Source organism: Polypterus senegalus, chromosome 4, assembly GCF_016835505.1.
Source record: "Polypterus senegalus isolate Bchr_013 chromosome 4, ASM1683550v1, whole genome shotgun sequence".
In the NCBI taxonomy this organism is placed as follows: domain Eukaryota; kingdom Metazoa; phylum Chordata; class Cladistia; order Polypteriformes; family Polypteridae; genus Polypterus; species Polypterus senegalus.
Window position 1 is genome coordinate 217,494,967 of NC_053157.1, and position 72,089 is coordinate 217,567,055.

The 72,089-nt window shown below is 39.8% G+C and overlaps 1 pseudogene and 3 gene segments (V, D, J or C); 3 read left to right on the forward strand and 1 right to left on the reverse strand.

Moving 5' to 3' along the window:
- The first annotated feature begins 8,117 nt into the window (after positions 1-8,117).
- On the forward strand, positions 8,118-25,470 carry LOC120528806 (annotated as a pseudogene).
- Positions 25,471-25,491: 21 nt separating this feature from the next.
- On the reverse strand, positions 25,492-26,142 carry LOC120528807. The segment is given in 2 exon segments: positions 25,492-25,802; positions 26,067-26,142. Coding segments are annotated over 2 exon segments (360 nt in total).
- Positions 26,143-35,705: 9,563 nt separating this feature from the next.
- Positions 35,706-36,317, forward strand: LOC120527971. The segment is given in 2 exon segments: positions 35,706-35,796; positions 35,938-36,317. Coding segments are annotated over 2 exon segments (360 nt in total).
- A 33,486-nt stretch (positions 36,318-69,803) lies between these two features.
- LOC120527970 lies at positions 69,804-70,734 on the forward strand. The segment is given in 2 exon segments: positions 69,804-69,896; positions 70,039-70,734. Coding segments are annotated over 2 exon segments (360 nt in total).
- Positions 70,735-72,089: the final 1,355 nt, after the last annotated feature.

Consider the following 72,089-nt stretch of genomic DNA (forward strand, 5'->3'; position numbering starts at 1 on the left):
AATGAGACTGGCAACACTGCAAGCGAGCTGGCAACGCTGCGCTGTTGTCCTTGATAGAGCACGTGTATCAGTACCCTCCCATAGCTCAGTGCGAGTTTCAACTCCTTCCGTTAACTACGTGATTTTGTGACTGCTATTAGCGAAGTTGTGTTTTTGGTTGTGTGTCACGCAAAATGGAACAGCGGAATTTGGAGCAACTTTGTGCCATTAAACGGCAAGTGCGACGTTTGAAAAGTTAAAACAGGCCTATGGGGAACATTCTTTATCACGAGCTCAAGTTTTCGCTGGCACAAATCATTTTGGAAGGCAGAAACACGTTGAAGATGAACACCGTTCAGGAGGACTTCAACTTCAAAACCAAAGAAAACATCAGCGGTGAACACCTTGTGAGATCAGACCAAATGTCAAGCTAGACCTCGCTGTTGCTGGCGCCTGCTTTGTCTTCTTCCCCATGACGGACTTGATAAAGGTGAGGTTTCTGGCGATTTTTCCTATGTGTGTGTGCGCTGTCTTCCCGGTATTCTGTCCACAATAAAATTTTTAAATACAGGTCCTCTGCCAAACTGACGGCCAGAGAATCCTGCCGAGCTACGCCAATTGTGATAGAATAAGATGCTTGCTCGCCCTTGCACCCTCAGACACCACGTCAGACACTAGGTAAAAGTCCAATAATGATATTTATTATATCAATGATGTGCACAAAGCACCCTCCACTCCCAAATACTCCAATAATAATAACAATAATAATAATAATAATCCTCCACTCTCCCAGACGCTTAGCCACCCTGCCTCCCAACTCAGCTCATCGTCTGGGAGCTCCCACAGTCCTTTTATATTCCCTGACCCGGAGGTGTTCCTTCCCAACAGTCCACAAGTCCTTATTCCTTCCGGGTCAGGGTAAATAATGTTTTTTCTCACCCCGGAAGCCCGTCGCTCTTCCTATGACGAACTTCCGGGTCATAGGGCATGAAGAACTCTTCGGTCCTCCCTGCAGCTCCCTCTCGTGGCCCCCATGGCATCCAGCAGGGCGGTGCATAAAAACTACATGGTCCATAATTCCCTGCTGGTCTTCTGGGGACCTCCATGCTGCAAGGAGGGCTCCACCTGGCGGCTTGGGGGTATTGGCCGGGGTACATGGCCGGCCATATCTTACACTGACTAATCACAACTGTTACCTAGTAGGTAACCATCTGAATAATCAGATTGTGATTCAGACCTATGAATGTAATACTCTGATCTTCACCCTGTCAAGGAAGCAAACCTGCTGCCATGGAGCCACGTCAGAGACTTTGCCTCAGGCGCTGATATACAAGGTTCATCCCTTAAGGGGAAGCAAAGGTGTGTACACCTGATGAGCCCCAATTAGGGTGAAGCACATGTCGTGTACAATTTGTATTAGTTGGCAGGTAATGTAACATACGTATTTTGTGACCTGCAGGGGCACTCAACCTCCCCAAACCTGACAAAGACAGATGCAGACAACAAGTCCAGCAACACACATGGGCTTTTATTTAGTTGTAGGAAACTCTTCCCAATAGTTTCCCACTTGCACACAGTTCAGAAGCACCAATAAGCACAATATACGTAGTACACAGCCCTTTTGCACTTGTATTAGTATTAGCGAATCTCAAAACTGTGAATTTATTGCTTAGGTTATAAGCTCTGAAAGTGATTGTAAATCCTCATATAATAACACTGGTCAGTTTATTGTACTTCCATATTCTGCCTCATGTTTACTACTCCAGGCTGCACGTTGTTAGCTATTGCACAGTATTTTTATTTCACGCTGTGGTTTAGTATTTATTGTTTGGTATTGTTGCACTACTGTTCTTTTAATTGTACCATTAATTGCAAGTTGATTGTTGTATTTTATGAAGCAGGCAATTTAAAAAATGTTGGCCACGTATAATTTTTAATAAGAAAATATAAAGAAACAAGAGTATAACAAAAAAAGGGAGTCGTCCCAACCTCCATCTTAGGTGGACTGCCCAAGATGGCAGCTCCTCCAGATTTCAGGCATCCTGGGAGGTACAGGCGGCCCACCTCCTTCCACTCCTCCTGTGTGAGCCATGTCCAATGACTCACCTGTATGAGGCAAAGAGGCTACTTTAATGTCGGAGTTGGGAGTTTTTCCAGTGCTATGGTATTACATGCGGGAAGCACTTCTGGGCTACATGGAAGCTGCATGAATCAGGAAGATTCTCTTTCCACGGCACCCCCTGGTGGCACCCAAGGACCCTGGCAGAATCATCATTTCACACTACATTCCCAGGTAACCCTGTGGGTGTCTAAGTTAGGAGCAACCAGAGGAATACTGCTACCTCTCACACTGGGGGATGAATTGTTCCCAATATTCAACCTCCCCCAATCTATCCATTATTTGTTGACCCCGACTAGGATTGGAATTGAGGATCATCCCACCCAGGTTGCACCTCCATTCCTATGGATCTTATATTATGGCTTCCTGGCTAGGTAGATAATTATAATCATCTTAACCCCAACTAGAATGCAAGTCCATTCTTTCCAGCACTTACACACTATGTGTAATCAAATTCCTGAAATTCCAGTTCATTTCCAATTCTGATTCCTGTGGATTTTTTTAAAATTCTTATTGCAGTTACTTAGTTGTATTTAAGTTAATGAATTCATTTATAAATGTTTGTATTTCTAATAGGTTGTTTAACTTTTTATAAATTAGCCCTTTAAATCAACTCCATTTTTCATGCAGACCTTTATCTCAGTTTTACTACTTAATCCCGCTTTCTCACACCTCCAATATAAGCGGTTCAACTCTTGCGCTCAGTTTCTGTTTGCATTGAATTTCTTGTTCTCATGGTGTCTGTGTGGGTTCTTTGTTTTGTAGCCTGTTTGTCTTCCTTATTTCGCAGACAAGTGTGCCAGTTTAACTAGCAATTCCCCCCCACGTGCATGGGCCTTGAAGAAGACTGCAACATTTCTGTGCGTACGCACCGTTTATACATGAGGCCCCAGGTGATCACATTATGACCTGAAATGGACAATAAATAAATAAACAATCCAATGCAAATATATGAATTAAAAACTTGAACACAATTTATCCAAATGGTTTAAATGAAAGAAATGATTAATAAATAATAGAGAGATAAAAATAAGTTGGATAATTTAAAAAAAGATCATGCAATAAAATTATAATTATTTATTGAACTTTTGGTGTGTTTAATTATTGAAAGTAAAATGGAGTAGGTTAATTGCTGAAAATTTATAATGCACTTAAATACATGATGGAGAGCACTTAGTTTTTTAATGACAAAAATTGTGTATGGTTTTTGATAAAATAAAATAAAGGCAAAGAATATTATTTATGATAGTGAGTGAATTTAGTTTAAAAAAAGGCAGTTTGGTATGTTGAATAGAAATATAGACACATATTTTAGATTTTGTTACTAAATGAAATATTAAAATTTATTTATTTATTTATTTATAAGGCATGTATGTATCTATCTATGTATGTAATGAATATAGGTGTGGCAGAAAAGTAATGAGACTGGCAACACTGCAAGCGAGCTGGCAACGCTGCGCTGTTGTCCTTGATAGAGCACGTGTATCAGTACCCTCCCATAGCTCAGTGCGAGTTTCAACTCCTTCCGTTAACTACGTGATTTTTGTGACTGCTATTAGCGAAGTTGTGTTTTTGGTTGTGTGTCACGCAAAATGGAACAGCGGAATTTGGAGCAACTTTGTGCCATTAAACGGCAAGTGCGACGTTTGAAAAGTTAAAACAGGCCTATGGGGAACATTCTTTATCCCGAGCTCAAGTTTTTCGCTGGCACAAATCATTTTTGGAAGGCAGAAAACACGTTGAAGATGAACACCGTTCAGGGAGGACTTCAACTTCAAAAACCAAAGAAAACATCGAACGTGTGAACACTCTTGTGAGATCAGACCATCGTTTAACATTAAGAATGTTGAGTGAACAATTAAATTTGAACAGATTTACCGTTCATCAAATTTTGACTGAACATTTGCACATGCGAAAGGTCTGTGCCAAAATGGTGCCGAAAAAACTGCCCTCTCCATAACAGAATTTTTGACCTCAAAAGGCATTCCTGTGGTTCCCCAGCCCCCTTATTCACCTGACCTCAGTCTGTGTGACTTTTTCCTTTATCCTAAACTGAAAAATGTCCTCAAAGGACGTCATTTCGGAACTTTAGAAAACATCCAAAAGAGTGTAACGGACATGCTGAAGACCATACCGGTTGAAGACTTCCAACGCTGCTACCAACAGTGGGAACAACTTCTCCATCGGTGTGCAGCTGCCCAAGGGAACTACTTTGAAGTGGATAACATTGATGTTTGAAAAAAATAAAAACTTTGGTAAATTAATAATCAGTCTCATTACTTTTCTGCCACACCTCGTAATGCATGAAATTATTCATTTGTGTATTTATGTATTTTTCAATGATTAACTTCTCAAATAGCTATAACAAAAAAGTTTTAAGAAAAAAAAAATGTACATGAATACATTCCTTATACAATACTTAAATTTAATACTTACCAGTTTTTTTGGAAGCTCCACCCATCAGAGTATAAACACCGGGTCAAAACAGCATTCTCATCTCAAAACACAATAGATACTTGCAGATAAACCACATAATGAAAAGCTTTTCTTTTCTTTGTGTTTTTTTAAGGATTTACTACCTTTGTCATTAAGATTTAATGGCCAGTAATAATAATAATAATAATAATAATAATAATAATAATAATAACTCTTTACATTTATATAGCGCTTTTCTCATTACTCAAAGCACTTCCAGACAGGGAACATGTATACAGCTCACCTAATATTCAAGGATGAAAGAATGAGCAGTGAAGTTTTTCTAAAACCTAACCCTAACCCTTAAAAACTATTTACATGAGATATTGGGACAGTTTAGCTATGAGCTAAACAAATGAGCATGACTGGCTGAATGGTCTCCTCTCATTAGTCAAACCTGTTACGGTATATTGTTATGTAACTTGGATTTGTACTTTATTGTTCATCACCTTTACCACTGTCAGCCAGAAGAAACTCTTACTATGACTCGCTTTTTAATTTATTGCTTAAAAAATTATGCCATTTTCTGTGACAGCAATTTTGAGTTAAAAGTGATTGCTGATATGCAAACCAATCAAATGAAACCCATAAGACACCAAAGGTAACATCCCTTTGGGGATAGGAAAAGTGTCTTCAGTTGAATCATCTGGAAAAATTGTGCTTTAAAAACAATTAGCCAACAATATTTAAGTTTATATTGCTGACAGATTTAGTGTAGTTGTTTACAAAGCTAAAGGTTCAGTGATGTAAAGAAGAAACCTACTTACCAATGTGTTGCAAACAATTCACCCACTCATCAATCCATCCAGTTTCCAAATATTATCTTATTAGCACTTTGTGAGGGATGGCCGGGAACCTTACCCAGCTGGAATGCCTTCAGTGTGGAAGGACAAGGAGAAACAGCATGCACAGCTCATTGTCTCTTCCTGAACACTAGATGGCAGCACCCCAATCCCACACAGGGAATCATAGGAATTGGAGCTCTTGGGCTCAGACCTTTTGGGATCGGTGAGTGCTGCCAAGGGGTGCTGTGAGGTCTAGCTAGCCCTACTTTGTGAAGTGGTGAGCACCCAAACTGTTTCCTCTGGAGAAGGTAAGGAATCATGAAAGGTCTATGGTATTAAGTTGAGGAAGTCTGGGGCCATTTAGGAAACAGCCAGTCCCCAGAACTCCAAATACCATGAGCCTCTAAGACACCTGACTGAGCATGCTCAGAACAGGCCCATGCCACCAGACTCTTGGCCAGCACATGGGAATGATCAAGACCCAAGACCATTGCTAGCCAAAATGACTAACTATGGTTCAGACGTATTGGAGCTGGAAAGGATGCTCCAACCCATATATCATTTTTACAAGTGATCGAGCTGATGAAGAAGTTGATAATGAGAACAGAGACGATGGCCTGAGAACCACTGGAAATGGTGGAAAACTACATAAGGAGGCTTGGCATAGGACTCTCCACCTGATTAGATTAGGCAGTTCCATCGGTACCGTAGAAGAAAGAATGATGCAGTGTGAAAAGGGAACAAATAACCTCAATCCAAGCAATGCAGAAGGGGCGTGATCACTGATCTCCCAGTGGTAAGGCCTCCCATCAAGAATGACCCAAGGGAGAAGCTTATGATGGAGGAGAAACGCCAAGAGCTGGACAAGATGGATCGTCTTGTTGCCCTCTTCCAGTGTCGCGGGTGGCTGAATCAAGCTCAGCTGAGTGTGGGGGGAGGCAGAAATTCCTGTCTTGCTTTCAGTCCAATAGCGGGGGTGACAGTGTTATTGGTGTTGTCAGCCAGAACAAGGCTGGAGACACTGCCAGTATACAAGAGAAAGATACCATAAGGTGAGGTTGGTGCAGTGTTTCTCCGTTACCCTGTTGTTTATATGTTTCAGGACAGAGCCATGGACTGGCTGAAGCTGACAACCTTCCTTGAAGAAAGACAGCACTCGTGGGATGGACTGCCATCTCCTGCAATTACCCTGTAAGGGATGGCTGGGATGCCTCAATGTGGAAGGACAGAGATAGACAACATGCACAGAGCATTGTCTCACCCAGGAAACATTTCACACAAATAATATCCTCTTATTTATTAAGACTTGAGTCCAGAGCCTGTTTGTGTTGGGTGTTTGGGGAGCAGGAGTGCCCCCTGGTGGCCACAACTTACAGGGGTTATTGTCTATCCCCACAGTACTGGAGACAAGGATTGGACCAGCCATGAAAAGAATACCTTCATGCCACAAACAAATACAGAGACAATTTAGAGATGTTAATTTATTGAACCTGCACATCTTTGGGTTGTGGGATTAAAACTACAGAAAAAGCTACATACAGTACCAGTGAGAAGGCTGACATTGAATTAAGTTTTCCAGAACTGGTTAATAACGGGTTGCTTCCTGGTTATAAGCCCCTCAACCCAAGTCATTTTATATAATAAGCAAAAATGATTACTTAACACTATGAAAGTAGGCTAATTTCACTTCTGCAAAAGCAAGAATGGCCATAAGACTTGGAAGAGCATTAAGGGGAATACACATCATAATTTGAACTGAAAACACTGAACCTTCTTTGCTTTGCTTATTAACTTCCATATTTTTAACAGTCAAGTTGTTATATTAATAGCAGTGCTGCATGTCTTAGATAGACTGAAATCTAAGTAATCAATGTAGATCTTGGCATTAACATTTGCAACGTACCATGAAATCCATGTCTTTTTTGTTATACCATTTGGTGTGGGACTCCATTGTATTCCATCATCCTGTGGACTGGAGAAGATCAGTAAAATGATAAAAGTTTTGACATTTGCAAGTAGACTATAAGTACAAAGCAGATGGACTGCTATAGCTGGCTGACTTATACTGACATACTGACTTATGTATTCAAAGATTAAACTAGATGTGTGATTATTGATCCATGAGTCCCACTAATGGAAAAGTAAAACTTGGCTTGGATAATTAACATGCAGATGAATTTTTGCTTATGTACTGTATCAAAGTTGTCTGACAAAAATGTTTAGAGATACTGATAATATAAAGCGAGTAAGTCATCCCATCCTACATTTTTCATTGTTGTTAACACCAGGCATTTTGCACATATTCAATGGTGACCTTGTTTTCTGAATCTTTCTCAGAAAATATGCCTAGCATATGAAGCTTTGTGAAGCCAACATGACAGCATAGAGATGTAGTAGCCATGTTGGATGTTGATGTGTATTGTAAGAGTACTCCACTGCTTACTTTATGGCACTGCCCAATCTGTTTTAAGCAATCACAAAAAATTTACAGTCAATATACAGTAAATACATATATGATGGCACTACCTGATCAGTACCCCAGCCTGATTTTGAGTTTAAAAAAAATTGAGGAATACAAAGCTGACAATAAAGAGAATGTTATGGAAATATAATGTTCTGTATAGATTCACAGTAGATTATATCCTCACCTACTGCATTAACCATGTTATGTTCCTCACAATGTAGTACAGATAGGGTAGTAACATGGACTGCCCCCTGATTCCTCACATCACGTATCCTGTCAGAGTTAGTTAGTCATGATGATATTTATTGCCAATCCCATTGGTGTTACAAAATGATTGCTAGGGGATAAGCGCAGTGGTCATCTTGAGTGTTCATCAGAGGAAGTGAAGTGCTTCCTCCAGGACACATTGAGCGATCCTAGGAGGGATCAAATCTCAATGCCAAAAAAGCTCTCATCAACCCTGCCCTCCCAATTACAGCATTCAAGCTGGGTGAGCCAAGTCTGAAGAAGGTTGAGGAAGTCATCAAGGAAGCCCGATCAGCTTCCATTCCAGGCGCGAGCAGTGTACCGTACCTTGTCTATAAGCACTCCACTGCGCTTTGCCAGCACCTATGGAAGAACTTGAAGGTGATTTGGCGAAGAGGGAAAGTCACTGACCAGTGGAGGCATGCTGAGGGAGTTTGGGTCCCTAAAGAGGTGAATTCCAGGAACATCGACCAGTTCCAAATGATCTCCCTGCTGAGTGTAGAAGAAAAGGTGTTTTTCAGCATCATATACAAAAGACTGACAGTTCCTCCTCAAGAATAACTAAATTGACACCTCTGTCCAGAAGGGTTGGATTCCTGGAGTCCCTGGCTGCCTGGAGCACACTGGTGTGGTATCTCAGCTGATCAGAGAGGCTCATGAGAACAGAGGCGACCTTGCTGTGTTGTGGTTGGACCTGGCCAATGCTTATGGGCCTATCCCACACAAGCTGGTTGAGCTCGCACTACATCGCCACCATGTTCCCAGGAAAATCAAGGATCTGATCCTGGATTACTATAACAATATCAGGATAAGGGTCACTTCTGGGTCAGAAATAGCAGACTGGCATTAGCTTGGCAAGGGAATAATAACAGGGTGCACCATCTCCATTATTCTTTTTGCCCTTGCCATGAATATGGTGGTCAAAGCAGCCGAAGCAGAATGCAGAGGGCCCCTGACTAAGTCCGGTGTACGACAGCCCCCGATAAGAGCCTATATGGATGATCTAACCATCACAACAACATCGGTCCCAGGGAGCAGGTGGATCCTACAAGGACTTGAGAGACTCATCACATGGGTAAGGATGAGTTTTAAGCCTTCCAAGTCAAGGTCCATGGTACTAAAGAAGGAGAAGGTACCGATTTGCTATCGCGGGAACAGTCATCCCATCCATCACAGAGCAGCCAGTCAAGAGTTTGGGGAAAGTCTTTGACTCAAGTCTGGAAGACACAACTGCTATTCAGAAAGGAGCTTGGGACATGACAAGGTTGATAGGTCTGGCCTGCCTGGTAGGTTTAAAGCCTGGATCTATCAGCACTCAATCCTGCCCCGGGTCCTATGGTCTCTGCTGGTATATGCAGGCCCGTTTTCAACAGTTGAGTCCCTTGAAAAGAAGATTAGCAGCTTTCTTCGGAGGTGGCTGGGACTCCCACGCAGCCTCACCAGTGCAGCACTGAATGGATCAAGGAACATCCTACGGCTACCATTTAGCGGCCTCATGGAATAATTCATGGTAGCACGTACCAGATAAGCCATACAGTACAGGGACTCCAAGGATAGTTAGGTGTCAGCAGCTGGCATTGAGGTGAGGACAGGCAGGAAATGGAGGGCAGAGAAGGCTGTGGAGGTGGCAGAGTCACGCCTGAGACAGAAGGCTGTGGTGGGCACGGTGGCAACAGGTAGAGCAGGTCTGGGCTACTTCCCAAAGACCCAGGTCGGCAAGGCCCAAAGCAAGGAGAGAATCCATCTACTCCAGTAAGAGGTCCGAGCAGGGGTGGAGGAAGAGAGAGTGAGCAGGGCAGTAGGACTCCGGCAACAGGGTGCGTGGACAAGGTGGGAGAGTACTCTCCAGCGAAAGGTCACCTAGTTGGAAATAATCCTGCAGGGAGATTTCTTTTGTGTCCGGTTCCTGGTGCAGGCGGTCCACAATGCCCTGCCAAGCCCAGCAAACCTCCACGTCTGGGGAAAAGAGTGAGACACCATCCTTCCCACTTTGTTCAGGAAGAGGCTGTCTAGAACATCAACTCAGCAGCTGCCCTAAGGCACTGGCAGACGGCTGCTACCGGTGGCGCCATGACAAGGTGCTCAAGGCAGTTGCTGAAACCTTGGCTGCAGCCATCAAGAAAAGCAAACCCCCTGCACGGCCCAAAGAAGGCAGTTACTTTCGTTAAAGCGGGAGAGCAATCCCAGGCAAAGGCAGTAATAACAGGCCTCTTCCACACAGCCTCTGACTGGCAGCTGCAGGCTGACTTGGGAAACCAGCTAAAGTTCCCGCTGCAAATTGTAATAACAACACTCCAGCCAGACATCATTACTTTAGAGGCCTGAAAACAGCTGATATGCTGGAACTGACTGAGCCCTGGGAAGAGCGTTTTAAGGAAGCTACTGAGAGAAAATGCGCCAAGTACCAGAAACCGGTGGAGGAGTGCAGGGACAGAGGCTGGAGGGTACTTTATGAGCCCATAGAAACTGGCTGCAGAGGATTTGCAGGGCGCTCACTTTGCAAAGTCCTCACATGGTTGGGCATAACAGGAGCGGCCAAGAAGAGGGCCATTAAATCCGCGAGTGAAGCCGCAGAGAAAGCCTCAAGGTGGCTTTGGATGAAGAGGGCTGATCCGTGGATCGCTACTGGGATAAAAGCTGGGGATTGATCAACCCCGGCTGGGTCGCCTGAGTGAGGGTGTATGATGTTGTGAGACCTGAAACACCCGATGACCTCAGGATACATCACTGATGATGTGTCCTAGTGCATCCAGGTGATGTTTCTTATATAGATAGGAGCTCGGGAGACACAGAGAGAGATAAAGAACTCGAAGTATTGTGGACTTGCAGTATAATTGTACCTCACAAAGGCACAGTAGTGTGGTGGTTAGCATTACCTTCTTACAGCTCAGGTCACATTTTTGGCCACAATAATCAGTTCACCATAGTTGGCTTCCTCATTCCTCAGGGACACTTAAAAGACCATTGCTCCATTATAATTTCTTCAAAACCAATTCAGTTTCTCCTTCCCATTTGAAGTTTGTAAAAATTCCTGAAAATTTAAGTGTTTTTCACCAAACCCAAGTTAAAGCAAATTCAATAGAGATCTTTATTTTGACAACATCTTTGCATCCTATGAACAATTACATTCCAAATTTAACTTTTCAGATACACATTTCTTTCACTATCTTCAAATTATGAACTTTGTTAAACAAAACCTCATCTCCCACCTTCCTCTATCCTGGAAAAAACATTGCTCAGTTTCGAGGACTCAGATAGCATTTCTGCAATATATAAAACTATTATACAGTCCCTCTCTTTCAAAGATCCAAGAGGACAATGGGAAAAAGATCTCTTAATCAATATATCAGAAAAGGAGTGGAAAGTAGCAATGCAGAGACTTCACTCGAGCTCCATATGCGCAAAGCATACAATTATACAACTCAAAATTATATATCAAGCACATCTGTCTCGCTTAAAACTGACCAAAATGTTTCCAGGGCAAGATCCAACCTGCGAATGCTGCAATCAAGCTCCAGCCTCACTGGGTCACATGTTTTAGGCCTACACCAAATTAACATCGTTTTGGACCAACATTTTTAAGTGTCTTTCAGGCAGCCTCGGTGTCACAATCCCTCATAACCCATTAATAGCTGTGTTTGGTGTTCTTCCAGATGGGTTTAAAGTGGAGAAGGACAAACTGTGATTGCATTCAGTACACTTTTGTCACGCAGACTTATTTTGCTAAACTGGAAGAATCCTAACTCTCCTCTTTTAAGTCAGTGGGAAACCAATGATTTATACTATTTGAAAATGGAAAAAATCAAATATTCAGTTAGAGCAGGGGTGCCCAATGCGTTGATCGCGATCGACCAGTAAATTGCAAAGATAGTGCAGGTAGATTGCGTTGCATTCCAAAAAAATTTTTTTAAATGTTAGTCTATAAATCCTCCCTATGGCATTTGCCACTTGATTGATATACAGGGTGGCCAGTCTGAAATCTCATTTCTTCTAAGACACTGGTCATCCCGCATACACGATCAAACTCGCAAGCTACTGCAAATCTCCAGCTGTGATCTAGTTAGCCTTCCAATTTATATCGACTAAAGAAGGGATTTAAAAAAAAAATTGTTTGGCGAGAGTATGGGCTGGATGTGGAATTGGAAGAGGGTTTTTTTTCTCACGTCACAATCGAAGTGCGTTTGTCTGATCTGTCAATCTATCATTGCTATTCCTAAGAAGGAAAATGTGGAAAGGCACTTTCGAACTCTTCATAAAAACTACGAAACTAATTTCCTTCCGAAAAGCATTCTGAGAAAGAGAAAGGAGAGGGAACTAAAATCACAGTTATTTGGACAGCCGTCATTTTTCACTCGGCTGAATTCAAAAACTCCTTGACTGCATTATTCGGCTCTACTTATTTATGCGAGTCAGCCTTTTCCCACATGAAGATTATTAAATCCAAATACTGTACTGACCATAAATGTATTGAATTATTATTGTGCCATAATGGTTATTTAGTTATGCAAAGTACGACAACATATATTTCATGTATAAAGCATTCTCAGTATATATATATATATATATATATATATATATATATATATATACCGTAGATCCCGTTATATAAGCCGAGAATTTCATCCTAGATTTTTGGCTTGGAGTTTGGGGTTCGGTTTATACGGGTATCGTTTAAGATTCAAGATTTCCAGCGCAATGCCGGTTTTGCCGATGAATATGGAAGTAAATAATGACTAAACCACAGAGCCATCTTTCAGATGAAGAAGTAACTTTGCATGCCGGTACTTTAAATTAAATAAAGAATTTATTCAAAAAAGTGTTTTAGTTGTTGATTTTATTAATAAAATTTATAATAAATTATCGGGAAGTTTTAAAATGAAATTTTTTGTTTTGATTTACGATCAACATCTTGCGTTACGAAACGGATGCGGTCACGTGTATCCACTTGCGCGATTGTAAACAAACAACCGAGGGTGTTAGTAGTGTCAGTCGGAGCCCGGATACATGTGTTTGTGGATGTAATTTCCGTCATTGCAGTGATTTACCTATATATATAATTCATTAAGACCATGCAAGCAAGACACATAATTGCTAAGGAAGGAAGAGAAGGTAAAAGTAAGTGATCGCAATCAAAATGAAGATGGACATTGTGTGGAAATATCTCCTCCCTTACTGCAGCCCAAAGATGTCAAATTAAATGGTGAGTACAGTATGAAATTGTTTCTAGAATAGAATAGAATGCCTTTTATTGTCACTATACACATCTACAATGAGATTAAAAGCAGCTCCTTCAGTGCAGAAAAAAGTTCTGTATAGGGCTTGTATGGTTGTTTTTTAGCTTTAGCATAACGCTGGATCTGCGGCCCCGCTTCTGCTTTCTTTCCCTCCTCCGTCTGTGTAGTCTCCTAGACCCGACAACAATCCACGGAGAGCCCGCTGGTCTCGCTATGTTGTCTGGGATGTTGTGCGTGTGATGAAAAACACTCGAAACAGATGTCTGGCTCTGGACACCGATGTCTATAAGGTTCTGAATGGTGTAGCGGATGTTCACCGAACCGATCGTGCACAAACAAGGACAAAAAAAAAAGTGCACTGAGCAGGAGAGCCCTGAGCTCCTGCGACCATGCGCGCCGCCATGCTCCTAGCTTAATCGAAGTAGGCTAGGCACTTTTTGGTTAGTACATTAGAAAAATGATTAGGGTTTTGGTAAATTATGCACATTATATTATATATCAAAAATGCCGGCAGTCTCAAATTCTCGCCGATAAACATAAATATACCCGAAGAGACACTTTTAAGGAAATTTAGAAAATTTTGCTTGGAGAAGGGGGTCGGCTTAAATACCGGTCATCGGCAAATACATGTAATTTAATAGGTAGTGAAGGGGTTCGGCTAATATATCGGGTTGGCCTGTATTCTGGGATCTACGGTAGATATAATTTTTAATGTAGTTAGATCATTTCGACCTGGTCATTTTAAAAGTAGCTCACAAGTCGACAAAGTGTGGGAACCCCTGATTTAGAGGATTTATACAGAATATTTTTAAAACCTGGCAGGATATAATCAATAAAATTTTAGAATAAGCTCTTAAAGCACCAAGGAACCAATTACCTCCACATTTCTTTTTCTTCTCCATTCATCTCTACTGGCCTATTAAACTCATCAACTGAGGTATGTTTACAAGCATTAAGTTTTACCCCGTTGGCCATGCTCTCTCTCAGGGGTGGGGGTCGACTTGTTTTTCAATCCTATTTTTTGTAAAAATGGATCGATTTGTATGAATGATTACAATAAAATGTAAAAAGTTTTTATAAAAACTTTATTAAGTAAAATTTTATTTAAAAACTTAAACAGTAAAGAAAAAGCAAATTCAATGGGGTTTGCTTATCATTAGACCTCAAATGTGGTGACATCTGCAAACTGGACTATTAATGCCTCTGCAAGTAAACTGCAATTAGTGATGTGCTGAAAATGACATTGAGACGGGCTCAGCCATGTTTATTCTTCAAACTCAAACTCAAAATCCAATAGCCAGTTAAAGAAGCGCTGACTGATAGCCATGTCTATCAATTTGTCAAAAAGCATTTGTGAAGGATTTTCAGATCATCTCTAACAGAGTTTAGCTAATTGCAAAGTAAAAAAAGACAAGTAAAATATGTTTTGAAAGAGTACCAGAGCCCAAGGGAGGATATTGCTTTGCATAGATGCCTCCCTGTCTGTCACCATTTCTCATTTCAGAGCTCTGCCAGGGTTTATAACTTCATCACTGAGGCACACTAGCAGGATCCAAGGCAGCAATGACTTCTCCACTGCTCCCCATCTTTCTCTTTCTCACATTATACAAACAAGGTAAGAAGGTGTTTAATAATTGATGTTGTAAAACAAATGCAAACATTTTTTATGAATTAGATTGTTTTGCTATTTTTTAACCTAATTAAAATGTGATAAATACTACACAACTGTGGCTTTTTCATTTGCAGACTCCAGTTGTGAGACTACGGTAATTCAGACTCCAACATCCAAATCAGCCTCTGTAGGAGACAACGTTGCCTTTAAATGTACAACCAACACTGAAGCGGGTAGCAATGTAGCCTGGTACCACCAGAGACCTGGAGAAGCTCCTAAGCTCCTGCTCTATGCAGCAGATGAACTTGCAGATGACATTCCAGGTCGCTTCAGTGGCAGAAAATCAGGTACTCAATACACACTGACTATCACTGGAGTCCAGGCTGAGGATGGAGGACATTATTACTGTTTACAGTATGCTAAAGTTTCTTTCTCACCTTCACAAAGAGCCATAAAACTTCTCTTTCTCTGCACAGCCTGCAGATGCTTTACAAAAACACCAGAGCGAGACTCCATTAATACTTTGCTTCTATCCAATGTTACTGATATCCATAAGGTATTTATTCAACTGGTACACTTCAACTTTGCATTTCTATGGTGGGATTGTGCTTTTATAAACCTGATACCTAAAGCTTCATTTTAAAGTGTTAAATAGTTTGAACTAAATCACTTTGATAATTACATATGGGGTGGCATGGTGTTTAATGCTAATACCCTACTGCTTATGCACCTTGATTTCATACCACCTTTCCCTGAGAACATGTAACATTTTGTCCTAATACTCTGCCTTTTCTCCAGCATCCCACCGATATGTCAGGTAAGTTATTGAGATCTCCAGACTGGGCCTGTGTGGGTAGGTGCACAAATGTCCCCTGCTGCAGACTGGTGCCCTGTCCAGTGCTGGCTCCTGCCTTCAGAGCTGGAAAATGATAATGTGTAAATTATAACAATAAATACAATTATAATTTAATTTCATTAAAAGAATCTTAATTATTATAAGTAAATAGTAAGACTAAGATGTTTAAATAAAGTTCTGTACAATTATTAAAATAAAAAATCACTGAAATTATTTTTATTTTTTTTTTACTTTGGAATGTAAATCCATTAAAATCTATTGTTTGGGCTAGATAACTCTCTACTGATGTTTGCCAAGAATTATGTGAATCATAACAACATGGATTATTTATATAGATAGATGGATAGTGTTGGGCACATTAGCATGGGGTGCATTTTATGAGATTTGGTTGGAAATAAAATATGGCGAAGGACAGGAGTGTGACACCATCACTAGCTACTGTTCCATGTGGCACCGTGTGAACGAAGAGAAGGATTCTTCAGAAGACCACTCCCTTGGTTCACAAGCTCCCCCTCTTCCAGTGCATGGACAATATAAACATATCTAAGCTGGAAGTTGCCTTTTATTTAAGGTGAATGGAGCGCCACACCTTCTAGTGTAGTGTAGTGAGTAGTGTAGTGTAGTGAGTGTTCTCCCTGTGTGTGAGTGAGGTTTTCAAACAGGTACTTGACTTTTCCATTCACGTCCCAAAGGTGTATGTGTTAGTTAGACTGACAACTCAAAACTTATTCTCATATGATGCGTATTTGTGTATCCGTGCCCTTCATGATGGACTGCTCCTCTGTCTAGTGTTTCTTCTTGCTTTGCACTAGGCATTCATGGAACAGGCATTAACAACTGACACACTGAAGTGGACAATGGATTGATCGTTTCTGTTAATACATATCCTTGCAAGCTGGAGTTGTATTTCATGATTTCCAAACCCATACTGTGGTTTGGTTTGTGGTTTTGTTTTTGTTTTCAATGTAGCAGTCAATGAGGCATAAACATTTTTTTTTCATTTTCTAACCCACAGATTCCTGAACAGGGTTTCTGGAGCCTATTTCAGTTAGCGTAGAGTTCAAGGCAGGAATAAACCCTGGACAGGGATCCAGTACATCACAGGGAAAACACACACTCCCAACAGCACACTAGGGCCAGTTTAGTGTCACCAATCCAACCTAACCTGCATGTCTTTGAACTGAGGGAAGAAAACAGAGCACCAGGAGGAAACCCACACAGACATGGGGAGAACATGCAAACTCCATGCACAGAGGACCCAGGATGCAAACCCTGGTCACTTTACTGCAAGGCTGCAGCACTACCACTGTGCCACCTTTTTGTTATTGTTCATTCCTGAAATGTTTAGTTTGGAAGACAGTGTCTAGATTTTTTTTTTGATATTTTATATACAACATTAAGCCCAAGGATATTGATAGTAGCTTTGATCAGAAAACACTTGTGCTTCATGTATTGGTTTTCATTTTATAAATAGCAAAATAGATTTCAACTGCTTCAGTCTTTCATTTTACCTTAAATAAATGTAGAGCTCCTAATGCATTTCATAAAGCAAGTTTAAGAGAAAGAGTGCATCATATAATAATAATAATAATAATAATAATAATAATAATAATAATAATAATAATAATAATAATAATTGTTATTTTTACTTATATAGAACTTTTTTATGCTTAAAATGTTTATATACACTGCGGTGGGTTGGCACCCTGCCCAGGATTGGTTCCTGCCTTGTGCCCTGTGTTGGCTGGGATTGGCTCCAGCAGACCCCCGTGACCCTGTATTCGGATTCAGCGGGTTAGGAAATGGATGGATGGATGGATGTTTATATACAGCACATCTTACTTCAAGAGTGGTACAGAAGCATTCACACCTAGACATTTCTGTGTTTCTTCAAAAGGTTAATGTGCAACAATTACAATGTTATTCAAAAAAGTGCAACATTTAATGCTCTGTCCATACTCTGCCCAGTGTTAAATCAGCTTAAATCAGGATTTTACATTACTCTGTTAATACAAAGTATACCTTATACTCTGATGACAGATTAGGTTATGATGTGTTCAGTTTAGTTTGTTCTGAATTTTGTGTCAATTAAATGTTTTACTAGTTAACTGCAGAATGTCATCCTTTGCTGCTGCCGTACTTTGGCTCTTACTGTCATTTTTGTTCTTTTTTTCCCAATGTTGTGTCTAAGCACCTGGGACCTCATGCATAAAGCCGTGTGTAGAATTCACACTAAAACATGGCGTACGGACAAAAGTAGAAATGTGCTCACACTTTCACGTTCTTTTGCTCCATAAATCACACTCAGAGTGAAAAGTAACGCTCGTGCATGAGCCTTGCCATCTCACCCCGTCTCCTCCCAGAATTACTCCTCTTTGACTATGCAAATCAATATAAATAGCCCTTAAGTTCATCGTTCTGTGAAAAGACAATGGCAATATCACAGGGGAAAATAGAAGAATTTCAATGAATAATAAGTGGAGGCAAGGAAAAATGTACTATTTGTTGGTTTAAACAGTGGTATAAACAACAAAAGGAAGTTGATCGAGTGACATAGTGTTGGAGAAAGTCGAAAGCTCAAGTTCACAAAGTCACACAGTGCCTGAAATAAAAAAGAAGTTGTCAGATATCAAAGTCACCATGAAAAGGCGAGTCGTAGCCCACCGTCTGAATGTCACATGAAAGCTTATTAGGGTACAGAGAAAAGAAAAAAAAGGGGGAAAAAAGCACGAAATGTCAACCTTAATCTTGAAATTTACTCTTTAATCACAAAGTTTATTTTGTCATTAAAGTAGAACGTCATAAACTTTATCTTAAAATCGTTTAATTTACTAGCTTCTCAAATACCATCATACCTAAAGTAGCACAGTAAATGCTTTGTTTTGTATGTGTTCTTCTATGTGCTCTATGTGTGTGAATCACTACATGCTTCTTAAACGAACTTTCTCTCTCTTCGAAAGGAACAGAGAATACATTACATTCATGATATCACAGCTCTCTGAACAATTTAAATACTAAGATGTATACTTGATATCATTTTCATGATGATAGGAAAAAAAGCATGTATTAAACATGGGGACATGGTGGCGCAGTAATAGTGACGAGCTGGCGCCCCATCCAGGGATTGTTCCTGCCTCATGCAAGATGCTTGCTGCGCTGTGCGTGACCTTTGATGAAATTATTTATTGCAGCAGTACTGTCTCTTTCAAATGTACTAATCCCCAATTCCTGTCCTTACTTTTCTTTTTCCAAGTAACTAATCGTCACACAATCAGCACCGTAATAGATGTATAGCCATCTGTAAGCTGAGAACGCCGATTCTTCAAAACTTTTTCAAGGAACATTGAAATATCTTCATAGTACATGTTTGATTATTCTATCCATCTGTCCATCCAAGGTCACACCAGTCCCAGCAAGCATACAGCACAAGGCAAGAACAATCCCTGAATGGGGAGCCAGCTGATTGCTACCGCTGTCCACCGTGTCCTCACATGTTTAATTATTAACAATTTTGATTATTTAAATGATGTTAAACTTTTATCTGTATAATGTAATAAACATACTTTGCTGCATTTCATCTTAAAAATGATATCAAGAGCTCCAATAAGATAGCACTTGGAAATCTAAATCGAATTAGAAGCCAGTTGTCATCATATGTAAATAAGCGCTCAGGTTGTGTAATATTATAACTGTATCGTAAGTTTACAGTGAGGTAATTGTACTTATAAGTACAAACATTTCTACCAGGAGCACTTGTTTGGTTGATTGAGTGTGTTTATAGTTGTTGGGATGAAGCTGTTTCTGAACCGTGGGGTCCTTCCAGGAAAGGCTCTGAAGAGTTTGCTGTATAAGGGCAAGTTCAAATAGACTGTTCGCATGGCTAAGGCAGAGTGTGCTTGATGCTGTATCCTGATAATTCTCTTTCCAATCAGCTGCTGTAAAGTTGTGATTCCACATTCACATACAGTAGGATAAATACTCCGAGTGGTGCATGGTATTTGGAATAATTTGGCCATTCCGTGGACCATTATATTGTTACAGGTTAATGACAATCAGATGCCTTAAACTAATAAACAATATGCAGTTAATTTCAGTGTATTTAATAAAGCCACGTCAGGGATGTGAATCTAAAAAATAAAGGGGAATCACACAGGAACAGTAGCACTGCTTTGATGCTGGGTGCTGCCAGTTTGCAAAACCGAGCGGAGAAATTAATTATGCCAGGGATTGAGCTGGCATGAAAATGTGCATGGCTTTAGACCAAGTTTAGTTTTTATACATTGCAATGTGAGTGTGGAAACGGGCGTACACAACATTTTTGTGCATACACACCGTTTATACATGAGGCCCCTAGCCAGGGAGCCCCTACAGGTTTTTGTTCGATTCTTTCTCATTGTGGGAGAGGGAACTCATAGTACTGCTGGCAGTAGTAATCATCCATGTCTTCAGACTGGACTCCTTTAATGGTCAGCGAGAACACAGCCCAGTTCTGCCATCAGTGAAATGGCTCTGTGTCCCAGACTCTCAGCTACCCACTGAAGAAAACAGGAGTTTGGGTTTTTCTCCAGGCCTCTGCAGGTACCAAGCCAGGCTGCTAGTTAAATCAGAGGAACTTACAAGCAGTCAAGAGTGACTTGATCACCAAGGAGAACAAATTTCACCAATGGCTTCTGAGTCAAAAAAATCTGCCCTTTGGTGTCTGGAAAATATATCAGGAAAAGGAGTACACAGAGTAAAGAAACAATGTCATGTACTTCACACTTTATAAAAAAATGTTTACTTCTGTTGTTCTTTTGGAAAAGTGGTTAAAGAAATTAAATAGATGAAATGTTAGTAGTAATAGTTAACTTTACATGCCTTCGGTTACAGTTTTAAATAATGGTGATAGCAATAATAATACATTAGTTTTAATATTTCTTAATAAAATAATTTAAAATTCTATGTTTTTTATATTTCTTACACTGAACAAACAGAGCTACAGTCCACAACAGAAGCATCACTATTTTGAAAGAATGAGCAGTGAATAATACGTTGATGAAACCGGTTGTGTGCTTACAACGCTTGACAGATGCCAAATGTCACTTCAACACAACAAGTCCTGCAAATACTAACGTAATTGAAACAAACCATGAAACTCAAACCAATTATGACACTAGCAATCCAAGCTGTGAGAAAACAGTAAAAAGGAGGCGTGTCAGATGTCGTGGTACATTTTCTGATGCAGCTAGATAGAAACAACTTTGTGACTTTTGCCGCCAAATACTCGCAGAAAAATCCACAAATTAGTAGACACGATATCGCTAAATACTCGCAGGCAAATCCACAAGTTAATAGAGACGCTGCCGCTAAATATTTGCACACAAATCCACAAGTTAATAAATCTTCTGTTTCTAGGTACGATCCCAATAATAAAACGTGGCTCATACGAAAACAACAGGTTTGGCTCAAAAAAGCTGATTGTGGATTTGCGTACAGCCACTGAAACTTTGTAACGGCACGAGACTTCAGGTCACGTGTCTGCAAAAGAACCTAATTGAGGTAACTATTTTTACTGGCAGTGGCTCAGGGGAGAGAGTTTTTATTCCTCGCATCCCTGTTATACCCTCTGATCTCCCATTTCAATTCAAATGACTCCAATTTCCAGTAAGGCTCTTCTTCGCAATGACAATTAATAAGTCTCAGTCTACAAAAGGTTGGCTTTGATTTGAGGTAAGATTGCTTTTCACATGGCCAACTTTACGTTGCATGCTCAAGAGTAAGCTCAGTGCACAGCTTGGTCATATTACAACCGGAGAACCGAACTGACAACGTGGTATACAAAGAGATCCTTAACAAATAATTATTTATATATTTTCCCTCAGTTTAAAAATGTTTACTTTTCTTCTTATTGACAATTTTAAGGCAGTATTTTGCCGCTGCGAAGTGCGGGTATTTTGCTAGTATATATATATATATATATATATATATATATATATATATATATATATATATATATATATATATATATATATATATATATATATATATATATATATATATACTGCTCAAAAGAATTAAAGGAACACTTTTAATCAGAGTATAGCATAAAGTCAATGAAACTTATGGGATATTAATCTGGTCAGTAAAGTAGCAGAGGGGATTGTGAATCAGTTTCAGCGGCTGTGGTGTTAATGAAATTAACAACAGATGCACTAGAGGGGCAACAATGAGATGACCCCCAAAACAGGAATGGTTTAACAGGTGGAGGCCACTGACATTTTTCCCCCCTCATCTTTTCTGTCTGTTTCTTCACTAGTTTTGCATTTGGCTACAGTCAGTGTCACTACTGGTAGCACGAGGTGATACCTGGACCCTACAGAGGTTGCACAGGTAGTCCAACTTCTCCAGGATGGCACATCAATACGTATCATTGCCAGAAGGTTTGCTGTGTCTCCCTGCACAGTCTCATGGGCATGGAGGAGATTCTAGGAGACAAGCAGTTACTCTAGGAGGGCTGGAGAGGGCCATAGAAGGTCCATAACCCATCAGCAGGACCAGTATCTGCTCCTTTGGGCAAGGAGGAACAGGATGAGCACTGCCAGAGCCCTACAAAATGACCTCCAGCAGGCCACTGGTGTGAATGTCTCTGACCAAACAATCAGAAACAGACTTCATGAGGATTGCCTGAGGGCCCAAATGTCTACTGTGCCCTGTGCTCACTGCACAGCACCGGGGAGCTCAATTGGCATTTGCCATAGAATACCAGAATTGGCAGGTCCACCACTGGCGTCCTGTGCTTTTCACAGATGAGAGCAGGTTCACCCTGAGTATATGTGAAAGACGTGAAAGGGTCAGGAGAAGCCGTGGAGAATATTATGCTGCCTGTAACATCGTTTAGCATGACTGGTTTGGTGGTGGGTCAGTGATGATCTTGGAGGCATATCCATGGAGCGACTCACAGACCTCTACAGGCTAGACAACGGCATCTTGACTGCCATTAGGTATCAGGATGAAATCCTTGGACCCATTGTCAGACCCTACGCTGGTGCAGTAGGTCCTGGTTTCCTCCTAATGCACGACAATGCCCGGCCTCATGTGACAAGAGTATGCAGGCAGTACCTGGAGGATGAAGGAATTGAAACAATTGAATGGCCTTCACGATCCCCTGACTTAAACCCAATAGAACATCTGTGGGACATTATGTTTCGGTCCATTAGGCGCCGCCAGGTTGCTCCTCAGACTGTACAACAGCTCAGGGATGCCCTCATACAGATCTGGGAGGAAATGCCACAAGACACCATCCGTCATCTCATTAGGAGCATGCCCGACGTTGTCAAGCATGCATACAAGCTCGTGGGGCCACACAAGATACTGAAAAGCATTTTGAGTAGCAGAAATTAAGTTTTTGAAAAATGGACTAGCCTCCCACATCTTCATTTCACTCTGATTTTAGGGTGTCTACACAATTGAGCCCTCTGTAGGCAGAAAACTTTTATTTCCATTAAAAGACTTGGCATCCTTTTGTACCTAAGACATTGCCCTGTCGTTATTTGTATAGATATCCAACTTCATATTGAGATCTGATGTATCTAATGTGTTTCTTTAAAGTGTTCCTTTAATTTTTGTGAGCAGTGTATATATATATATATATATATATATATATATATATATATATATATATATATATATATATATATATATATATATGATGTCAATACCTGACCTTGACTCCAGCTGTATTGCATCCCCATATGTTAAAAAAATGATAAAATAAGAAAAATGAAAGCTTGCAATGTTTTATTTTGAAGAGTACATCGCTTACTATAATGAGAATAATATGAAATAGATATATATTCATAATATAGATTCATTGTACATTGATCTTTGCTTTGTAGAGCAGATCAGGTAGTGACAGTGACTGCCAAAACCCCCGAGTTAATAATGCTGATCCCTCACATCACAGATCCTGTGGGTGTTTTTTAGTCACAGTGATAGGAGCACGGGAGACACAAAGAGAGCTAAAGGTCAGCATTGCCACCTTTCAACTTAGGTCACATTTTTTATCACAATATTCAGTGCAACATAATTGGCAAATGCTTCCTCATCGCTAAGGGACACTGAAAAGAACATTGCACCATAAAAATTCATTCCAAACTAGTTCAGGTTTCCTTTTGACTTCAATGCATTACACTGATTTTACCGAAATTCCTGAAAATTTCTGTGTTTTTCACCAAACTCAAGGAAAAGCAAATTCAGATGGGTTTGCTCATTACTTGACCACAAAAGTGGTGGCAGCAAAAAATGAACTATTAAAAACTCTGTATATAAAATGCAGTTGTCGATGTGCAACAAAGTGATGTTGAGATGGATCAGCCATGTTTGTTCGTCAAACCTCATCTCCTGCTCAGAATTAAAATCCAATAATCGATAGCAGATGCTCTGACTGATAGCCATGTCTATCAGTTTGTCAAAAGACATTATTGGAAAAATTTCCAGTTACTTTCTAGCAGGGTTTAGCTAATTGGAAAGTAGAAGAAGACATGTAAAATATGTTTTTAAAGTGAACTGGAGCCCTGGGGAGGAAGTTGCTTTGCATAGATGCCTCCTTGTCTGTCACCATTTCTCATTTCAGAGCTCTGCCAAGGTTTAAAACTTCATTACTTCGCCACTCCTCCCCATCTTTCCCTTTCTCACATTATACAGTCAAGGTAAGAAGGTATTTAATAATTGATGTTGTAAAACAAATGCAATCCTTGTTTGTGAATTAAATGGTTTTGTTGTTTTTAACACAATTAAAATGTGATAAATAATACACAACTGTGACTTTTTCATTTTCAGACTCCAGTTGTGAGGTTACGGTAATTCAGACTCCGACGTCCAAATCAGTGTGGGAGACAACGTGGCCTTTACATGTACAACTAGCACTGATGTGAGTAGTAATGTAGCCTGGTACCACCAGAGACCTGGAGAAGCTACTAAGCTCTTGATCTATGAAGCAGAATTCCTTGCAAATGACATCCCAAGTTGCTTCAGTGGCAGTGGATCAGATAATGAATACACACTGACTATCACTGGAGCCCATGCTGAGGATGCAGGACATTACTACTGTCTACAGTACAAAGAGTTTCCTCTGACACAGCAACAGAGAGCCGTACAAAAACCTCTCTTAACATTTGAATAGCCTGCAGGTGCTTTACAAAGGCACCAGAGTGACACTTGAAAAAAATTTATTTTAAATCTATTGTTTTGGCTAGTTCACTCTCCACTGACATGTTTTCTGAGAATTATATGAATCATATACGGTACTTTCATTTCTATAGATAGATGGATAGTGTGAGGTACAAGAGCGTGGGGAGCATTTTTATGGGAGTTGGTTAAAAAGTAAATATGTGGAAGGATAGGAGTGAGACACCATCACTAACCACTGTTCCATGTGCCACCTTTGTGATGGGGGAAGAGAACTCTGTGGAAGACCAACATCTTGTTTCACAAGCTCCCTGTCTTCTGGTTCCAGCACTATATATATGTAATAGACTAGATTAGGATGTGTTCAGTTTAGTTTGTCCTGAACTGAGATATTTCAGGCTTGGCACTGGATGTTTCAATTGAATGTTTTACTGTTTTAGTTCACAATGTCATCCTTTGCTGCTCTTCTGTTCCCATTGCTGCATCTAAACGCCTGGCCAGGGACCCCCTGCAGCTGCACTGCCAAAGCCTGTAAAGGTTTTTGTACGACTCTTTCTCATTGTGTGAGAGGGAACTCATAGTACTGCTGACAGTAATAATCACCCATGTCTTCAGGCTGGACACCTTTAATGGTCAGCGAGAACACAGTCCCAGATCTGCTGTCAGTGAAACGGCTCGGTGTCCCAGACACTCGGCTACCCACTTTAGAAAACAGGAGTTTGGGTTTTTCTCTAGGCCTCTGCAGGTACCAAGCCAGGCTGCTAGTAAAACTGGAGGAACTGGACACGCAGTCAAGTGTGACTTGATCTCCAAGGAGAACAGATTTCACCGATGGCTTCTGAGTCAAAACAATCTCCCCTTTGGTGTCTGGAAAATAAATCAGGAAAGAGAGCGCACTGAGTTAAGAAACAATGTCACGTACTTCACACATTAGGAAACAATTTTAGTTCTACTGTTTTATTGGAAAAGTGGTTAAAGAAATTAAATAGCTGGAATGTTAGTATTAATAATCAACATTCAATGCCCTCTGTTACAGTTCTGAATGATGGTAAAACAATAATAATAATAATACATTTGTTCTAATATTTCTTAACACAAATTATCAAGTCTATATTTTTTCATATTTCTTACACTGAGCAAACAGCATTGCAGTCCACAATAGAAGGATCACTGAGGCCATGTTCTCCAGAGGTGTTTAGTTCTGAAATATTTTCACACTTTTAAAAAAACAGCAGAGCACCCAAGCAAAATCAGTATGCAAATCACGTCAGGCATGTAAATCTGAACATCATAAATACGTGAGACTGGAAATAGGAGTGGTTGTTCACACATACCATCTTTAACTATAGGGAAGTGACCCTTCATATTACAACTTCCTCTTCTGAGATCTAAAGGCTCCTCTGACCTGTGTTGTAACTTATATTTATAGTATTTGCTGAGCTGTTACTCTTTTGGACAGCCAGGTGACCCCAATCAAGAAAATCGAGTATAAAGATGAAAAGGAGGATTGTATATTCACACATACAGGTTTTTGTTCTGAACATTTTATAAAATAAAATAAATGTTTTTCAAAAGTGATGTATTGTTTCGTTAAGTCCTTTTCTTCTTTCTTACTACAGAATAATAAATCAATGTTTTTATTTCTTCTTCTTTAGCTTACTGAAATTCTCTTAATTTAGGTGTGAGGCAGTCAACTCAGTCACTTCCACAGTTGGTTAAGAAAGCCATTCTATAGCTGCTGATGGGCACTAACTAGTATTTCTAATAGGATACTTAACTGTGTATAATTTACCCCTTTAAATCAACTCCATTTCTCATGTAAAACTTTATTCCAATTTTACTACTTAATTCTGCTTTCTTATGGCTCAAACCATAATGGGTTCAAATCTTGTGCTCAGTTTCTGTTTGTGTTGAACCTTTTGTTCTCCCCGTTTCTATATGTGTTATTTATTTACTACCCTGTTTTTCCCTCCTAATTCCACAAACAAGTTTGTCAGTTTAACTGGTGATTCCCTATTTTCCCCCCACGTGACTGGGCCCTGCAGTGTACTGGCCTCCTTTTAAGACTCAGCTCCTGCCATGCTCCCCATATTAATGGGATAGGCTCAGGTCCACCTTAACCAGGAGGTTTCAGAATGTTTTGTATTTGCATTAAATATTTAATTTCCAAATTCACAAATTTTTAATTTGAAAATTTAAAATGATTGTGTTTTTTTATTCAAATAAGGAGTGTATTAAGAATAATTTGTTAAAAACATCCTTGAAAATAATTTCAAATAAGACAATAACTTCATTTTTCATCCTGTTCATAGAAATAAACTAAACAAAGCTAATGACACATTCAAGAAAACCTGGGAAATAAAAACATGTGAGGCATGAAGAAGATAATTCTGTGGCTCATGGCAGCAGGAAGTGGCAGGATGAGTGACTGCATGACTGGCTGGGCATCAGCCACACCAACCACACTGGCCATTCCTTCCATTACACTTTCTGGGCTATGCTGGGCTCTGTGAAATGTGCTATAGAAAGCAATAATTTATTTTGGAACCATCGCCTGTATTGCAAACAAAAAATTAATGTTTAGTATATAAAACACCCTTAAACAGCATGAATGGTTCATACCGCCTAAAAATTGAATATTATTTATTGTGGCATACCGCCCTCTACAGTCAGCACATTTTGACAAGCTGCTAGAAACCAGGGTGGGTCATTTTGCAGTTCAACACATGTTGGTACCCACCTAACTCTGACTTATACATTTTATACACAGGCTAAACTTTCTGATTATAATTCTTGTTCTGAGGTAAATTCTTGTTCAATTGATAATACACAATTTGTACCATAATATAACATTCTCAGTTCTGCTTAATCCAATTCAAGGTTCTCATGAGTGTGTCTCTTTCCCAGTAGCAATAAGCACAAGACAGGATATGGTGTCAGTACATCCTTTGGCCCACTCACACACACACACTCATTCAAAGGGACCTAATCTGTACATTTATGTGAGCCCCCAAAATAAAACCTACACAAACATAATTAGGACATGCAAACGTGCCACGGACAATGACTGTGGAAAGAATTCAGACATAGTTCATAGCATACAGAGACAATCGGTCATAGTCCTAACCTGAAGCCATTGTTTTTAACTCATATATACTTTATGATGACATTCAATGCAGTGGATGTCACACACAGCATTGCTGACAGAAACTGAAATGCAGTAAACCCTCTTAACAGTGAAGCACACTACACAGGCCAACCAGTTGTTTTCATCATAAATGCCAGTTGTGCACACTGAGCTCAATGAGAAGTCTAACACATCCAATGAATTACAGTTGAGGCTTTCATCCACCATGTTATCGGGCATCAGGTCCTTTGCATAGCAAGCAGCGGTCCAGCCACATGACAAGGCTGGCAAAAAAAAGAGCAACAGAGGCACATAGCAAGTCTGTCAGGGAAACAGCTGAGGTGACATATGCTGGCAGTGAAAGGCGATGCAGCAACCTCGGGTTTTATATTTCGTGAGAGGCACATGAACCACATTTCCTAAAGGAATGGAAGTTCAAGTATTCGAAGTTTATAAATATTCTTACAATTCACTTCCCCAAGATCAATATAATGATTCAGAACAGATAACTGAGTCAACACTTAGTGCTACAAAAAAGACACAGCAGCCCTTGAAATTGTTCAGAGGTGAGTAACCGGGTGCATCCCAGGAATAAAGGACAGGTCAGGACAGGATCAAGTAAATAAACCTGTTTAGTCTCAAGAAGAGGAGACTGAGTCAGGAACTAATCCAGGTCTTCAAAATCCTCCAAGACATCAATCAAATGGATTCAGTGGAATTATTTTGATGAAACAGTGAATTATGTACTGAAAAACACAGATGGAAGACAAACTACCTTGATAACCCTACTTACCTGGTCCAACATTTCCTCTTCCCTGAAGATATCTGAACACAATTTATCCAAATGGTTTAAGTGAAAGCAAACAGTTAGTAAATAGTAGATAAAATAAAAATAATAAGTGTGATGATAAAATGTGGTTTTATAATACAGTATAATTATTTATTGAACTATATATATGTTTAATTATTGATAGGAAAAATGAGAAGGTTTTTCTTTGAAAATTAATAATGCATTTAAATACGTGATGGAGAGCACTTAAATTTGTATGACTAAAATATCGTATGGTGTGTAATAAAATAAATTAAGGTACAGAATATTATTTAAGATAATGAGTGTTGAATATACAGTCAAATGAAAAAGTTTGGGAACCCCTCTCAGCCTGCATAATAATTTATTCTACTTTCAACAAAAAAGATAACAGTGGTTTGTCTTTCATTTCCTAGGAACATCTCAGTACTGGGGTGTTTACCCAAACAAAATTTTTTAGTGAAACAGTATTTAGTTGTATGAAATTAAATCAAATGTGAAAAACTGACTGTGCACAAATGTGGGTCCCCTTGTAATTTTGCTGATCTGAATGCCTGTAACTGCTCAATGCTGATTACTTGCAACACCAAATTGGTTGGATTAGCTCATTAAGCCTTGAACTTCATAGACAGGTGTGTCCAATCATGAGAAAAGGTATTTAAGGTGGTCAATTGCAAGTTGTGTTTCCCTTTAACTCTCCTCTGAAGAGTGACAGCATGGGATCCTCAAAGCAACTCTCAAAAGATCTGAAAACACAGATTGTTCAGTATCCTGGTTTAGGGGAAGGCTATAAAAAGCTATCTCAGTGGTTTAAACTATCAGTTTCAACTATAAGGAATGGAATCAGGAAATGGAAGGCCACAGGCACAATTGCTGTTAAACCCAGGTCTGGCAAGCCAAGAAAAATACAGGAGCAGAATATGCAGGATTGTGAAAATGGATACAGACAACCCACAGATCACCTCCAAAGACCTACAAGAACATCTTGTTGCAGATGGTGTATCTCTACATCGTTCTACAATTCAGCACAATTTACCCAAAGAACATCTGTATGGCAGGGTGATGAGAAAGAAGCCCTTTCTGCACTCACGCCACAAACAGAGTCGCTTGTTGTATGCAAATGCTCATTTAGACAAGCCAGAGTCATTTTGCAACAAAGTGCTTTGGACTGATGAGACAAAAAATGTTATTTGGTTATAACAAAAAGCGCTTTGCATGGTGGAAGAAGAACACCACATTCCAAGAAAAACACCTGCTACCTACTGTCAAATTTGGTGGAGGTTCCATCATGCTGTGGGGCTGTGTGGCTAGTTCAGGGACTGGGGCCCATGTTAAAGTCGAGGGTCAGATGAATTCAACCCAATATCAACAAATTCTTCAGGATAATGTTCAAGCATCAGTCACAAAGTTGAAGTTACGCAGGGGTTGGATATTCCAACAAGACAATGACCCAAAATACAGTTCGAAATCTACAAAGGTATTCATGCAGAGGGAGAAGTACAATGTTCTGGAATGGCCGTCACAGTCCCCTGACTTGAATATCATCAAAAATCTATGGGATGATTTAAAGCAGGCTGTCCATGCTCGGCAGCCATCAAATTTAACTGAACTGAGAGATTTTGTATGGAAGAATGGTCAAAAATACCTCCATCCAGAATCCAGACACTCATCAAAGGCTATAGGAGGCATCTAAAGGCTGTTATATTTGCAAAAGGAGGCTCAATTAAGTATTGATGAAATATTTCTGTTGGGGTGCCCAAATTTATGCTCCGGTCTAATTTTGTTATGATGCATATTACATATTTTCAGTTAATCCAATAAAGTTAATGTCACTGCTGACATCCTACCTTTTCCATAAGGCATGTCATATATTACAAGGAAGTTGCTACTTTGAAAGCTCAGCCAATGATAAACAAAAATCCAAAGAATTAAGAAGAGATCCCAAACTTTTTCATATGACTGTAAATATAGACACATATATTTTAATGTTTGTTGTTTTTATTTTTGTTTTAATTATTTATTGAACTATTTATATGTTTAATTATTGATAGGAAAAAGGAGGATTTTCTCTGAAAATTTATAATCCACTTAAGTACATGATGGGGAGCACTTCAATTTGTATGACTAAAATGTCATATGGTTCTTTAAAAGCGTTCAGCCACCAATATTTAAGTTTGGTGCAGTTGCTTTTAAATCTAAATTTTCAGTGATGCATAGAAGAGAAGTCTTTACCACTGTGTTACAAACCATTCACCCTCTCAACAACCCATCCATATTCCAAACATTATCTGATTAGCACTTTTATGGATTACAGCCTGTCTCAACAGCACTGGGTGCAAGGACTGGACAAGCCATGAACAGAACGCCATCCAATCATAAGGCACATTCACATACAGATGCTAAATCACTGAATCTGTACATCTTTGGGTTGTGGGAGGCGAGCCACAGAAAAACCCACATACAGTACCAGTGAGCAGACTGACATTGAATCAAAGTCTTCTGGAACTGGCAAACAAAAGCATTTACGACTGTGGAAACATGCAACCACCTGGTTATAAATTCCTTAGTTCCAACCCTTTTATTTAAAAGACAGAAATGATTACTCGGCATTGTAGAAGAAAATCCCCAGAGGAAGACAGGACAAGTGCAATCTATTAGGTTTTTATTTTGTCACAGATGAGTATCTGGATTCTACGTTGCAAGGTAGAAGAGCAAAGTTCCATTTTTGATTGGCTTTTTATAATTTCTTCATCCTCCCCCTTCCCCTTATTTAATCAAAAAGCATAATATTCTTTACTTAAGCATTTTATTTTATTACGCTAATGGGCCATCTTTTCTTATTTTTCTTTTACTTGTCATATATACCCTAAAGAAGGAAAAGTCATCTTTCCTGTGTCAAATAGACGTGTGCCTAAAGAAACTGGAAATTTTTCTGGGTCAGCTTACTGCACCGTTTTATAACAGATGCCTGTATAAATAACCTGCCGTTAGAGCAAAATGGCTTTGTCGGCTCTTAACCCTAAGTAGATTGCAAGCAGTCAATTTTTCTTTCACATTTCCCCCATTTTTTTTTTGTTTATTTAATGTCTGTGGAAAATTTAATGTCGTCTATCTGATCAGTATGCTTAGGGACCGGAAATATAAAAAGAAATTGATGTGCCACCAAACGGGTGATAAGGGAACGGACAAAGGGAAATGCACAACAAAGAAGTAGACAGACAATAAGAAGGATAGTGTCTACAGTAATAGCGAATGAAATAAGGGACACTTTCCAGTTGGAAAATAGTGAATGAAACCACACAAAAATTGACTTAGGTGCAGTAGTTGTATAATTGGTAAATTCTATTTGAAGTGACTTGCTAAGGGCTATAGTAAAGGACCCATTAGGAGCAGTGTTATTAGGAATTAAAAATACAGCAACTGTTGCTGAACACAACACACACACCTCCCCTTTCAGCTAGTAGCATATCCACTATAGCTCAATTCTATTCTGCCAGGCCACTTGGCTAGTAGCGTGTACTTCCTGACATTAAGATACACTTGAAAGGGTAACCAGGAGAGTTATGTGCATCCTTAAAAATATCACAAGTGAAAATGTTATAGGGAAGAGGTAGCAGTGGTACATGCATAACAAGTCTCTGTTCTTAATTGTGCCACAGTAAAATTCAGCCACTTATAGGACAGATTATCCTCTAGGTAAGAGGGAATAATCCCTTGACAGAGTCCCAGCACAGTAAGTCCAAAAAATAGTAACAGCTATTCAGGCCATTTTTTACAGTGTGAGACGTGCGTCCAAGAAGGGAGTCCTTCAACCTTCATAGTGTGCAGGGTGCTCAGTAGCACTTGGAATGGCCCTCTCCACCTAAGTTGATGCCTGTGTTTATGTTGTGTTTTTCCGATAAGGACCTAATTCCCAGTAGGTATAGGAATGGACATTTCAGGTAAAGAGGTAGTCCTCCACGTTTCCCTCACTTGTTCATGCACTGCCTGTAAGGCACTATGCAGACCTGAAAGAAAAGATGCAAATCATTGTCGACTGTGTGGAGAGTGACTTTACCTGGCATGGTGCGGCCAGTAAGAATCTCAAAAGGAGAGAGTCCTATCTGACAATGAGTCCTCCCCCGCAGACCAGCCAGAGCCAAAGGCAATGCATCAGGCCAAGATAGGCCTGTTTGTTCACAGATTTTTGCCAATTTTAATTTTAAGGTGGAGTTTACATGCGCCATCAACCCTCCACTCTGTGGATGGTATTTGCAGTAGTGACGGACATCAATCTGCAGCTACTGAGATAACTCTTGTAGCAAAGTATTTACAAAGTGAGTGCCATTATCAGTTTACAATTTCTTAGGCCAGGGTTTCTCAACCTTTAAGTATTTGTGACTCGAGTTTTCATAACAGTTTTAATCGCACCCCCCTAACTTTTTTTGAAGCTAATAAAATTTATTCTATATTTTTTGCTACCGATACACCGCTACAAGTTTAAAATTTTCCTATGAATAGTGAAATTACACCACATATGGAAACATTCGTGCCCCCTTTTTTGTTACTTTGTGCCCCCTCAAGAGGAGTACACCCCACGGTTTGAAAACCGCTGTCTTAGGCAAACCCCAACGAGGGATAATTCCTTTAACTTGCACTTTGGCCACTGACTTGACATCTGCATGCCGACACGGGAAGGCTTCCACCCAGCGAGAGAAAACGTCGATGATTACTAAACAGTATTTATAGCCATGAGACGGGGTTAGTTCAATAGAATCCATCTGCAGATGTTCAAAAGGGCCTTCTGGCATTGGTATTACAGCCAGACTTACCTGCAATCTTTTTCCTACATTAAGTCTTTGGTATAGTGCACACCTTTTACAGAACTCATCAACAAAATTGAAAATTCCTGGGTCATACCAGGATTGTTGCACCTGTGCCATCATTTCGTCTCTGAAAGCATGGTCCAGACCGTGCACCACCTTTGCAAAACCTGGAAAGGAAGTTTTTGGGAGAAAATGATTTTTAGTTAATGGATGGATCCAAATTCCATTTGGGTCTTTTTCTGCACCCTCTTTCTGCCACATCTTTATCTCCTTTTCTGTTGCTACAGTTTGTAGAGATAAAACTGCATCCTCGGGTGACTCTCATTCCTCCTCCTGTTGTAGGGATAAAGAGGTTAGTGGTGAAGTGGGATCCCGGGTAGCTTTCTTTGCCCACATGTCTGCATGCGCATTTCCCTCAGTCACTGGATTCGTTTTCCCCTTGTGAGCTTGACACTTCACTACCGCAAGCGTGGCTGTCAAATGAGATGCCATTGCCTGCACTAAGATGGAATGTACAGCATGTGGTACCTTAACAGTTAATGGACTCACGAGAACAACATCTGCACATGCTAATATGGCCTCTGTTGTTGCAGCAGCTGCTTTCTAACAGTTCTGGATTGTAGAGGCCACTGGATCCAATTTTTTTTTAAGAATAGTATGTGACCAGTCTTTGTCTGTCTCCTTGTTGTTGAGTTAGTACTGCAGTCATATACCTCGCTTTCTCGTCCACGAACAGAAATGGCAAGACTAGTCTGTAAGTCCTAACGCAGGCGCAGACATCAAAATTTATTTTATATCAGTTAAAGCCTTGTCAGCCTGCTCCGTTCATGAAATTTTATCAGTCAAGGCCATATTAGAAGAGGTCATTAGATCGTTAGATATAAACTATGCATGCGTGATGTCACTGCCTGATCTTTACTCCAGCTGTATTTGCACTCCCATATGTTAAAAAAAAAAAAAAGAATAATCCATCCAATCATCAATTATCCAACCTGCTTCATCCTAACTACAGGGTAACGGGGGTCTGTTGGAGCCAGTCCCAGCCAACACAGGGTGAAAGGCAGGAACAAATACAAGGGCAGGGTGCTAGCCCACCACATAATAAAATAATAAAAATAAAAATTTGCAATGTTATTTTGAAGAATACATACTTGACTATAATGAGAATAATTTGAAATAGATGTAGATTCATAGCATGGATTCATTGCACATTGCATTGCAGATCAGGAAATGACAGGGACTGACTGAGTTCATAACGTTGATCCCTCACATTACGGATTCTGTGGGTGTTAGTTAATCAGAGTGATAGGAGCACAGGAGACGCTAAAGGACTGCAAGTGCAAGAGAGCTAAAGGACTCCAAGTGTTTTGGACTTGGAATTTAATTTTATTTCATTGAGACAAAGTGGTACAGTGGTCAGCATTGCCAGCTTCCAAATTAAATTACATTTTTGGTTACAATATTCAGTCCAAAATAATTGGCAAATGCTTCCTCATCCCTCAGGGACACTTAAAAGACCATTTGCACTATCATAGTTCCTTCAAAACTAGTTCAGCTTCCCCAATGACTTCAATGCATTTCATTGAGTTTGCCGAAATTCCTGTTTTTTCTCCAAACTCAAGGAAAAGCAAATTCAGATGGGTTTGCTCAATACTAGAACATAAATGTGGTGACACCATAAAGAGACTATTAAAAACTCTACATATGAACTGCAGTTGTTGATGTGTGACAAATGTTGTTGAGACAGATCAGCCATGTTTATTCATAATCCTAATCTCCTGCTCAGAATTAAAATCCAATAGCCGGTAGCAGATGCACTGTCTAAAGTCATGCCTATCAGTTTGTCAAAAATTATAATTGGAAGAATTTCCAGTTATTCTCTAGCAGGGGTTAGCTATTTGCAAAGTAAATAAAAGACATGTAAAATACGTTTTTAAAGTTTACTAGAGCCCTGAGGAGGAAGTTGCTTTGCATAGATGCCACCCTGTCTGTCACCATTTCTCATTTCAGAGCTCTGCCAGGGTTTATAACTTCATTACTGAGGCACACTAGCAGGATCCAAAGCAGCAATGATTTCTCCACTGCTCCCCATCTTTCTCTTTCTCACATTATACAGTCAAGGTAAGAAGGTGTTTAATAATTGATGTTGTAAAACAAATGCAAACCTTGTTTATGAATTAAATGGTTTTGCTAATGTAATCCCAATAGCATTTTTTAACCCAAGTAATAAATACTACATGACTGTGGCTTTTTCATTTTCAGACTCCAGTTGTGAGATTACGGTAATTCAGACTCCAGCGGCAAAATCAGTCTCCGTAGGAGACAACGTGTCCTTTACATGTACAACCAGCACTGATGTGAGTACGCTGTTAGACTGGTACCACCAGAGACCTGGAGAAGCTCCTAAGCTCCTGATCTATTTAGGAGAACAACTTGCAGATGATATCCCAAGTCGCTTCAGTGGCAGCGGATCAGAGACTGAATACACAATGACTATCACTGGAGTTCAGGCTGAGGATGCAGGACATTTCTACTGTCTACAGTACGCTGAGTTTCCTCTCACACGGTGACAGAGAGCCGTACAAAAATCTCTCTAAACATCTGAACAGCCTGCAGGTGCTTTACAAAGGCACCAGAGTGACACTCATTTAAAACTTTTCTTCTATATGACGTTAGTGTTAGCTATACGGCTATTTACTCAATTTATACAGTTTGACTTTTCATTTTTATAGTTGGATTATGCTTCTATAAACCTGATGCTAAAAGCTGCATCTTAAAGTATTACATAATTTGACATACTGTAAATCACATTCACAGTTACATATGGTGTGGCACAGTGTTTATTGCTAATATCTTACTACTTCAGGACTGTGGGTTCATAACGTGTTTCCCTGAGTACACGTAATATTTTCTCCAGATACTCTGTTTTTTCTCCAACATCCCACAGATGTGTCTGGTAAGTTATTGAGATCTCCAGACTGGGCCTGTGTGGGTGGGTGCACAAGTGTCCCCTGCTGCAGACTGGTGCCCTGTCCAGTGTTAGCTCCTGTCTTCAGGGCCAACAAAACTGTGAACACAAATATAATAATATTTAAATAAAATGATAAATAAAATGGTAGTTTCATTTTACACATAGAACCTTAATTATAAAAAGTAAACAATAAGAATAACATGGTTAATTAAACTTTGTACAACTAAAAATAATATAAATCACTGAAATGCAATTATGTTTGTTTTTTTTTCTTGGAATACTTGAAAACAATTCATTTTAAATCTATTGTTTTGGCTAGTTCACTCTCCACTGACATGTTTTCTGAGAATTATATGAATCATATAGTTTCGTTTATATAGATAGATGGATAGTATGAAGCACAAGAGCATGGGGAACATTTTATGGGAGTTGATTGGAAAGTAAATATGGGGAAGGATAGGAGTGAGACACCATCACTAACCACTGTTCCATGTACCGCCTCTGTAAAGGGTGAAGAGAAATCTTTGGAAGACCAACATCTTGTTTCACAAGCTCCCTGTTTTCTAGTCCCAGCACTATATACTGTAAATGTAATAGATTAGGTTAGGATGTGTTCTGTTTAGTTTTTCTGAACTGAGATATTTCAGGCTGACACCAGATGTGTCAATTGAATGTTTTACTGTTTTAGTTCACAATGTCATCCTTTGCTGCTTTTCTGTTCCCATTTCTACGTCTAAAGAATTGGCCAGGGACCCCCTGCAGCTGCACTGCCAAAGCCTGTGAAGGGTTTTGTTCGACTCTTTCTCATTGTGTGAGAGGGAGCTCATAGTACTGCTGACAGTAATAATCACCCATGTCTTCAGGCTGGACTCCTTTAATGGTCAGCGAGAACACAGTCCCAGATCTGCTGTCAGTGAAACGGCTCGGTGTCCCAGACACTCGGTTACCCACTGAAGAAAACATGAGTTTGGGTTTTTCTCCAGGCCTCTGCAGGTACCAAGCCAGGCTGCTAGTTAAACCAGTGGAACTGGACACGCAGTCAAGAGTGACTTGATCTCCAAGGAGAACAGATTTCACCGATGGCTTCTGAGTCAAAACAATCTCCCCTTTGTTGTCTGAAAAATATATCAGGAAAAGGAGCACACTGAGTAAAGAAACAATGTCACGTACTTCACTCATTAGGAAACAATTGTAATTCTATTGTTCTATTGGAAAAGGGGTTAAAGAAATTAAATAGCTGGAATGTTAGTATTAAGAATTAACTTTACATGCCCTCTTTTACAGTTCTGAATGATGGTAAAACAATAATAATACATTTGTTCTAATTTTTCTTAACGCAAATTATTAATTATTTAAAAGTCTATATTTTTTCAAATTTCTTACACTGAGCAAACAGCTGCAGTCCAGAACAGATTTATGCATCTGGATTTTTTTGTGCATAAGCACATTTCCGCTTTTGTCCATACGACATGTTATAGTGTGAATTCTACGCATGGCGTTATACATGAGGCCCCTGGTCAGGGACTCCCTGCATTAAAGATGTTAATAGTAATAATCCACCTTCTATGACTTGTTGCAGTTTTAAATGATGGTGAAACATTTGTTCTAATATTTCTTTGAAAAGTTATTAATAATTTAAAATTCTATATTTTTTCATATTTCTTACATTAAGCAAACAGAGTTGCAGTCCACAACAGAAGCGTCACTGAGTCCATGTTCTCCAGAGGTGTTTAGATCTGAAATATTTTCACACTTTTAAAAAAACAGCAGAGCAGTCAAGCAAAATCAGTATGGAAATCACGTCAGGCATGTAAATCTGAACATCATAAAGACGTGAGACCAGAAATGGGAGTGGTCGTTCAGACATACCGACCCTTCATATTATGACTTCCTCTTCTGAGATCTAAAGGCTCCTCTGACCTGTTTTGTAACTTATATTTATAGTATTTGCCGAACTGTTACTCTCTTGGACAGCCTGGTGACCCAAATCAAGAAAATCGAGTACAAAGGTGAAGAGGAGGATTGTATATTCACACATATAGGCTTTTACTCTAACCGTTTTATAAAATTAAAATAGAGTAAATGTTTTTCATAAGTGATGCATTGTTTCTATTAAGTCCTTTTCTTTTTTCCTTCTGACAGAATAATAAATCCATGTTTTTATTTCCTCTTCTTTAGCTTACTGAAATTCTCTTAATGTAGGTGTCAGCTCTGTCACTTGCGCAGTTGGTATAGAAAGCAGTTCTACAGTTGTTAGTCATTATGAATGTAGTGAGATGTCAAGCAAAATGAGACTTTGAAAGCTTGAATATATTAATCTTTTTAGTTAGCCAATAAAATGTGTCATTTTGCTTGACATCTCACTACAAGAAAACATTGGAAATCAAAAGACATGAGGCATGTTAATAAAGTCCTTGAAAATAATTTCAAATAAGGCAATACCTTTGTTTTTCATCCTTTTCATAGAAATAAACTAAACAAAACTAATGACACATTCAAGAAAACGTGGGAAATAAAAACATACGAGGTATGAGTAAGAAAATTCTGAGGCTCATGGCAGCAGGAAGTGGCAGGATGAGTGACTGCATGACTGGCTGGGCATCAGCCACACCAACCACACTGGCCATTCCTTCCATTACACTTTCTGGGCTATGCTGGGATCTGTGAAATGTGCTATAGAAAGTAATAATTTATTTTGGAAGCATCATCATTTATATTGCAATCAAAAAATCAATCTTTAGTTTATAACACACCTTTAAGCACCATGAATGGTTCATACTGCCTAAAAATGGAATATTACTTATTGTGGCATACTGTCCTCTACAGTTAGCATATTTTGAGAAGGTGCTAGAAACCAGGGTTCATCATTTTGCAGATCAACACATGTTGGTACCCACCTAATTCTGACTTGTACATTTTGTACACAGGCTGACCTTTCTGGTTATAATTCATGTTCTGAGGTAAATTCTTGTTCAATTGATGATACACAAGTTGTAACATAATATAACATTTATCAGTTCTGCTGGATGTCACACACAATACCACCCCAAGACACCAGGAGCCATGACCACTAACCACCTTTTCCACTTTTCCACACTCAGTCCAGAGAAGCCACCCCACGAGGACCACTAATCCCAGCCAGTTCAGAAGCAATAAAAATAGGGTGCTCTCTGATGACAGTGGCTCACCTGGAAAACGAGCCACTTAAGTGAAAGAAGTTCGATGACAAGCCTGACAACTTTGAACAGGAGACAATATAATAGCTGACAGCTTTATTGATTTCTGTTATATTTCATGCCATCTTGCACTTATTATTTTGTTACATGCACCAGTAAAGTAAATGGGGTGGCCTGGTTGGCATCCCAACATTTTGTCCAAGGTCCTGTGGTTACTGCCAGTCAACAATATGGAGTGACTATCAAATTATATGGAATAGACACATCACATGTATATCGATCCATCCATTACAAAACCTACTTATATCAGTTTCATTATACACAAGTATATATTTTTTCTGTGAGGCAATGGGAAAAACACAGCAGCACATAGCTTTATATTATATTTGCAAATATTAAAAACATAACCCTTCAGTTTTACACTGTGTCATCCCAAAGTACTTTGTAAGTCCAGAGACACGATAGTTTAGTATCTATATATGAAATGGTAACGGTTGTCGCTCTGTCACAAAAAAACTCACAAACCATTGGGTTGTGAACCTTAACCTTGGTCTCAATCCAGAGCCAATGCCATGATATGTATAACATGACCCCTGAATTCATTGTGTGGGCAAACTTGGTCATGAAATTGTGCTTCAAGTCCTTCTTATAGCAAGCCCTATTGACAGTGAAGCACACTGCACAGGCCAACCAGTCATTTTTATCATAAATGCCAGTTGGGCACACTAAGCTCAACGAGAAGTCTAACACGTCCAATGAATTACAGTTGAGGCTTTCATCCTCCATGTTATCGGGCGTCAGGTCCTTTGCATAGTAAGCAGCAGTGCAGTCACATGACAAGGCTGGCAAAAAAAGAAGAGCAACAGAGGCACATAGCAAGTCTGTCAGGGAAACAGCTGACGTAACATCTGCTGGCAGTGAAGGGCGATGCAGAAACCTCGGGTTTAATATTTCGTGAGAGGCACATGATCCACATTTCCTAAAGGAATGGAAGTTCAAGTATTCCAAGTTTATAAATATTCTTACAATTGACTTGCTCAAGATCATATAATGATTCAGAACAGATAACTTCTCACTTCTAACACTCAGATGCTACAAAAAAGACACAGCAGCCCTTGAAATTGTTCAGAGGTGAGTAACCGGGTGCATCCCAGAAATGAAGGGCAGGTCAGGACAGGATCAGGGAATTAAACCTGTTTAGTCTCGAGCAGTGACACTGAGTCAGGAACTAATCCAGGTCGTCAGAATCCTCCAACACGTCAATCAAATGGATTCAGTGGAATTATTTTGATGAAACAGTGAATTATGTATTGAAAAACACAGATGGAAGACAAACTTCATTGATAACCTTACTTACCTGGTCCAACATTTCTTCTTCCCTGAAGATATCTGAACACAATTTATCCAAATGGTTTAAGTGAAAGCAATGGTTAGTAAATAGCAGATAAAACACAAATAATATGTTGGATGATAAAATATGGTTTTATAATACATTATAATTATTTATTAAACTATTCATATCTTTAATTATTGATAGGAAAAAGGAGAAGGTTTTTCTCTGAAAAGTAATAATGCATTTAAATACATGATGGAGAGCACTTAAATTTGTATGATTAAAATGTCATATATGGTGTGTAATAAAATAAATTAAGGTACAGAATATTATTTAAGATAATGAGTGTTGAAAAGATTTATAGACACGTACATTTTAATGTTTGTTGTATTTTCTTTGTTGTCAAGAATGGATGACCAGTATCCAGCTCACCTAAATTCATTTATACATTTTTCTAACTTTTATTAAATAAACAAATAAATAAATAAAACCTCTAATCTTTAGAGTATCTGGATGAGAAATTGAGACAGTTTATCTATGAGCTAAAGAAATGAGCCTGATGGACTGAATGGTCTCCTATCATTTGTCAAACCTATTACAGTATGTTCTTATGTAACATGGATTTGGACTTCACTGTTCAGCATCTTTACCACTTGGTTATACTGCCAGCCTGAAGGAACTCTAAGACTCATTTATTTATCTATTGCTTAAAAAGTGAATGACATTTTGTCTGTCAGAAATTTTGAGTGTCTCCCTAAGTTAAAAGTGATTGCTGATATGTAAACAAATCAAACAAAGCCCATAAAACACCAAACATGATGCCATTTTGGAGATGAGAAAGGTGCCTTCTATTGAATCATTTGAGTGTAATGGTTGGAAAAATGGTTCTTTAAAAGCAATCAGCCACCAATATTTAAGTTTGGTGTTGTTGCTTTTAAAACTAAATGCTCAGTGATGCATAGAAGAGACATCTTTACCACTGTGTTGCAAGCCATTCAGTCAATTAGATTTTTATTTGGTCACAGATGAGTACCTGGATTCTACGTTGCAAGGCAGAAGAGCAAAGTTCCATTTTTTGGCTTTTTATAATTTCTTCTTCCTCCCCCTTCCACTTACTTAATAAAAAAGCATAATATCGTTTACTTAAGCATTTTATTTTATTACGCTAATGGGCCATCTGTTCTTATTTTTCTTTTACTTGTCAGTATAGACCTTAAAGAAGGAAAGGTCATTTTTCCTGTGTTTAATGGATGCGTTCCTAAAGAAACTCTACATTTTCCTGGGTCAGCTTACTGCACCGTCTTATAACACTGTCCTGTATTAATAACCTGCCGTTAGAGCAAAACAGCTTTGTCAGCTCTTAACACTCAGTAGCTTGCAAGTAGTTAATTTTTCTTTCACATTTCCCTCATTGTTTTTTTTTTCTTAATGATTGTGGAAAAGTTAAAGTATTGGGTGTCATCCATCTGATCAGTATACTCAGGGACTAGAGATATAAAAAGAAATTAATGTGCCAGCAAACAGGTGATAAGGGAACGGACCCAGGGAAATGCACAACAAAGAAGCAGACAGACAATAAGAAGGACAGTGCCTATAATAATGGCGAACTAAATAAGGGACACTTTAAAATTGGAAAATAGCGAATGAAACCACTCAAAAATTGACTTAGTTGCAGTAGTTGCATTATCAGTAAATTCTTTTTCAAGCGAGTTTAGCTTGTGTAACACACGTACGAGTAGGAGACAGCTGAAGGGCTTAAGTAATGTTAATACCACATCCGACCAGGGCAGGGCGTGGTGCACTTACTGTCTTTCTCATTTCCCGGCAGACCTTTACCAAGAAATTCTACCAGGTTCCGGTACATTAGAAGAAGTCACTTCCAGGTCCCGCCACCTCAATTATGTCACTTCTGGCCCAGACAATATCACTTCCAGCTTCCGGCTCATCGATGATGTCACTTCCTGGTCCCAACCCTTCGATTATGTCACTTCTGGTCCAGATAACACCACTTCCGGGACACGCCCCTTTCATGACGTCACTTTCTGTATGGGCCTTTAAAGCCGCCATTTTACCACCAATGAATCAGTTCTGTTTTGAGAACATCTCTGTTAAATTCTACAAGCCTTTTGCAGCTAGGTGTATTATACGGATGACTGCCCCAAACCTTTTTATGATGTCTGGTCTGTGTTTATATCACACTTGTTAAGGACTATTGTAGCGGGGCCACATAGTTAGTGTTTAAATGTCAGTTCTGAGTGCGTCTCGTTTCATTGTCCCGTTTGCTGTTTGTATGTGTATCAGTTAATGCCGTCCCCGTAAAGGAGGACGGATGATGGAAGGAGACCACAGCCGCAAACCTGGAAAACACCTGTTCTTAATTAATCAATCACAGCCGTCACAGACTATTTAAGAAGAGAGGAAAAGAGGGAGGAGAAAAAAAAAGACAGTTTTGTTTCAACCACTTCAACTTGCTTGCTGTTTCTTCACATCGCGCCTTTCACCAGTTTGCTTTTCATTTTCCGGACTATCTTTCAACCTGCATCTGCTGAGACCCCGGGGTCGATTCACCATCCACCATACGCCGAGGAATCACGGTGAGGTTGCTCCAATCGCCGGGAAAATCAAACACCACAATTGCCGCTAGTTCAGTCATCCGTATTCAGGACATTTTTTATATTCGGACTCAAGTTCACAATCATTCTGTTTATCAGTCATTTTGTTGTTCATGTTGTGTGTTATATGTTAACAGGGACAAGGGAGGGTTTTTGTATTTATATTTGGTGCTGTCTTGTGGTTGCTGGGGTGGAGGGATATTTATATTTATATCTGTTTTGTGGCATGTCTTGTTTCATTTAATACATTTAATCCGTTTAATTTTACATCCTGTTTTTGTGTACTTGCATTTATACCGTCGATTGTGGGGAAAAGTTTAATTGTGTAGAAGTACGGCTTGATAGTTAGATTTCTCAGTAAATTATCCAGGCCACAGGTCTTGGAGGTGTAGCTGCCGGCTGGGTAAAGGGGTCGGCCGTTACACTATAGTAAAGGACCCATTAGGAGCTGTGTTATTAGGAACTAGCAAAATACCCGCGCTTCGCAGCGGAGAAGTAGTGTGTTAAAGAAGCAATGAAAAGAAAAGGAAACATTTTGAAAATAACGTAACCTGATTGTCAATGTAATTGTTTTGTCACTGTTGTGAGTGATGAGTGTTGTTGTCATATATATATATATATATATATATATATATATATATATATATATATATATATATATATACACACACACACATAAATATATATATATATATATATATATATACATATATACACACACATATATATAAACATATATATACATATACATACATATCTACATATATACACACACAGCTATTTCGTATCAGTGTAATACGCTGTTTGTTAAAACGGTTGACTCCCGCTCTTACGTGCAATAACAAATCAAATCATTCAGTTGTCTTTGCTCATATGTCATTTTAGAGCTGGACACCTGGCATCTTTTTTTGGCCACAAGTTCGTTTCTGTTTGGTGTGAGGTTCTGTGTTGTGGAGATTCTCAGGATGGATTGCAGGTGCTCATCAGTGAGGCGACTCCTGTGTGCTGTTTTGTTAGTCTTTATCACTGAGAAGAGCTTCTCACACAGATATGTGCTACCAAACATGCACAAGGTTCGAGACGCATGTAGACGGACTTTTTTTGTTCATCAAAGTCACCAAAGCGCCGTGCAAACTCAGTGCGCAGTGCGCTCAGTTTATCAGCAAAGTGCGTATTTGGGAACACCGTAGTGACGACTTGGTTTAACATTACTTGGCAACAGGGAAAGTGGGGCAAGGTGAACTGGTGCATTTGTGTCTCCCATAAAAGCAGCTTCACTTGAAATCACTTTGTGATTGTGCACGGGTTAAAACGTCCGCTGAAGTGTCAGATTCTTATTTAATTATGCTGTTTTCTGTATCTTCTGAATTGCATTCAGGTTACCCTGATGCAAGGCAGCTGAAGCGCTGCATTATGGGATCTGTAGTTTATTGTGTTACCAGCGCTTCATATACCGGGCTTTAATAACAATAATACAGTATATAAAATGATCTCGTGGGCCGGATATAATTACACGCCGGGCCGGATGTGGCCCGCGGCCCTTGAGTTTGACACATATGGACTAAATAGAACTTGAAAAGATATATTTTTTTCAAATGTGATCGCGCAATTCAGATAGAGTTGACGCGCACTACAGCCTGCATGCCTCAATGAGTCATCCTCCCTCGCTCTTACTTTTTTACCGTTCATCTAATGAATACACTGAGTATGGCTTTACCAAAACAATCATTGATGGCGAATAAAGTATCCATTATTCGAGTATGTAGAGCGGGATATATATATATATATACATATATATATATACCCGCGTATCGAGGAGAAGTAGTGTGTTAAAAAGGTAGAAAAGAAAAGGGAACATTTTAAAAATAACGTAACATGACTGTCAATATACAGTATTTGTTTTGTGAGTGTTACTGAGTGTTGCTGTCATCAAGGATTTGATTATCATTATTTCTTTCAATCAGGTTCGTATTTGTAGGATGTGTTGTGTTCAAGTTACATTCCGTGTTTGTCAATCGTTGTAAAGATGACAGGTTTCATTCATCGATTCGTTTCTTACTGCATCAATAAACAGCTCGTCTTCTTCTTTATCTGAGACCTGACACACTGCATGCACGGGTTTTTTTTACACTGTCTTCCTTTAGCGGGACATTGACTTTTTCCACCGTGTGCTTTGTTTCCGCAGTAGGTGGATTTATGAATATCAGTAGGGCACATCAGAACAAGAGTAGGAAGGATAGTAAAACCAGTTAACAGATTGATTCAGAACATGACGAGAGAAACAAACAAGCTAGTGGTGGTGTTAGTGGGTTAGCCAAAACTTTATTTTTGTGAACAATCGTCAGTTATCCTATTGGAATAGTTCTAAGTTAATTAGCAATGTGTATAATATGTATACTTCTGTTAAGTAAGTTCAATGTTGGAGTAACAGTCATTTATTCATTAAGATGAGATTGTGTATAAGGCACTTTCTTATGCAAGTGAACATTGGAAGTCTGGCCAGCTTCCTTTTGACACTTTCCCTTTTGGTTGGGAGGCGGGTTTTGTCATCGTAAGAGTACTGTGATGTACTGTGAGAAAATAATGACATGTTATGTTACTGTTATTTAGAACTCTGCCATTGCCTGACCCTCAGTGTTTTGAGAAGTTCAGGGGGGAGTATGTGGCTGAGTTAGTTTGTTTTATTGTGAACATTCTCAAAACTTTTTTTATATATACTGAACTTCTTTTGTTTTATATATATTGTAAATTTTATTTATTTTTGAATGTAATCATTGTATCTGTTGTATATAGTTCCTATTTGTCTGTTGTAGCGGGGGGGTCACTTTAATTGATGCAACACCCAGGACGCGCATGTAGCGTACAGCAGACTCCTGGCAAAAGCTGGATGACGCTTTTGCAGGTAAAGCGCTTCTCAACGCTCTCCGTCTCTTGTATAAGTTGACAAGTTTTAAATAAGTGTTTTCTGTATGAAACTGAATGGAACCATCACGCCATGTGGTTGTCGATGTGCTTTAAGGTTCTGTTGTACCTTTTGGTCGGCAGAAATGGGTTTTAAAAGTGTTTGGTTTGGCGGAGATTCAACCTCAATGGTATATTGTTTGGCTTGCTACAGGAGACCGAGGCGCCTGGCGTTGCATGTGCTGACTGTGCCCTTTACTGCTTGTCTTGTAGGTATGTTGCAACGTTAATTATTGTTCTTCATTATTGTTGTTTATATTCAATTGTTAAATTTTGTATTTATTGTATTTGTGTATACATGTTTAATTAAAAAAAAAAAAAGCTGGATGACGCTTTTGCAGGAGACCGAGAGCGCCTGACGTTGCATGTGCTGACTGTGCCCTTTACTGCTTGTCTTGTAGAAAAAAGCTGGATGTAGAATAATGATTCGGTATTGCTGTGTCTGTCTTCTTATCACCAGCTTATCATGCGCTTCATATTTTTGCTGCCTTTTCAATTGTGTAATTCGGTTTTTGTTCAGCGCTCTTTGGAACTGTTGCCTTTTATCTGTGCACTGCGTCAGTTCACGTGAGCCGCTCGGTGTACATGCATCGAAGGTTCCCAGCTGTGCTGGTGCCATCTCGTGCTATGTCCGTGGCTGTATTTAATGTTACCTTAGTCCTGGCACTTAAAACTTTCTCTCGCAGTTTCGCTGAGTTTGTGTCAAACACCACCCTGACCATCTCATCTTCCTCTCCATAAGCACAGTCCTTCACCCGTGAATATTTACCCGTGGCAGTTTGCTATTGGATTGCGCTGACGGACGGCCTTATATGGGCAGGCACTAAATTACAAAGCGCCAGCGCAGCCTGTCTATGAACTTAATTTAAAGTGTAGGTTTACATCGTGCTTTGTTTCCGAAGTAGCAGAACTCATGAATATGGTTGTATATGTCACTCGCTTCGCTTCTTATTGTTTCGCTGCCTTCTCAATTATATAATGCATGTTTTCTTAAGCGCTTTTTTGAGCTCTTCCTGGTTTTCTATGTACTGCGTGATTACGTGGGAGGCGTGATGATGTCACACGAAACTCCGCCCCCACGGCGTTGAAGCTCATCTCCATTACAGTAAATGGAGAAAAACTGCTTCCAGTTATGACCATTACGCGTAGAATTTCGATATAAAACCTGCCCAACTTTTGTAAGGAAGCTGTAAGGAATGAACCTGCCAAATTTCAGCCTTCCACCCACACGGGAAGTTGGAGAATTAGTGATGAGTCAGTGAGTGAGTGAGTGAGTGAGTGAGGGCTTTGCCTTTTATTAGTATAGATTAAAAATGCAGCAACTCTTGCCGATCACAACACACACACCTCCCCTTTCAGCTAGGAGTATATCCACCATAGTTCAATTCTATCCTGCCAGGCCACTTGGCTAGTAGTGTGTACTTCCTGACATTAAGATACACTTGAAAGGGTAACCAGGAGAGTTATGTGAATCCTTAAAAATATCACAAGTGAAAAGGTTATATGGAAGGAGTAGCACTGATACATGCATAACAAGTCTCTGTTCTTAATTGTGCAACAGTAAAATTCAACCACTTTAATGACAGATTATCCTCTAGGTAAGAGGGAATAATCCCTTGATTATTATACTGAGCTATTCAGTTCATTTTTTAAAATGAGAGAAGGGAGTCCTTCAGCCTTGACAACGTGCAGGATGCTCAGCAGCACTTGGAATGTCCCTCTCCACCTAGGTTAATGCCAGTGTTTTCGTCGTTTGTCTCCGATGAGGACATAAGTCCCAGCAGGTATAAGAATGAATGTTTCAGGTAAAGAGGTAGTCCTCCACGTTTCCCTTACTTGTTCATGCACTGTCTGTAAGGCACTACACAGACCTGAAAGAAAAGATGCAAATCATTGTGTGTCAGAGTGACTTTACCTTCTGGAAGGCACATTGGCATGGTGCAGCCAGTAAGAATCTCAAAACCAGAGAGCCCTATCTGGCGATGAGTCCTTCCCCGCAGACCAGCCAGAGCCAAAGGCAATGCATCAGGCCAAAATACCAATTATTTACAAAGTGAATTCATTTTCAGTTTGCAATTTCTTAGGCAAACCCCAACGAGGGATAATTTCTTTAACATGCGCTTTCGCCTCTTACTTGGCATCTGCATGCCGACACGAGAAATCTTCACCAAGCGAGCGAAAATGTCGATGATTATTAAACATTATTTATAGCCATGAGAAAGGGTTAGTTAAAATGTTCAAAGGGGCCCTCTGGCATTGGTGTTACAGCTGGAATTAACTTTAATATTTTTCCTACATTAAGCCTTTGGTATAGTGCACACCTTTTACAGAACTCATCAACAAAATTGAAAAATCCTGGGGCATACCAGGATTGTTGCACCTGTGCCATCTTTGCATCTCTGAAAGCGTGGTCCAGACCATGTGCCACCTTTACAATACCTGGAAAGGAAGCTTTTGGGAGAAAATGATTATTAGTTAATAGAGGGATCCAAATTCCTTTCGGGTCTTTTTCTGCACCCTCTTTCTGCCACATCTTTATCTCCATTTCTGTTGCTACAGTTTGTAGAGATAAAACTGCATCCTTGGGTGACTCTCATTCCTCTTCCTTTTGTAGGAATAAAGAGGATAGTAGTGAGGTGGGATCCCTGGTGGCTTTCTTTGCCCACATGTGTGCTTGCGCATTTCCCTCACTCACTGGATTCGTTTTCCTTTTGTAAGCTTCACACTTCACTATCGCAAGTGCGGCTGTCAAATGAGATGTCCTTGCCTGCACTAAGATAGAATGTACAGCATGTGGTACCTTAACAGTTAATGGACTCATGAGAACAACATCTGCACATGCTAATATGGCCTCTATTATTGCAGCAGCTGCTTCTAACAGTTCTGGATTGTAGAGGCCACTGGATCCAATTTTTTTTTAAGAAGAGTATGTGACCAGTCTTTGTCTGTCTCAATGTTTTTCAGTTAGTACTGTAGTCATATACCCCCATTTTCTTGTCCATGAACAGACAGAAAGGACGAGACTAGTCTGTAAGTCCTAATGTAGACACAGACATCAAAATTTATTTTATATCACTTAAAGCCTTCTCAGCCTGCTCTGTTCATGAAATTTTATCAGTCAAGGCCGAATTAGGAAAGGTGTTTAGATCTTAGAGTGGCTGTGCTTTTTCAGCAAAACCTTAAACCTATTGCCGGCAATATCCTAACATTACAAGAACAGACATAACCTGCCGCCTTGTAGTGGGACGAGGTAAATTTTTAATAGCCTCTATCCTATCATTAGACCACATTCCCCTGCAGACAAATCATGACCCAGCTATTTCACATTTCTTTTAATCAGTTGCAACTTTTTCTGGACACCTTGTGCCCATTTTCTGACCAACAAAGCCTTTGTGTCTTCTTCGCATTATTCCTGAGCCTCAGAGCATAAAAGCTAAATCATCTAGATACATACTGCACCAGCATACTACCCACTTTGGCCAATAACCTTCCAATTTTTTTTTTTTTGCTAATGCTTGTCCATGCACACACACACACACAGACACACACACAGAGCCTCTGTATAGCCTTGTGGCATCACAGTTCAGGTCCAGCACTTCCCTTTAAAAGTGTATGTGAACCAGAACTGGGAGTCAGGGTGAACAGGAATAGAAAAGAAAGCATTCGCAAGATCAATAACTGAAAACCACATAGCAGTGGACAGGACTGTAGTGAGAATAGTGGAAGGATTCGAACTATAGGAGTCCTAGGGAATATAGCAGGATTGAGGTCCTGACCGAACCGCCATGAGCCATCTGCTGATCTAACTGGAAGAACAGGAGAATATTGCATCAGAATAATAGCACCCTGTTTAACTAAGTCAGCATGAACAATGGTAATACCGGCCTAGGTCTCAGACAAAAAGGATATTGTGTATGATGTGGACTGAAGGATGACTTTGGGAAAATGACCAGGGGTTCAACATGAGCAATTCGGCCAAAATCATTTTTCCCATGTGCCCAGAGAGATGAGGGGAGCGAGTGTAACCGAGAGATTTGAAGGGTATACAGCATGGGTGTAGGTGTAGGGGTGGAAGATAAATGACAGAGCGATCGGGTTACAGGTACAACCAGTCCTGTTATAATTTTCTTCACAGATCCCTCGGATTGGACCAAATATTAGGTCCCACATATTCCCAGTCCTACCTTTCCTGACATGCTAATACCCATGGTCCCAAATCACGCCACTGAAAATGAGAAGATTTAGAATTGGAGTCTTGTGGGATGGGACCACTCCAGAACAAAAGCAGTTGTTGTGATGAAAGGGAGAATGCTGCTCCAGCCAATTCTGCTGAGATATAACTGTTAGGCAAATAGTCTTTTTTTAATACAGTAGCTCAAGGAATAAAGTCCAACAGCCAGACTTTGTCAACATGCAATCCAAAAAATTGCGCCGTACAGTGAATTAATATTAAACAATGCAATCCAGAAGGAACCCAGGACAGCAAAGATTCTTGTTGTGTTGAGGAAAATATGAGCATAGGAGCATGTAATGGTGGTGGTCAGTGCAAGGGTGGTGTGTTGTTCTGATGTGACCGTCACTCCCATTTTCGTAACTGAGATGCAAAGGCACAGGCGGGCCTGCAAGTCTTAGAGAGCTGAATAATAATTGATGGTTTAACGAAACACTTGAAAATGTGGCTTGAATGGGAACAGTTGAAGAGAGAGATAGCCCAAAGATGGTGTTCCCATTCTGACACGGACTCCCCATCTTTCTGTTTAGCATGTGTCAATTGCGACCAGTCAGTACTCTTCTTATATGTTGCGTTTATTTGTGCTTGTAACTGAGTCCACTGAACATCAAACTGGCCACTGTCAGCCCCAACTCATCCCAGAGTCTCATTTCATTGCCCTCTCACATCATTTCAGCCTGGACCTAGCTTCCTGCTAAGGACCTGAGTCCATTCTGCGGCATTTGTCTTATACATGTCATCTAACTGTTTCACCACTGTCATGAACTTCTGGCCCCCTACTTCTTTTGGGTTCAGTAATTCCTGCACAACCTCTTTAATTCTTGCAGGTCCCAGTTTCAATGCACCATCAAGGTGGGATGGTTTTAATCTGTCAGGCTATTGTGCATTATATCGCGGATTGGGCACTTGTATTAATGGTGCTTGAAATCCTTTTCCCCGGGCCATATCTTTGTGCTGCAGTACTTGCTTGCACCGATCATAACTGGGGTTTCACCGGTGTCATTGCATTTGTTTTATTTCATCCCATTTGACTTGACTGCTGTTTTCGAATTTTATTTACAAATGCCACTGGCGATTGCCTAGATCACATCTGCTTCAGTCCTACGCGAGCTCTCTTCCATCTCTCCTATTATTGCCACGCGGTGAGTATGAATCTATTGCTTCGTTTGCAGTCACCAGCCTGCCTGCTGTACTATTCCTTTTCTAGCTGGTTATGCAGTGAAATTTGGCTTGGCTAACATGTGCAGCTGGAGTTAGCATGGGGTTGTGTGGCATTCTGTTCACTCTTGGCGGTGTCCACCGGTGTCTCGATATTCTTAGCCTGTTCTGTCTCTGGTTTGGAGTTGTGCTTTGTGCTGTCATTTCTACTTTATTTGGCAATGCAGCTCATATATTCTTCATATGAACTTAAAAATCTTCACTGTCATCCACGATTAGTCTCCCTGACTTATAGTTTTTGCCAGTTGCTTGGAATTACTTGGCATCCTCGCTATATTCACCTGTCTAAAAGAGGTCCCTCGCGGATCTATGGCTCGGACACGTCGATTCCAATTATATTAACATCTCACCGTGTTCACTGACGTAACGCTAGGGGTGTCTGAGGAATAAACATGGGCCATCTTCGTCCTCTTCAGGAAGTGTCTGCATCCTACTCTCCAGGCTGTTCCAACTTTAGGCTCGCCCTTTTGAACACTCGCTCCATCACTACCAAGACCTCACTCATTAATGACCTTATCTTCCAGAAGCAAGTGGACATGTTTCTTCTTACAGAAACTTGGCAACAACCTGGTGACTATTTACATTTAAAGCTGCTATAGCCACATATCTAAACCCAGGTTAACAGGAAAAGGGGGTAGCCTGGCTGTGGTTTATAGATCTACCTTGACAATGAAGGAACTCTCCTTTTTTGAAGTTACATCTTTTGAATGTAATGCTGTTAAAATGGTTTCCTCATCTCCTGTACTGCTGTTGTTAGTTTATTGCCCTTCCAAATCTGTGGTGAACTTTCTGTCTGAATTTAATGAACTTCTCACTGTAATCTCATCTCTTTGCCCTGCTGTAATTTTACTTGGTGATTTTAATATTTATATTGATATCAACTGCTCTCTTACAGCTGAATTTATCTCAACTTTGGATTGTTTTGACTTGACACAGCATATGGATTCCCCCACTCATACTCAGGGTCATATTCTTCACTTGCTTTGTTCAAATGGCTTGAATAATGTCTCTGTCTCAGGGTCACTCTCTTGTATTTCTCATCATAAGCTTATTTAATGTAACTTTAGCATTATTACCACGACATCTGTCAAGAAAATGTCTGTCTCCTATCGCAACATTAGGTCTGTTAATTCTGATTTGTTTGCTGCTTCCCTTCTGTCTTCGTCTCTTTCTGAATTGTATAGTCTTCCCTCTCCTGAAAACATGGTTTCCCTTTTTAACAGTTGTGTTTCCCAACTGTTAGATAACTTTGCTCCCTTAAGAGCTAGGCAGGTTCCAGCCTCCCACTCTTGCCCCAGGTACACCAATGAGCTCAGAGCTATGAAAGCCACTAGCTGGCATCTTGAATGGCTTTATAAGAAAACAGGCCTCATAGTTCATTCATAGCTTTACACTGAACACATACTTAAATATAGTGATGCCCTTAACACTGCTCACTTCAACTATTATTCCTCTGTCATAAATGGTGCTAAGTCTAAGCCTAGAACTCTTTTTAGAACTGTTAATAAACTCCACAGCACCCTCCTATAGCATGCTCCAATACATGTCAACAGTGTCAGGCTTTCTTACATTTCTTTAATACCAAAATTGATCAAATCTATCACAGTTTCCCCTCCACACCACATTCAGTCACTCATTCTGATCTGCCATCTCCATCATCAAGACTCGCTTGTTTCTCGCCTGTTGACTCTCTTGCCATCTCTGAACTTATTAATAAGTCTAATGCCTCCTCCTGTCTGCTTGATCCTGCCCCCACTTCTCTGCTTAAAACATGCTCATCCATAATTATTATTCCTATTGCCTCATTGATAAATGCATGTTTCATTTCAGGTTCTGTTCCTACTGCCCTGAAAACTGCTGCAGTTACCCCAATCCTTAAAAAACCTGACCTGGATCCTTCCTTTCTATCCAGTTAGAGGCCTATCTCTAATCTCCCTTTTTTGGCTAAGGTGATGGAACGCATGTTTGCTACACAACTCCATACTTTTCTTCCAGATAATACACTCTATGAGCCTTTTCAGCCTGGCTTTCATACATAGCACAGCACTGAGACAGCTCTTCTCCGTGTAGTCAATGATCTTCTGTGGTCTGCAGATTGCGGTTCCCTTAATATTCTCCTCCTTCTTGAAGTGCAGCATTTGACACTGTTAACCATAAATCCTCCTGTCACGTCTCTCTGCTGTAGGCATCTCTGGCTTAGCTCTTCAATGGTACACATCATATCTTTCTAATAGGCAACAGTTTGTCACACTCGGTCGATATAAATCCTCCACCTCACCTGTGTCGCATGGTGTCCTTCAGGGTTCAGTCCTTGGGCCATTACTTTTTCTACTTTATATCCTTCCTTTGGGTCAGATTATATGCAGACATGGCCTTAACTTCCACTGTTATGCAGATGATATACAGTTATATCTTAGTACAGACTCCCCTACAGATTCACCACCCAGCACACTCACGGTATGCATCACTGATCTTGAGATATGGATGGAAAATAACTTTCTTAAACTTAATGCCAATAAAACTGAAGTGTTACTGGTAGACCCAAACTCCCTACTTTCTAAGGCATCCAACTTCTCTGTTTCTGTTGATGGTACACTTGTCAAACCTGCTCTTGTTGTCAGAAATCTTGGTGTTTTCTTTGATTCATCACTTAACTTTGATCTACACATTAGGTCTCTTTCCAAAATTTAATTAAATCATTTCTGTCACGTTGCCCGCCTCCGTCTATTTCTGTCCTTGTCTGATGCTCAAACTTTGGTTCATTGTTTCAGAATGTCTCGTATTGATTACTGTAATTCCCTCTTCATTGGCCTCCCTGCAAAATCTATACAGAAGCTACAGTATATTCAGAACTCGGCAGCTAAAGTCCTCACCCATGCAAAGTGTTTTGCTCACATTTCGCCTGTTCTCTATCTCACTCAGCTACTAGCTCCTTACACTCCTTGTCGTTCTCTCAGGCCTTCGAGCAGTAATCTCCTTACAGTCCCATGCACCAGACTCTCCACCTTGTGAGGCAGGTCCTTCAGTGCTATAGCCCCTCAGCTCTGAACTCTGTTCCTCAGTCTCTCCGAGATTGCTCCTGTTTTCTGCACTTTTAAATCGCAACTGAAAACTTTCCTCTTCTACGAACTTTTGTCATCTGTGTAATTTTTTTTTTTTTTTTTTACTCTGTATGTAATGCGACCTTGAGTTTGTGAAAGGCGCTCAATAAATGTAACCTATTATTATTATTATTTTTATCTCAAACCTCTCACTCTTCTTTGTTCCTCTCTGCCTGAAACTCTTCATCATAGAAATCATCGGGATATTCTTCTTCTTTTTTATTTATATTATTTACTTATTCTTTCTAATTTTGTCCAGTTTTTTGGGATGGTTCTTGCATTATCAAGAACAGCTTTTCTTTTTCTGTCATAATTTTCATTTAGCTTTGCAGGCCCTCATTGCGTTTCTGCATCACTTCCAGGGCTCTATCTTTAATTATCAATTCCCATCTATCAAACATTACATTAATACAGCACCCTCGTGCATTTTTACATACAATCTTCCTAACTTCCTGTATTTTACTTATATCACCAGAGCCATCTACTGGCTACCTGCCCTACTCTGTTCATTCCACCATGTGCACTTTTTTAAAATCTAACCCTGTTTTCTGTTCTACGTAGCGTCTTGGAGAACCGCCTTTCTTTCCCTTTGGTACATTCTCCAAAAATAATCCTCTGAACAGAGGCTCCTCATTCAGAGAATGTCTTTTTTAATACATATATATATATACACACTGCATCCGGAAAGTATTCACAGCGCATCATTTTTTCCAAATTTTGTTATGTTACAACCTTATTCCAAAATAGATTAAATTCATTTTTTTCCTCAGAATTCTACACACAACACCCCATAATGACAATGTGAAAAAAGTTTACTTGAGATTATTAAAAATAAAAAAATTGAGAAAGCACATGTACATAAGTATTCACAGCCTTTGCCATGAAGCTCCAAATTGAGCTCAGGTGCATCCTGTTTCCCCTGATCATCCTTGAGATGTTTCTGCAGCTTAATTGGAGTCCACCTGTGGTAAATTCAGTTGATCAGTCTATAGAAGGTCCCACAGTTGACAGTTCATGTCAGAGCACAAACCAAGCATGAAGTCAAAGGTATTGCCTGTAGACCTCCGAGACAGGATTGTCTTGAGGCACAAATCTGGGGAAGGTTACAGAAAACTTTCTGCTGCTTTGAAGGTCCCAATGAGCACAGTGGCCACCATCATCCGTTAGTAGAAGAACTTCGAAACCACCAGGACTCTTCCTAGAACTGGCCGGCCATCTAAACTGAGCGATAGGGGGAGAAGGGCCTTAGTCAGGGAGGTGACCAAGAACCCGATGGTCACTCTGTCAGAGCTCCAGAGGTCCTCTGTGGAGAGAGGAGAACCTTCCAGAAGGACAACCATCTCTGCAGCAATCCACAAATCAGGCCTATATGGTCGAATGGCCAGACGGAAGCCACTCCTTAGTAAAAGGCACATGGCAGCCCGCCTGGAGTTTGCCAAAAGGCACCTGAAGGACTCTCAGACCATGAGAAACAAAATTCTCTGGTCTGATGAGACAAAGATTGAACTCTTTGGTGTGAATGCCAGACGTCAACTCTTCCCATCCAACTTGATGGAGCTTGAGAGGTGCTGCAAAGAGGAATGGGCGAAACTGGCCAAGGATAGGTGTGCCAAGCTTGTGGCATCATATTCAAAAAGACTTGAGGCAGTAATTGCAGCCAAAGGTGCATCGACAAAGTATTGAGCAAAGGCTGTGAATACTTATGTACATGTGCTTTCTCAGTTTTAGAGTATATATATATATATATATATATATATATATATATATAAAAATAGGTATGTGTGATGTCACTGCCTGACGGCTATATTTGCACTCCATGTGTTAAAAAAAATAACAATGATATAAAAAATAAAACTTGCAGTATTTTATTTTGAACAATACATACCTGACTATAATGAGAATAATATGAAAAAGATGTAGGTTAATTGCATGGAATTCATTGCACGTTGTATCCTCAATTTGCTGAATTAAACATGTTATGTTCCTTGCTATGCTTTGTAGTGCAGATCACGAAATGACAGGGACTGACTGAGTTTATAACGCTGATCCCTCACATCACGGATCCTGTCGGTGTTAGTTAGTCAGAGTGATAGGAGCACGGGAGATGCAAAGAGAGCTAAAGGACTCCAAGTATTTTGGACTTGCAGTATAGTTTTGTTTCATAGAGACACAATGCTACAGTGCTCAACATTGCCACATTCCAACTTAAGTTACATTTTTGGTCAAAATATTCAGTCCAAAATAATTGGAAAATGCTTCTTCATCCCCCAGGGACACTTAAAAGACCATTTGTACTATTATAATTTCTTCAAAACTAGTTCAGCTTCCCCATTGACTTCAATGCATTCCATTGAGTTTGTCGAAATTCCTGTTTTTCTCCAAACTTAAGGAAAAGCAAATTCAAATGGGTTTGCTCAATACTAGATCATAAATATGGCGACACCACAAATGGACTATTAAAAAAACTCTGCATATGAACTGCAGTTGTTGATATGTGACAAATGATGTTGAGACAGATCCGCCATGTTTACTCATCAGCCTCATCCGCTCAGAATTAAAATCCAATAGCCAATAGCAGATGCAGTGACTAAGTCGACCAGTTTGTCAAAAAGCATTATTGGAAGAATTTCCAGTTATTTTCTAGCCGGGTTTAGCTATTTGCCAAGTCAAAAAAAAAGACATGTAAAATATGTTTTTAAAGTGTACTGGAGCCCTGGGGACGAAGTTGCTTTGCATAGATGCCACCCTGTCTGTCACCATTTCTCTTTTCAGAGCTCTGCCAGGGTTTATAACTTCATTACTAAGGCTCACTAGCAGGATCCAAAGCAGCAATGACTTGTCCACTGCTCCCCATCTTTCTCTTTCTCACATTATACAGTCAAGGTAAGAAGGTGTTTAATAATGAATGTAAAACAAATGCAAACCTTGTTTATGAATTAAATGGTTTTGCTAATTTTATCCCAATAACATTTTTTTAACCCAAGTAATAAATACTACATGACTGTGGCTTTTTCATTTTCAGACTCCAGTTGTGAGGTTACGGTAATTCAGACTCCAACGGCAAAATCAGTCTCTGTAGGAGACAACGTGGCCTTTACATGTACAACCAGCACTGATGTGAGTAGTAATATAAACTGGTTCCACCAGAGACCTGGAGATGCTCCTAAGCTCCTGATTTATTTTGGAGATCAACTTGCAGATGACATCCCAAGTCGCTTCAGTGGCAGCAGATCAGATATTGAATTCACACTGACTATCACTGGAGTCCAGGCTGAGGATGCAGGACATTTCTACTGTCTACAGTACGATGACATTCCTCTCACACAGTGACAAAGAGCCGTACAAAAACCTCTCTTAACATCTGAACATACCAGAGTGACTCTCATTTAAAACTTTTCTAGCTATACGGGTATTTACTCAACTTATACAGTTTGACTTTTCATTTTTATAGTGGGATTATGCTTCTATAAACCTGATACTAAAAGCTGCATCTTAAAGTATTACATAATTTGATATACTGCGGTGGGTTGGCACCCTGCCCAGGATTGGTTCCTGCCTTGTGCCCTGTGTTGGCTGGGAATGGCTCCAGCAGACCCCCGTGACCCTGTATTCGGATTCAGCGGGTTGGACAATGGATGGATAATTTGATATAAATCACATTCACAATTACATATGGTGTGGCACGGTGCTTATTGCTAATGCCTTTCTGCTTCTGGACCGTGGGTTCACAACATGTTTCCCTGAGTACACGTAACTTTTTCTCCAGATTCTCTGTTTTTTCTTCAACATCTCACAGATGTGTCAGGTAAGTATTTAGATCTCCAGACTGGGCCTGTGTGGGTGGGTGCACAAGTGTCCCCTGCTGTAGACTGCTGCCCTGTTCAGTGTTAGCTCCTGCCTTCAGGGCCAACAAAACTGTGAACACAAATATAATAATATGTAAATAAAATGATAAATAAAATGTTAGTTTCATTTTACACAGAGAATCTTAATTATAAAAAGTAAACAATAAGAATAACATGTTTAATTAAACTTTTGTACAACTAAAAATAATATAAATCATTGAAATTCAAATCTGGTTTTTTTTTTTTTTACTTGGAGAACTTGGAGAATTCATTTTAAATCTATTGTTTCGGCTAGTTCACTCTCCACTGACATGTTTTCTGAGAATAATATGAATCATATTCTTTCGTTTATATAGATAGATGGATAGTGTGAGGCACGAGAGCGTGGGAAGCATTTTATGGGAGTCGACTGGAAAGTAAATATGGGGAAGGATAGGAGTGAGACACCATCACTAACCACTGTTCCAAGTGCCGCCTTTGTGATGGGGGAAGAGAAATCTGTGGAAGACCAACATCTGCCAAAGCCTGTGAAGGTTTTTGTTCGACTCTTTCTCATTGTGTGAGAGGGAGCTCATAGTACTGCTGACAGTAATAATCACACATGTCTTCAGGTTAGACTCCTTTAATGGTCAGCGAGAACACAGTCCCAGATCTGCTGTCAGTGAAACGGCTTGGTGTCCCAGACACTCGGTTACCCACTGAAGAAAACAGGAGTTTGTGTTTTTCTCCAGGCCTCTGCAGATACCAAACCAGGCTGCTAGTGAAACTGGTGGAACTGGACACGCAGTCAAGAGTGACTTGATCTCCAAGGAGAACAGATTTCACCGATGGCTTTTGAGTCAAAACAATCTCCCCTTTGGTGTCTGGAAAATATATCAGGAAAAGGAGCACACAGAGTAAAGAAACAATGTCACGTACTTCACACATTAGGAAACACTTTTAATTCTATTGCTCTATTGGAAAAGGGGTTAAAGAAATTAAATAGCTGGAATGTTAGCATTAATAATCAACTTTACATGCCCTCTTTTACAGTTCTGAAAACTGGTCAAATTCTATATTTTTTCATATTTCTCTCACTGAGCAAACAGAGCTGCAGTCCACAACATAAGCATCACTGAGGCCATGTTCTCCAGAGGTGTTTAGTTCTGAAATATTTTCATACTTTTAAAAAAACAGCAGAGCACCCAAGCTAAATCAGTATGCAAATCACGTCAGGCATGTAAATCTGAACATCATAAATACGTGAGACCGGAAATGGGAGTGGTCATTCAGACATACCGTCTTTAGCCATAAAGAAGCGACCCTTCATATTATGACTTCCTCTTCTGAGATCTAAAGGCTCCTCTGACCTGTTTTGTAACTTATATTTATAGTATTTGCAGAGCTGTTGCTCTCTTGGACAGCCTTGTGACTCCAATCAAGAAAATCGAGTACAAAGATGAAGAGGATTGTATATTCACATATATAGGCTTTTTCTCTGAACGTTTAATAAAATAAAATAAATGTTTTTCATAAGTGATGTATTGTTTCGTTAAGTTGTTTTCTTCTCTCTTACTACAGAATAATAAATCCAGGTTTTTATTTCTTCTTCTTTAGCTTACTGAAATTCTCTTAATTTAGGTGTGAGGCAGATGATTTAGAAAGCAGTTCTACAGTTGCTGATGGGCACTAACTTGTATTTCTAATAGGATGCTTAACTGTGTATAATTTACCCCTTTAAATCAACTCCATTTCTCATCTACACCCTTATTCCAATTTTACTACTTAATTCTGCATTCTTATGGCTCAAAACATAAGGTTCAGAGCTTGTGCTCAGTTTCTGTTTGTGTGGAACCTCTTGTTCTCCCCGTGTCTATAAGTGCTTTTAATTTTCTACCCTGTTTGTCCCTCCTTATTCCACAAACAAGTGTGTCAGTTTAACTGGTGATCCCCTATTGCCTGCCCCTCACGTGAGTGGGCCCTGCAGTGTACTGGCCTCCTTTTAAGACTCAGCTCCTGCCATGCTCCCCATGTTAATTGGATACGCTGAGGTCCACCTTAACCAGGAGGTTTCAGAATGTTTTGTATTTGCATTAAATATTTAATTTCCAAATTCACAAATTTTTAATTTGAAAATTTAAAATGATTGTGTTTTTTTTTATTTAAATAAGGAGTGTATTAAAAAAGAACTCATCCATAATTTGTTAAAAAAATGTCCTTCAATAATAATTTCAAATAAGGCAATAACTTCATTTTTCATCCTATTCATAGAAATAAACTAAACAAAGCCAATGACACTTTCAAGAAAACCTGGGAAATAACAACATATGAGCTATGAAGAAGATAATTCTGTGGCTCATTTCAGCAAGACTGGGCAGGATGAGTGACTGCATGACTGGCTCGGCATCAGCCACACCAACCACACCGGCCATTCCTTTCATTGCACTTTCTGGGCTCTTCTATAGAAAGTAATAATTTATTTTTGAAGCTTCGCCAGTATTGCAATCAAAAAATTAATGTTTAGATTATAAAACACCCTTAAACAGCATGAATGGTTCATACCGCCTAAAAATTGAATATTATTTATTGTGGCGTACTGCCCTCTACAGTTAGCACATTTTGACAAGGTGCTAGAAATCAGAGTGGGTCATTTTGCAGTTCAACACATGTTGGTACCCACCTAACTCTGACTTGTACATTTCGTACAAAGGCTGAACTTTATGATTATAATTCTTGTTCTGAGGTAAATTCTTGTTTAATTGACGATACACAATTTGTAACATAACATAACATTCTCAGTTCTGCTTAATCCAATTCAAGGTTCTCAAGAGTGTGTCTCTATCCCAGTAGCAATAAGCACAAGACAGGTTATGGTGTCAGTACATCCAGTACACACACACACATACACACACACACACTCACTCAAAGGGACCTAATCTGTACATTTATGTGAAGGAAATCAAAATAAATCCTAGTTAAACATAATTAGGACATGCAAATGTGCCACGGATAATGACTGTGGGAAGAATTTGAACATAGTTCATAGCAAATTAAAGGAACACTTTGAAAACACATCAGATCTCAATGAGAAAAAGAAATCCTCCTGGATATCTATACTGATATAGACTGGGTAATGTGTTAGGAACGAAAGGATGCCACATCATTTGATGGAAATGAAAATGATCAACCTACAGAGCCCTGAATTCAAAGACTCCCCAAAAATCAGAGTGAAAAAATGATGTGGCAGGCTAGTCCATTTTGCCAAAATTTAATTGCAGCAACTCAAAATTGTACGCAGCACTTTGTATGGCCCCTGTGTTCTTGTATACATGCCTGACAACATCGGTGCATGCTTCTAATAAGATGACAGATGGTGTTGTGGGGGATCTCCTCCCAGATCTGGACCAGGGCATCACTGAGCTCCTGGACAGTCTGAGGTGCAACCTGGTGGCATTGGATGGACCAAAACATAATGTCCCAGAGGTGTTCTATTGGATTTAGGTCAGGAAAGTGTGGTGGCCAGTCAATGGTATCAATTCCTTCATCCTCCAGGAACTGCCTGCATACTCTCACCACATGAGGCCAGGAATTGTCGTGCACCAGGAGTCACTGTACCAGCATAGGGTCTGACAATGGGTCCAAGGATTTCATCCTGATACCTAATGGCAGCCAAGGTGCCTTTGTCAAGCCTGTAGCGGTCTGTGTGACCCTCCATGGATATGCCTCCCCAGACAATCATTAACCCACCACCAAACTGCTCATGCTGAATGATGTTACAGGCAGGATAATGTTCTCCATGGCTTCTCCAGACCCTTTCACTTCTGTCACGTGCTCAGGGTGAACCTGCTCTCATCTGTAAAAAGCACAGGGCACCAGTGGTGCATCTGCCAATTCTGGTATTCTATGGCGAATGCCAATCGAGCTGCATGCTGCTGGGCAGTGAGCTCAGGGCCCATTAGAGGACATGGGGCCCTTGGGTCAGCCTCATGAAGTCTTTCTGGTTGTTTGGTCAGAGACATTCACACCAGTGGCCTGCTGGAGGTCATTTTGTAGGGCTCTGGCAGTGCTCATCCTGTTCCTCCTTGCCCAAAGGAGCAGATACTGGTCCTGCTGATGGGTTATGGACCTTCTATGGCCCTCTCCAGCTCTCCTAGAGTAACTGCTTGTCTCCTAGAATCTCCTCCATGCCCTTGAGACTGTGCAGGGAGACACAGCAAACCTTCTGGCAATGACACGTATTGATGTGCCATCCTGGAGACGTTGGACCACCTGTGCAACCTCTGTAGGGTCCAGGTATCGCCTCATGCTACCAGTAGTGACACTGACTGTAGCCAAATGCAAAACTAGTGAAGAAACAGTCAGAAAAGATGAGGAGGGAAAAATGTCAGTGGCCTCCACCTGTTAAACCATTCCTGTTTTGGGGGTCATCTCATTGTTGCCCCTCTAGTGCATCTGTTGTTAATTTCATTAACACCACAGCAGCTGAAACTGATTAACAACCCCCTCTGCTACTTAACTGACCAGATTAATATCCCATAAGTTTCATTGACTTTATGCTATACTCTGATTAAAAAGTGTTCCTTTAATTCTTTTGAGCAGTATATATATGAAATGGCAATGGTAAGGGTAAGGGTCACACAAAAACTCACAAACCATTGCGTTGTGAACCTTGACCTTGGTCTCAATCCAGAGCCAATGCCGTGGTATGTATAAGATGATCCCTGGATTCATTGTGTAGGCTACTTTGGTCATGAAATTTGGCTTCAAGTCCTTCGCATAGCAAGCCCACTTAACAGTGAAGTACACTGCACAGGCCAACCAGTCATTTTTATCATAGATGCCAGGTGTGCACACTGAGCTCAATGAGAAGTCTAACACGTCCAATGAATTACAGTTGAGGGTTTCATCCACCATGTTATTGGGCATCAGGTCCTTTGCATAGCAAGCAGCGGTGCAGCCACATGACAAGGCTGGCAAGAAAAGAAGAGCAACAGAGGCACATAGCAAGTCTGTCAGGGAAACAGCTGAGGTGACATATGCTGGCAGTGAAGGGCGATGCAGCAACTTTGTGTTCCATATTTCGTGAGAGGCACATGAACGACATTTCCTAAAGGAATGGAAGTTCAAGTATTCCAAATTTGCTCAAGATCATATAATGATTCAGAATTGATAACTGTGTCAACATTCAGAGCTACAAAAAAGACACAGCAGCCCTTGAAATTGTTCAGAGGTGAGTAACCGGGTGCATCCCAGGAATAAAGGGCAGTTCAGGACAGGATCAGGGAATTAAACCTGTTTAGTCTCGAGCAGTGACACTGAGTCAGGAACTAATCCAGGTCTTCAGAATCCTCCAAGACATCAATCAAATGGATTCAATGGAATTACTTTGATGAAACAGTGAATTATGTACTGAAAAACACAGATGGAGGACAAACTACCTTGATAACCCTACTTACCTGGTCCAACATTTACTCTTCCATTAAGATATCTGAGCACAATTTATCCAAATGGTTTAAGTGAAAGCAATGGTTAGTAAATAGCAAATATAATAAAAATAATAAGTTGGATGATAAAATATGGATTTATAATACATTATAATTATATTTTGAAGTATTTATATGTTTAATTATTGATAGGAAAAAGGATACGTTTTATCTCTGAAACTTAAGATACAGAATATTATTTTAGATAATGAGTATTGAATAGAAATATAGATACATATATTTTAATGTTTGTTGGATTTTCTTTGTTGTCAAGAATGAATGACCAGTATCCAGCTCACCTAAATTCTGAGGAGATATATTTTCAAAGAATGAGCAGTGAATATACATTGTTCTAACCTAACAACAACTAAATAAATAAATAAATAAAACCTCTAATCCATAAAGTATCTGGGTGAGATATCGGGACAGTTTACCTATGAGCTAAAGAAATGAGCCTGACGGACTGAATGGTCTCCTCTCATTTGTCAAACCTATTACAGTATGTTGTTATGTAACATGGATTTGTACTTAACTGTTCAGCATCTTTTCAACTTGGTTATACTGCCAGCCTGAAGGAACTCTAACTAAACCTCTTTTATGTATCTATTGCTTACAAGGCATTTTCTCTATCAGCAATTTTGAGTGTCTCCCTAAGTTAAAATTGATTGCTGATATTTAAACAAATCAAACAAAGCCCATAAGACACCAAACATGATGCCCCTTTGGAGATGAGAAAGGTGCCTTCTATCGAATCATTTCAGTCTAATGGTTGGGAAAAGGGTGCTTTAAAAGCAATCAGCCACCAATATTTAAGTTTGGTGCAGTTGCTTTTAAATCTAAACATCCAGTGATGCATACAAAAGAAGTCTTCAGCAGTGTGTTGCAAACCATTCACCCTTCCATCAGTCCATTCATATTTCAAAACTTTATATGATTAACACTTACATGGGTTATAGCCTGTCACAATAGCACTGGGTACAAGGACTAGACAAGCCTTGAACAAAATGCATTCCAATCACAAGGCACATCCACATACAGATGCTAATTCACTGAATCTGCACATCTTTGGGTTGTGGGAGGTGAGCCACAGAAAAACCCACATACAGTACCAGTGAGCAGACTGACATTGAATCAAAGTCTTCTAGAATTGCAAAATAATAGCATTTACAGCTATTGAAATATGCAACCACCTGGTTATATGTTCCTTAGCTCCAACCCTTTTATTTAAAAGAAAGAAATGATTTCTCTGCATTGTGGAAGAAACCCCCCCAAGGAAGACAGGACAAGTTTAATAAATTAGATTTTTATTCAGTCACAGATGCGTACCTGGATTCTGTGTTGCAAAGCAGAAGAGCAAAGTTCCATTTTTCGATTGGCTTTTTATAATTTCTTCTTCCTCCCCCTTCCCCTTACTTAATCTAAAAGCATAATATCGTTTACTTAAGCATTTTATTTTATTATGCTAATGGGCCATCTGTTCTTATTTTTGTTTTACTTGTCAGATAGACCCCAAAGAAGGAAAGGTCATCTTTCTGTGTTTAATGGTGGCGTTCCTAAAGAAACTCTACATTTTCCTGGGTCAGCTTACTGCACTATATTATGACAGACGCCTGTATGAATAACCTACTGTTAGAGCAAAAAGGCTTAACCCTAAGTACCTTGCAAGCAGATAATTTTTCTTTCACATTTCCCCCATTGGTTTTTTTTAATGTCCGTGGAAAAGTTAAAGCATTGGGTGTCGTCTATCTGATCAGCATACACAGGGACCAAAGATATAAAAAGAAATTGATGTACCACCAAATGGGTGATAAGGGAACGGACACAGGGAAATGCACAACAAAGAAGTAGACACACAATAAGAAGGATAGTGCCTAGAATAATGGGGATCTAAATAAGGGACACTTTCCAGTTGGAATATAGCGAATGAAACCACTCAAAAATTGACTTAGGTGCAGTACGTGTATGATCAGTAAATTCTTTTTAAAGTGAGTTTAGTTTGTTAAGGGCTATAGTAAAGGACCAATTAGGAGCAGTGTTATTAGAAATTAAAATTACAGCAACTGTTGCCGATCACAACACACACACCTCCCCTTTCAGCTAGTAGCATATCTACCGTAGCTCAATTCTATTCTGCCAGGCCACTTGGCTAGTAGTGTGTACTTCCTGACATTAAGATACACTTAACAGGGTAACTGGGAGAGTTATGTGCATCCTTAAAAATATCACAAGTGAAAAGGTTATAGGGAAGGGATAGCAGTGGTACATGCATAACAAGTCTCTGTTCTTAATTGTGTAACAGTAAAATATAACCACTTATACCACAGATTATCCTCTAGGTAAGAGGGACTAATCCCTTGACAGAGTCCCAGCACAGTTAGTCCAAAAAATAGTAACAGCTATTCAGTCCATTTTTTAAAATGAGAGATGTGCATCCAAGAAGGGAGTCCTTCAACCTTCTCAACGTGCAGGATGCTCAGCAGCACTTGGAATAGCCCTCTCCACCTAGGTTGATGCCTGTGTTTACATTGTGTGTCTTCGATGAGGACCTAAGTCCCAATAGGTATAAGAATGGACGTTTCAGGTAATGAGGCGGACCTCCATGTTTCTCTCACTTGTTCATACACTGTCTGTAAGGCACTACGCAGACCTGAAAGAAAAGATACAAATCATTGTCGACTGTGTGGAGAGTGACTTTACCTGGCCTGCTGCGGCCAGTAAGAATTTCAAAAGGAGAGAGTCCTATCTGACGATGAGTCCTTCTCTGCAGACCAGCCAGAGCCAAAGGCAATGCTTCAGGACAAGATAGGCCTGTGTGTTCACAGATTTTTGGCAATTTAAATTTTAAGGTGGAGATTACATGTGCCACCATCCCTCCTCTCTGTGGATGGTATTTACAGTAGTGATGGACATCAAACTGTAGCCACTGAGACAGATCGTGTAACAAAGTATTTACAAAGTGAGTGCCATTATCAGTTTGCAATTTCTTAAGCAAACCCCAGCGATAGATAATTTCTTTAACTTGTGCTTTGGCCAATGACTTGACATCTGCATGCCGACATGGGAAGGCTTCCACCCAGCGAGAGAAAATGCCGATGATTACTAAACAGTATTTATAGCCATGAGACGGGGTTAGTTCAATAAAGTCCATCTGCTGATGTTCAAAAGGGCCCTCTGGCTTTGGTGTTACAGCCAGAATTACCTGTAATCTTTTTCCAACATTAAGCCTTTGGTATAGTGCACACCTTTTACAGAACTCATCAACAAAATTGAAAAATCCTGGGGCATACAATCATTGTTGCACCTGTGCCATCATTGCATCTCTGAAAGTGTGGTCCAGACCGTGCGCCGCCTTTACAATACCTGGAAAGGAAGCTTTTGGGAGAAAATAATTTTCATTTATTGGATGGACCCAAATTCCTTTTGGGTCTTTTTCTGCACCCTCTTTCTGCCACATCTTTATCTTCTTTTCTGTTGCTACAGTTTGTAGAGATAAAACTGTATCCTCGGGTGACTCTCATTCCACCTCCTGTTGTAGGGATAAAGAGGTTAGTGGTGAGGTGGGACCCTGGTGGCTTTCTTTGCCCACATGTGTGCTTGCGCATTTCCCTCACTCACTGGATTCGTTTTCCCTTTGTAAGCTTCACACTTCACTATCGCAAGTGCGGCTGTCAAATGAGATGTCCTTCGCTGCACTAAGATGGAATGTACAGCATGTGGTACCTTAACAGTTAAAGGACTTATGAGAACAACATCTGCACATGCTAATATGGCCTCTGTTGTTGCAGCAGCTTCTTTCAAACAGGTTGGGGTTGTAGAGGCAACTGGATCCAGTTCTTTTTTAAGAATAGTATGTGACCAGTGTTTGTCTGTCTCCTTGTTATTGAGTTAGTACTGCAATCATATACCCCCCTTTTCTTGTCCAAGAACAGAGAGAAAGGTCGAGACTAGTCCATAAGTCCTAACGCAGGCGCAGACATCAAAATTTATTTCATATCACTTAAAGCCTTGTCAGCCCGCTTCATTAATGAAATCTTATCAGTCAAGGCCAAATTAGAAGAAGTTGTTAGATTGTTAGATATTAAATATGCATGCGTGATGTCACTGCCTGATCTTTACTCCAGCTGTATTTACACCCCCATGTGTTAAAATAAATAAATAAATGAATAAAATAATCCATCCATCCATTATCCAATGTGCTACATCCTTACTACAGCATAACAGTGGTCTGTTGGAGCCAATCCCATCCAACATAAGGCGCAAGGCAGGAACAAATCCCCGGGAAGGGTGCCAGCCCACCGCATGATAAAGTAATAAAAATAAAAGCTTGCTGTACGTTATTTTGAAGAATACACACCTGACTAAAATGAGAATAATATGAAATAGATGGAGATTCATAGCATGGATTCATTGCACATTGCAGTGCAGATCAAGAAATGACAGGGACTGACTGAGTTTATAACGCTGATCCTTTACATCACGGATCCTGTGGGTGTTAGTTAGTCAGAGCGATAGGAGCACTTGAGATGCAAAGAGAGCTAAAGGACTACAGGTGTTTTGGACTGGACTGGGTTTAATTTTATTTCATTGAGACACAGTGGTACAGTGGTCAGCATTGCCATCTTCCAACTTAAGTTACATTTTTGGTCACAATATTCAGTACAGAATAATTGGCAAATGCTTCCTCATCCCTCAGGGACACTTAAAAGACCATTTGCACTATTATAATTCCTTCAAAACTAGTTCAGCTTCCCCACTGACTTCAACACATTCCATTTAGTTTGCCGAAATTCCTGTTTTAATTCCAAACTAAAGGAATAGCTAATTCAGATGGGTTTGCACAATACTAGAACATAAATGTGGCGACACTAAAAAAGGGACTATTAAAAACTCTGCATATGAACTGCAGTTGTTGATGTGTGGCAAATGATGTTGAGACAGATCAGCCATGTTGATTCATAATCCTAATCTCCTGCTCAGAATTAAAATCCAATAGCCGGTAGCAGATGCACTGTCTAAAGCCATGTCTATCAGTTTGTCAAAAAGAATTATTGGAAGAATTTCCAGTTATTTTCTAGCCGGGTTTAGCTATTTGCAAAATAAAAAAAGACATGTAAAATATGTTTTTATAGTTTACTAGAGCCCTGGGGAGGAAGTTGCTTTGCATAAATGCCACCCTTTCTGTCACCAATTCTCATTTTAGAGCTCTGCCAGGGTTTATAACTTCATTACTGAGGCACACTAGCAGGATCCAAAGCAGCAATGACTTCTCCACTGCTCCCCATCTTTCTCTTTCTCACATTATACAGTCAAGGTAAGAAGGTGTTTAATAATTGATATTGTAAAACAAATGCAAACCTTGTTTATGAATTAAATGGTTTTGGTAATTTTATCCCAATAATAATTTTTTAACCCAAGTAATAAATACTACATGACTGTGGCTTTTTCATTTTCAGACTCCAATTGTGAGATTACGGTAATTCAGACTCCAGCGGCAAAATCAGTCTCTGTAGGAGACAACGTGGCCTTTACATGTACAACCAGCACTGATGTGAGTACGCTGTTAGACTGGTACCACCAGAGACCTGGAGAAGCTCCAAAGCTCCTGATCTATTTTGGAGATCAACTTGCAGATGACATCCCAAGTCGCTTCAGTGGCAGCGGATCAGATACTGAATACACACTGACTATCACTGGAGTCCAGGCTGAGGATGCAGGACATTACTACTGTCTACAGCATGATGAGTTTCCTCTCACACAGTGACAGAGAGCCGTACAAAAACCTCTCTTAACATCTGAACAGCTTGCAGGTGCTTTACAAATATACCAGAGTGACACTCATTTAAAACTTTTCTTCTATATGATGTTAGTGTTAGCTACATGGCTATTTACTCAATTTAAACAGTTTGACTTTTCATTTTTATAGTGGGATTATGCTTCTAAAAACCTGATACTTAAAGCTGCATCCTATAGTATTACATAGTTTGATTTAAATCACATTCACAATTACATAAGGTGTGGCACGGTGTTTATTGTTAAAGTCTTACTGCCTCTAGACTGTGGGTTCATAACGTTTCCCTGAGTACACGTAACTTTTTCTCCAGATACTCTGTTTTTTCTCCAACATCCCACAGATGTGTCTGGTAAGTCATTGAGATCTCCAGACTGGGCCTGTGTGTGTAGGTGCACAAGTGTCCCCTGCTGCAGACTGGTGCCCTGTCCAGTGTTAGCTCCTGCCTTCAGGGCCAACAAAACTGTGAGCACAAATATAATAATATGTAAATAAAATGATAAATAAAATGGTAGTTTCATTTTACACAGATAATCTTAATTATAAAAAGTAAACAATAAGAATAACATGTTTAATTAAACTTTTGTACAACTAAAAATAATATAAATCATTGAAATTTAAATCTTTTTTTTTTTTTTACTTGGAGAACAATTCATTTTAAATCTATTGTTTCGGCTAGTTCACTCTCTACTGACATGTTTTCTGAGAATTATATGAATCATATACTTTTGTTTATATAAATAGATGGATAGTGTGAGGCACAAGACCGTGGGGAACATTTTATGGAAGTTGGTCGGAAAGTAAATATGGGGAAGGATAGGAGTGAGACACCATCACTAACCACTGTTCCAAGTGCCGCTTTGTGATGGGGGAAGAGAAATCTGTGGAAGACCAACATCTTGTTTCACAAGCTCCTTGTCTTTTTGTCCCAACACTATATAAATGTAATAGATTAGATTAGGATGTTTTCAGTTTAGTTTGTTCTGAACTGAGATATTTCAGGCTGACACTGGATGTTTCAATTGAATGTTTTACTGTTTTAGTTCACAATGTCATCCTTTGCTGCTCTTCTGTTCCCATTGCTGCGTCTAAACACCTGGCCATGGACCCCCTGCAGCTGCACTGCCAAAGCCTGTAAAGGTTTTTGATCGACTCTTTCTCATTGTGTGAGAGGGAGCTCATTGTGCTGCTGACAGTAATAATCAGCCATGTCTTCAGGCTGGACTCCTTTAATGGTCAGCGAGAACACAGTCCCAGATCTGCCGTCAGTGAAACAGCTCGGTGTCCCAGACACTCGGTTACCCACTGAAGAAAACAGGAGTTTGGGTTTTTCTCCAGGCCTCTGCAGGTACCAAGCCAGGCTGCTAGTTAAACCAGTGGAACTGGACACGCAGTCAAGAGTGACTTGATCTCCAAGGAGAACAGATTTCACTGATGGCTTCTGAGTCAAAACAATCTCCCCTTTGCTGTCTGGAAAATATGTCAGGAAAAGGAGCACACTGAGTAAAGACACAATGTCACGTACTTCACACATTAGGAAACAATTTTAATTCTATTGTTCTGTTGGAAAAGGGGTTAAAGAAATTAAATAGCTGGAATGTTAGTATTAATAATCAACTTTACATGCCCTCTTTTACAGTTCTGAATGATGGTAAAACAAAACTTATACATTTGTTCTAATTTTTCTTAATTCAAATTATTAATTATATAAAAGTC